This window comes from Brienomyrus brachyistius, chromosome 17 (genome assembly GCF_023856365.1).
Source record: "Brienomyrus brachyistius isolate T26 chromosome 17, BBRACH_0.4, whole genome shotgun sequence".
NCBI classification, from domain to species: domain Eukaryota; kingdom Metazoa; phylum Chordata; class Actinopteri; order Osteoglossiformes; family Mormyridae; genus Brienomyrus; species Brienomyrus brachyistius.
The window spans coordinates 20,642,701-20,714,789 of record NC_064549.1 but is presented as its reverse complement, the minus strand read 5'-3'; the positions used below and the strand labels follow the sequence as shown (position 1 = coordinate 20,714,789).

General features: G+C 43.9%; 2 protein-coding genes across 2 annotated transcripts in view; both read right to left on the bottom strand.

Annotated features, from left to right (window-relative positions):
• LOC125711330 (splicing factor U2AF 65 kDa subunit-like) overlaps positions 1–6,265 on the bottom strand; it is a 9,203-nt gene extending 2,938 nt beyond the window's left edge. Inside the window, exons 1-7 of the mRNA XM_048980132.1 lie at positions 6,134–6,265; positions 3,994–4,168; positions 3,543–3,646; positions 3,143–3,294; positions 2,676–2,792; positions 2,450–2,588; positions 1,138–1,217 (exon numbers count right to left, since the gene is read on the bottom strand). Of these exons, the coding sequence (XP_048836089.1) occupies positions 1,138–1,217; positions 2,450–2,588; positions 2,676–2,792; positions 3,143–3,294; positions 3,543–3,646; positions 3,994–4,168; positions 6,134–6,182 (816 nt within the window). The 5' untranslated portion in view covers positions 6,183–6,265. The remainder of the gene's footprint in view (positions 1–1,137; positions 1,218–2,449; positions 2,589–2,675; positions 2,793–3,142; positions 3,295–3,542; positions 3,647–3,993; positions 4,169–6,133) is intronic.
• A 15,460-nt stretch (positions 6,266–21,725) lies between these two features.
• Positions 21,726–46,982, bottom strand: LOC125712078 (H(+)/Cl(-) exchange transporter 7-like). The gene is made up of 16 exons (XM_048981715.1): positions 46,942–46,982; positions 32,277–32,340; positions 32,068–32,184; positions 30,498–30,552; positions 30,310–30,370; positions 29,787–29,928; positions 29,590–29,683; positions 28,685–28,863; positions 27,854–27,905; positions 27,622–27,749; positions 23,655–23,740; positions 23,400–23,532; positions 23,246–23,305; positions 22,793–22,969; positions 22,609–22,689; positions 21,726–22,380 (listed from the first exon to the last, which is right to left on the bottom strand). Exons 1-16 carry the CDS (start codon positions 46,980–46,982, stop codon positions 22,294–22,296), a joined length of 1,557 nt encoding a protein of 518 aa, XP_048837672.1. The 3' UTR covers positions 21,726–22,293.
• Positions 46,983–72,089: the final 25,107 nt, after the last annotated feature.

Here is a 72,089-nt window from a genome sequence, read left to right as displayed (position 1 = left end):
CGTTCACCGGGAAAAAGGTCCGAAGTATTTTCTGCCTTTCGAGCGACACAGCAATGTAGGGAACGATTCTTCCGCAGCTCCCCATCGCTGTTAACGGGATGTGAAGTCATCGTTCTCAGTGTGCGGACATGGACGTGAGACACGGCACGTCTGCGAATACTGAAGCGTTTGGGGACTTGGTCGATCTCCCCCACATTTCAAGCACAGTCTATGGTAGTGTTTCCCAGCCCAGTCCTCGGGGGTACCCCCCCGGTCAGTCCACGTTTTTGCTTCCTCTCAGCACACCTGTACCAGGTATTCGGTGTTCCTGATTGGCTGGGAGCTAGGAGGGAGCGAAAATGTGGACAGTCGGCGGTTCCCCGAGGACTGGGATTGGGCAAACACAGGTGTACGGCAATGTGGAGGTATTCGTCAGTTAGGTGACGCGCAGATGACTCGATTTTAAATTTTCATGCAGCAAAACGACGCGGCTGATTCATCCGACTAACACTCAGCAATTAACCCGATATACAAATATTCCAGGGTACCCAGCAACAGGCAGCACAGGGACTGGCTACGTGACTGGTTTGGCAAGCCGCCAGCTGTAAGGCACGTTTCCCAAAGCCTTTGTTGCTAATAAGGTTATTTGCTAACAACATTAGATAACAACTGAATGGTTCCAACTATGCAAGTCGATAACATGAGGTTTTGGGAAACGTACCTTTTACATTAGCGGGGTCTCAATATCTTCATAATTTACAGCTGGATAAACAATGAGCGTAATGTAACTGTCAACTCATTACCTACATGTCTAATAAATGTTTAATAAATCCCATGAATATCTTTAAAAAAAAAAAAAAAACCTCAAATGTGCGGCTATTTTCAGCAGCTAGCTTTAAACATGATGCTGACATTTGACCCCCCAGTATCTTGTAATGAATTTTAAGCGGTGAGGTAACTTTGACAGGCTTTCTTTTCCTACTAATCAGTTACACAGAGACGAGTGTTTATTTTATGTATGTATGTGCGTGCGCGTGCGTGCGTGCGTGCGTGTGCGTGTGTGTGCATGCCTGCTTGAGTTCCACGTGCAGCAGTGGGACAGAAACACAGGAGGGTTGTGGGTCGGCTCCCCGGCGACAGAGACTGAGGGCGGGGTACCTGATCGTCACTGAGATAGTTGGGCAGGCCTCCGACAAAGAGCTTGTGTGGCGAGTCTGGAACCACGGTGGAGACGACCCCTGCAGACAGAGCGGCACGGCGCCCAAAGCCGGCCGATCACAGCAAACCGTCAACATGCCGGATAATGACCACGAGCAAACGGCGCGAGTGAAATAAGCCAACTTCAAATCAGTATGACGTCGTTATCTCCTATATAATATCAGATAAATGTAACTCCAGCAAAAAAATACCTAAATACTGGGGCAGTTTGACGACTGTTTTTTGTCTCTCCCATCTTGCTCTCCATGGGAGATGCTGACACATGCAGCACCAGTCAAAAGTATGGACACACCTGCTCTTAATGCATTTGTCTCTATTTTAGCTGTTATTCACCTTATAGTAAAAGGCCTTTGGGCATGGAAGTTATGCATATGAAGTACTGCAAAGACAAAATTTTTGTCTCTTCAAAATAGGAGCCATTGGCTTCGATGACAGCATTGCGGACTCAACCAGCTAACATATGTACCCACCTGGACCGTTTCTCCAACAGTCCTCGAGTTTCCACAAGTTCTGCGCGCAAGCTGGCTACCTTACTCTTACTCTCATCCAACTGATCCCAAACCAGCTCTATAGAGTTTAGGTTGGGGGGCTGTGGGGACCATCTCTTTCCTAGTTCACAAGGTAATAAGCTACTTGCATAACCTTCAAGGTGGGCTTTGGGTCATTATCTTGCTGAAAAACAAGTCATTTTCAGTAGGTGTGTCCAGAATTTTTAACTAGAATAGGAGCCAGCAACCCTAGAACAATTTGGGGGTTAGGGTCCTTGCTCAAGGGCCCAGTGGTGAAATCACTCTGCCAACCCTGGTATTTGAACCAGCAACCTTCTTTTCATGGGCAAACATCACAGAGCCACACAACACCCCTATGTTAACAGTAAGAAGTGAGTGACTGAGCTGTGTGTGTGTGTGTGTGGCTCAGCTGGTTAGGATGCCAGCGTTATCATCAGAAGATCACTGGTTCACATCACTGGTGATCACACCACTGGGCCGGCGAGTTTGCTCTAGGGACAGGCTGACCCTGATTTCTCAAAAAAAAAAAAAAAAAAAAACATTCTTCACTTTGGATAAAACTGTCTGCTAAATATTTACAACATTAAGTAAATAAAAGTGAAAGTCTCCCTCTTTATATGACAAGACATCCGCAGCTTGCGAAGGACAGTCAGTCCGTAACGAGTACAAAAAACTGGCCTTGCCGATCGGCTCTTCAAAGGTAAATAAAGATTAAGGTTATGACGGCGACAAGCAAAACGGACCTGGTACGTGGAAGGCGGGCTGCTCTGAGATGCCAGGCAGGGGGCGATAGTCGTGGGGCCGCCTGATTTTTAACGACTGACCCTGGAAAATGATGCCGTCGAAGGCCATTGCCTGCGTGGTCTCATCCACGGACCGAAACTAGGGCAGAACGAAGAACGTCGTTAATCAGGGAAGGCTGCGGTCTCCGCCTGGACACAGCAGCCATTAGGCAGGAAAGACTCTTACTTCAAGGAAGGCAAAGTTCTTGTCCTGGTTTATCTGAACAGCGAGGACGGGATTGGTGGGACCTTGACATAAGCCAGCCAATCGCATCTGGGTATTGAAGAAATCCGCCATGGCCTCCTAAAAAGACAGGCAGACACACTGAATGAAGACAGGCAGACGTCTGAAGACATCAAAACAGGCAAACGAGAAAAAAAATGACTGACAAGTCTAGTACATTTATCTATTTATTTTGCGGACACTTTCATCCAAAGCAACATACATTTCATTGAAGAAGCAGGACCAGACAGTTCCTAGAGCAAATAGTGCTTAAGGGCTGCGCTCGGGGGCCCAATGGTGAAATCACTCTGCTGCCCAAGGGATTTGAACCAACAACCTTCTTGTGACCGGCTCAGTGTCCTAACTCACTGAGCTACACATGACACCAGTATGCATGACAGAAGGCAACGCGGGACTTTGCCTGGACTCACCTCCGTCAGGCCGAAGGGGATGTTGCCGACATAAAGCCGCCTGGCCTGCCGGGTCATCTGGCTGCCGACCATCGGCACCTGGGTGGGCGTCACTGCCACGCCGCTGGTGGTGGATGTTGCCAGTAAAGCTATCGTGGGGATCTGCCCTGCAGCTGTGGGGAGGAGAAAGGGCTTCAAGACCCCAACCAGGGACGGCCAGAACATCCGGATCGTCGCCTTCATTTGCTTCTAACCCCTAGGTTTAAGCTCTCTTCACACTGTCTGAAATCATCCCAAGTGTTATTCCCTCTTTGACCAGCAGGGGGGAGGAGGGCACTCCAGAATAAATGCTTTCATTGCAACCAATATACCATAACCTTGCAATACTGAACTAGCACACATGGAAGCGTCGCATCCAAACCTTGCATTGCCTTGTACTGCATGGGGGTGATGTGCTCGAATCCCGGAGGGGGAACATCCCAGTACTTGTATGTCCTTTTCTTACGGCTTCTCCGAGGAGAGTAGCTGCCCAAACACAAAACAGAAGGTTGTTTTCCCCAAACAATACAGTGTAAACACTCAGAATCTGGCAAAAACAAACAGATGGCAGAATGTTTACATTTAACTTTGGATCGCAGGCAGTTTAAGGTCATGAGGGTGTGACCATGCGCCACTTTTTAGGCTGGCTTTGAGGTCCCATCGCTATGGCGGGGGCTACTTATAAACGCCAGTTAAAATTTAATATGGGTACAGTCCCCCTTCCCACCACGAAGAAACCAATTGGTTGATTGTGAAAGAAACTTGTTAAGAGGCCTCAAACCATGCTAGATATCAGCTTCAGTGCCTGTAACCGGGACCGTGAGGGGGGGTACCTGTGCTTCTTGTGCTCGCGTGAGCTGCTCCGTCGGTCACGACCCTTGCGGTCGCGGCTGCTGCTGCGCTTCTCGTGACTCCGCCCCCTGGAGTCCTTGCTCCAGCGGCGGTGCTTCTCGCCACGGCTCAGAGACCGGCTGCGGCTACGCTTCTTGTGTCGCTCCTTCTCCCGCTCTGGGGGACGACACCGTGGTACCAGTGAGACGGTGGGCGGAGCGACATGACTGCCCCCCTACCATCCATTTCGATAAATCCAAGATGTGTAACTCAGAGGGATTATGAATGTGTGTCCGGATGGTTGTGGGTTTGAAGCCCATGAGTCACAGAGTAATCATATTACCAACTTCCCTGGGGTGCTGGATGCTGACTGACCCAGCGCTATGCCTTAAAAGTCACTTACGGAGACCAAGATGTGGTACGGGGTCTAACTCCGCAGTTTCCTCACCAGAATGAAGCACCTCCATTCAATTCACATATTCAATCACACCCTCCTGAAACAAACACACCCATCTCTCAATGGCTAATAATTTCAAGGGCACAAGGACATCCCCTTGAATGTCAGTCTGTTGTGAAACAATAAAAACATAACCAGACTAATTAATGATATAGGAGCACAGTGGTGAGTACAGTTGCCTCACGCCTCCGAGTCTGGAGGCCTGAATTTTGCCTCTGCTCTCTGTATGGGGAATTTGCCTGGAATAGGCTCCAGGGGAGCCTGACTAAGATAACTGGTTGGACGATGGATGGGTAATTAATATCGTTTCAATCTGACAGACAGCACTTTATTAAACTAGCAATAAAATATCACCTTTCTATCCCAGCAGGTCCTTCATATAGAAGCTTAAATAAATCCCTGAAGGTGCAGTTTTCAGTGAAGCATTTAAACGCAGGTGCTGCTCGAGGAATCAGCTTCATGCATCAGTTATAACAGCGTTACGGTAATGCACCGCTGCAAAAGTACAGACACGGAGCGGCCAATGCATCTTACGTAAATCGGTAATAACCAATTACCGCAATCGCAGGCATAGTCAGAGCGCAGATATGAATGACTGGAACTGCTAGTTTATCAAACACGGCGGCACTTAGTGCTCGTCTAGCCGAATCAGGTCGTTTCGAATGACATTTTAGTGATTTAGTGATAAGGAGCTGATATGACAAGATTGCCATTTGATAGGTACATAAATCAATCCTACTTTCGACTCCGTTGTAACGCATGTTGTATATTTCAGTTGCGTTAGTATGGCTTAAGTTTATTCAGTTTACTGGATTCTCTGCACTTTAATGAAGTTATATGTGTATTGTTATATAACTGTACATCATTGTTAGTTACTGCTATCCGCTGTAAAGGTAGATACAGGTGCAAGACTTTGCAATAACGACCTAAAAGCAGTTGTTATGATTCCAGGGAACGCGGCTGATTTTTAGAGTCTATACATCATGAAGAAACGGCGATCGTGTGAGAAAGACTTATTCTGTACGGATGACAGGGCCAGCATTTCGGACCCAAGGGAAAGGCTATTGTGCATCGGAAAGAGACAAAATCATATCATTATATAGAAAACTCGTCGTAGTATTTAAAAACCAAGTAACTAACACTGTTATTAAGTGCGGACTTTAAATCAAGTGGTCGCGGTCGTTTTTATTTGCATAAAACTTTAAACGTGATCTTGAAAATATAACGCTTGCAACAAACATCCATGCATAGTGTGTTACTGCGAATGAAAATACGCGGGTCGCAATTTATGATCCAAGTGTATAATGGTAAATAATTAAATAAATAAAACCGCAGGCTTTCACATCGAGTGCACCCCAATAACGTTTCATTGAAATGTCCATGTTATGTACGCCGGGCACTGATGGATGCAGGCCTAGCGATCTCTATAACAATGCCAAGCAAAGAATGTCACTGATTTACCAAAGCGGTCAGTTTTCGGGGATCCTGCGGCAGCTGGGAGAAGAAGAATCGGGCAGGTTTCAGAATCGGCGAGCGCTCGGATAAAAGGCACCGATTTCCCAGCCGCGCTTTTCTTTTCGGAACCAGCAGAAGTGCCCTCCGCACCATCCTCGGCGCTAGGACACGCCGGCCACTTTATTACCCTAAAACAGGGAGCATACACCGATCTTCAAAGCCAAACTTACCTTGCCGATTTTCGCTTAACTGCTTCTCAAACTCATCGAAATCGGACATTTTTCAGTCCGTACTAAAGACGTATTGCAAAATAAGCAGAGGTCCAACAGTAGGCCTTTGAATGGGCTACAGGCTGCATTGGGTTCTGCTGCTTTTTCTTCCGAGTCGCCTGCCCCTCCTCCCCCGAAGTCATCGGCTCTTCCTCGGTTGTATCACACACAGGTTCGGAAACATTCGATGCGCATTACCGTCCCCTCCTGCACTGGAGGGTTAAGGACAACGTGATTATATCGAACCAAAATTGAAATGTGCAAGTTGACTTTCCTAGTTATACGTCTTCATTTTTATTCTGGGTTTAACAACCATGAGTTTATGACGTATTTTACATGATTAGTTGGCGACTGGACCTTATTGTTTATATCTCTTATTAAGGATCCATCCATCCATACATCAATTATCAAAACCACACACTTACAATCCGAGTCTAGTTTCATATGCTGCGCTGCTGAGCGACCCGCAGAATATTATGCATGAGTACAAGTCACAAGCCCCGTTTCCACTAACACGGGGCCGGTTCTAGCTTGGTGCCTTTTGAGACCGAGGCAAAAAGATGCAGACTCTCCCCGTCGGGGAATCGAACCCCGGTCTCCCGCGTGACAGGCGGGGATACTCACCACTATACTAACGAGGAGATGTACGCGCACTACTTTTACATCTTCAAGATAAACAGCGGATGACTACTAACATTTGCGAGTAATCAATGACTGAGCTTCATGTCATGACCATGGTGCTCAAGAGAAGAAAAAATACATAATGTACGTCCACTGATACCAGAACAACCATATAGCTTTATACTAAGACGATGATTAAACGGAAAATTCCTTTACAAAACACTGCCACAAAATCATAGTTTCGCAATATTACATCGTGCAACGGGACACAGTGTAAGTACGTGAAGTCGGTAATTAAATCAAGAAAAAAAAGTGAGAGGAAAAGAATACTTTTCTATTATCATATTTTTCTAACTGGCCAAACTGAGTCATATTTTGATTATACACACTAACAGAAAAACAGTGCAAATCTCCGGTAGTCCGTTTCACTTGCGCTCCGCTATGGGGCAGTAACAAGCAGAGCTTAAGTGTGGAAGGAAAAAAAAAACACAGGACAGCATCAATCCCAACTTCACAAACGCCGGAGATCGAGATGCTGTAAGCATGACAATTAACATCTTTATCCAAGGGAACAGCTGCAAGACACAGATGCCGCGCCTAACAAAGGTAGGATCGATTCCGAAGTTCAGGCATTTACAGACGCGGACTCTTCTGGAGTTGATTTTTTTCGGGAGATACGCATCAACTTCAAAAGTATGAACCGCATTATATCTATATCTGTTATGACGTTGTAGCTATTGATACTGATGCATTACAAAAATAATTTAAATGTTTTTTCATTCTGACATATGTTCGTTCGGACGAGGATTTTATTATATGAGATAAGTTTTAAATGAAAACTTTTTTTAATCTATATGATTAATTCTCGAATCTAAGCCAGACTTCACATAAATCATTCATTCATAAATATAATGGAACATACAACATCCAGGTATCCATGAAATTTATGATCAGGCTATACGTTTGTGATAACAACAAAACAACACAACATGTATATTTACAATATATGGGCCTATTGTTTAATATTGCCTCCAAATTATAGCCAGACAATAACGCAATAGGCCGACATCAAACTATTTTCATGTAAAACAAAAGTGCTGGCAGTTTGCTTGTGCTTACAGACCCCGCCTTGAGCCCATCCAGAAAGATCCCAAAAATAACCGACAAGCAAAGGTTGTAACAATCTGAGCATGTTTAGTTTAATGTAATCAGGAGCCGAATTAATAACGTGAATAAATGATCAAACCGAAAGTCTGTAGTCGGGAATATCCGATAACGTCTTTGACGTGCAGTTAAGATAGTCAGAGGAAAAACCTTGTAGTTTACTTATATATATGCCTAAATATATGAGTGTGTCTCTCCGGTGATTTAATGATGAATATAACGATTACATATCAAATCACACATTAAGCAATTATTATATTACTAGGTTGAACGTTTTCACTATGTCTGTCGTCACCTTGATTTCACGATTTTGACTATTCTTCTTATCCCAGATTGAACAAGTCATTGTGGCGATGCAAGATCCCGACATGGGGATAAAGATGAAGAATCAAAGACTGTTAATCACAGTGATTCCACATGCGATGACAGGTGCACGATACATATTTTACTTTTTAAAAATAATTTTTCGTGCCGCCCGGGTTGTCTTACACCCGGCCGTGCAGTGTCCCGGGGGCCGGGTCCTAATGGTCATTTAAGCCCTTCACAGGAAAGCCCATACATCGGCGGTCTTCGGGAATCCTGTGCATTAAGACTGTCATCGATCTCCTTGCGCTCATATTTATTTATGTAATTTATTTATCGAGTTCAGCGTTTTTGATTTATGACGGCTTAATGCATTTCTCGACTCTAACTAGATGCCTTCCTCGCTATGCCTTCCCAGGAAATGATATCGTGGAGTGGCTAATTCAGAAGTACTCCATCATGGAAGAAGGTAGGGCCGAGAAGTCTGTAGGGTAGCGTTACCTGGTGCTCTTATGTGAGGTTAATTGATTGTTTTTTTCCCTTCGTGACGACGATGGCGCCCCAGCTGGCGAAAGACGTCATCAGGTTTTTTTTTTTTTGTAATAAAATAACAGAAATAAACGAGTCTTTTGAATAATAAATACAAATGAAGTAATAGAATTTGTCATCCATACAACAGATTAGCCTAGCTGCATTTATGTGTAAGCATATGCAATTCACGTGTCTGACAGAAGCATGTTCTGTTCCATTGATATTGCTGAGCCTGTGAATTAATAAATGTCAGAATTGAGCTTGTCCATAACATAGACACCCCATTCGCCTGAAGCTTTTGGGATTTTCTTCCCCTGGCGTCAATTTATCTGCTGAATTATTTATCTTTCTGCTGAGAGGCTATTAGTACAAATAATCTGTAGGCCAGTCCCGAGTCGCGCCGCTACGCATGCTGAGCTGTACGGTTTGATAGTCCCGATGCAAACTTCGCTGATAGCCAGAGGCAGTCAGTCATGCCTGGAGAAATATCGCTATCCGTCTCCCTCATTATGCACTTCTGCAAGACGCTGTTGTCCTGAATTCCCGGGCGATGCAGATGAGGTTTTAAATAGCAAGGGAGCAGATTTCCCTGATTTACAGCCCAGATTGGAAAAGAAGTCGGAATGGAAAGGAGGGGACTTTTAGGCAGTAGATGGCAGATGCATTAACAGACTTGAATGGGCAAAAAACCTGTTGCCCCGGTAAGCAGTTACCCCTCCCTGTAAACACTAGGCTTCCCCCTAGCAGCGCTGTTGCTGCGCCGGTCTGAAACCCCCGGGAGCGCCTGACTGCCAATGGCCGCGGAGGCAGCCGGAAAGTGGAAAGTCCCAATTACTCGTAATTAATTATAGTTCCGATGAGGAATGCACCATCCCCGCGGCTTATTCTGTGCACCATGTCAACGTTTTTTCCAGTTACTTGCTATACCGTAAAATAAAATATAATATGCCTACTCAGTTTCTAGTTATCGTGTGTTCTACTGTATTCCACTGACAAAAATTTAGAGAATTACTATGCCTAAATCTGGGCTACGAGTAGTGGATTTGTTTGAGCTTTGAGTAGTTTACGTGGAAATGAGTGACCACTTTGTGTGTTTTCAGAGGCACTTCATGTGGGGAATCTGATCGTGAAGCACGGCTACATTTACCCCCTAAAGGACCCCAGGACGCTCGTCCTGCGGCCCGACGAGACGCCGTATCGCTTCCAGGTAACCTAAAACCACGGTTTCTTCAGATGGAGGGCAGCGCGAGAGGGTGGTGGCCATGTGGGGGGGCACGCATATCGAAACTATTCGTTGGAGAGACTGCGGAATTACCGTGTAGGACAGTATTTCTCAATCTGGTCCGGGCTCCAGAGCTGAGAGGGTGCAAAAACGTAGACTGTCTGGTAGGGAGCTGGGAGGGAGCAAAAACGTGGATCATCTGTGTGTCGCCGAGGACCGGATTGGGAAACACTGATGTATGAGAACCAATGCCAGTTAAAGTAGCAAAATGCCTTCCACCCGCCTTGTCCCTGACATGTTAAATCACAAAGCACCTTTGTCACGCTGCTTCTGAATAGTTTCAAATGACAGCATCTCCTTTTTGCTAGACTCCGTACTTCTGGAGCTCTCAGCAGTGGCCAGCCTCCGAGCTAGATTACGGTGATTACCAATTATTAATCATGTGCTCGCCTATTACATCATTACTTCCCTTTACTAGAATAATAGAAAAACACAGTTTCTTGCCATGTCTTTCTTTTGCTCTTCTAAAGCGATTTATTTGACTAAGAAGAATATCAGAAAGCAAGGGCAGCTGATAGACTATGAAAAGGTAAGAGAAAATTTTTATTTATGTACATTTCAATGCTATTCTTATTCGCTGGTCTGAAGCATTGCTTGATGAGATCATGTGATAGCTGAATGCTCATGGGAGTTTTACTTACACAAAATATTATGAGGGTAGAAGGAAAAATGATTGGTTCAGAGAGATAACCAATTAGATTGTACATGAGGTGGATCCGAGCAACTAGAGGAGGCAGGAGCAACCAATCAGATGTCTTGGTCCTGCCTCCTCTGCAATCTGATTGGTTATCTATCCGAACCAATCATTTTCCTTCTGCCCTCAGAACATTTTTGTGTAAGAAAACCTCCCACCAATTATGCACATAGTAGGATCGCACATAGACATCCACCAACTTGCCGCCATGTTGCGTCAGTGTCAACGCATTTTAGGTTCTCATCAGTAAGAGGGTTTGTGAATCCGACACTGCCAGCTGATATCCTGGGAGGGGTTCGGCCTGTGAGTCATAACGTGAACCCATGCAGCAACGCAGCCAGCCGTGCGACCTGGCAATGTCGCATTTAAACATCGTCTCCGCAGGACAGCTACAACATGTTGCACAAACGGATCAACCACACCTGGGACTTCGTGGTGATGCAGGCGAAGGAGCAGCTCAGGTAAACCCCACCCCAGCCCGGGAATACTGTCGCATCGAGCTATGAAATCAATTTCATAAATGCACACAAGGGGACAGATGAGAATGGATGAATAAATCTCGTATTAAGAGGATGATGATGTTACCTAAATTAAAAAGTAACATGGTGTGTGGTCATAATTTCCCTCCTATCTGTTAAATCAGACCTCAGCCTAAACACTAGAGTCGGAAATCCATTTCTAAGTGAAAAAGGAAACAGAAAAATGAAAACCCTACCTTGCAGTTCAGTGATTACCGCTATATGCTAATTACCCAGTATGCTTTCTGACTCTCCATCGACTGCTCTGCTCCTACCAGGGCAGCCAAACAGAGGCGCAAGGCGGACCGCATCGTGCTGGAATGTCAGGAACAGGCCTACTGGCTCGTCAACAGACCGCCAGTAAGCACCTCCCCCGAAACCCCTGACTCCCTACATCTGCCCCGGCGAAAACCCAGTATGCTGTGATTAGAGTAAAGCACACACTGGGTAAACCTGAACTCAATGCACCTTGGCAGCTCGAATATCGCCTCAGGCTGGGGGCGATTCTAGGATTTTTTTGAGGTTGTGGGGCAGAGTGGTGGCTCTGGGCCTAGGGATCTGTGCAAGCAAGTGGAAGGTTGTTGGTTCAAATCCTGTGAATGCCCAGAGTGATTCTACTCCGTTGGGCCTTTCAGCAAGGGCCTTAACCTGCAATTGCTTTGTCCTGGGTATGACATTAATCTACATGCAGGCCTGTTAGGAGATCCTTCAACTTACAGGGGAAACTTGGCAGGATTGGCAGGAAGGCATAGGCAGGGTCCCATTCCCCCACAGAGAGCTGGGGGGTTGTGCAGTTCTCTCCCACGACAACGGGTTTGTTCAATGAAGGAAGGCAAAGGAAACATCTGTAAGGACATATGGAACATTTCCGGTATAATTTTCGATCTCCGTCATCTCCAGAGCATTGAGCTCAGCAAAATTCACGGGGGGGGGGGAGTTTTATCTTTGTTAAGTAAGACACACAGAGTGTCTCCATGCATACTTTGTGGGGGAGGAATATATCACTTCAGGCCTGATAACCCACTACTGCTTCAGTGTGATCATGAAATATTTACTTAGCTGGGAAGAAGCCTATGTTCTGTGGGACGAGAGCTTTCAGAAGACAGACAGGACAGCAGGCTGCGGGAATGAGCAACTGCACCCTCGCTGAGTGTAATTTGGAGTTCATGAATAACACAGGAGAGTGGAGAATGAAAGTGTGGGACAGGAGCAGAGTGTGGTGTGTATCTGGCTTAATCCCGGCCGTCACTAGGGCCCCTTTCTGCTGGGTGCGCAGCATCTCTCAGGGCTAATAAGCATCAGCGTTTATGTGGGCCATTATCCCCATCCCGGGCGGCATCAGGAGGTGGGAATGGCAGCCACGCAGCTGCGGATCACATCCTAAATTCAGCTTATTTTGCAGATGTACCTTTTATTGAGACTAGAGCAGTTGGGGGTTTAGGGACTTCTCTCAGGGGTCCAGTGGTGATGTCACTCTGCTGACTGTGGGATTTAAACCGGCAACCTTCCAGTCATAGGCGGCGACTGCCAACCCGCTCAGCCACACACCACCCTCATTGATGAAACCCACCGTTTTGACGCCAATTAGACGGAAACACAGTTGAGCCAAAAACCACGCAGCGTAGGGCCCTCCAGTCAGGTGCTGCTCGTGTTTAAAAGGCAGGGACGCTCTGCACTCTGGTACGGCCAGGTGGACGGGGGAAGCTGGGGGGGGGGGGGGATTAAAACCAGCAAATGACAAAATGGCCGCTTCCTGCCTCCTTTCTCTTTGCCCGAGAAACACGAGACGCATCGCTAAGACTGGTGATGCTTGGATCTGGGAGAGAGGAGTGCGAAGGGACTGGGAGACGGCCTGAAGCTAAAATGCAGACATGCTGTGTTTGCGTCTCCCCCCCCACCACCCCCCCACTTGTTGGGCCTTTTAAACGAGCTGGAAGAGGATCCCACCTCCGGAATACCGGATCCATTATCTGACCTCTATTCCTGCGGCTCAGGCTTAATGCTGCATGTTAGCGGAGAGATAATGGATGTAATTGCAAATAGCAGCGTAATAATTTGCCAAATAGTCTCTCTGCTGTTAAGTCCTGAGCTGATCTGAAGCACTTTAATTGGGATTTAAGGAAACCATGTTAAATCAGATTGCATTCAGTATCGACATTTGGTTAGTTTATTCTGTAAAGCAGGGTACCCCAGTCCTGATCATGGATACTGTGTCACCGACTGGCCCTCCAGGACCGAATGGTCCTTTTGGAAAGCTGTCACACTGTCCCCTACTGGGCAGTGTCGCCATGGGCTGTACCCAGTGGCATCATGGGAAATGTGACCAGTAGTGCTAAGGGGTATTAATGCAGCGTTAGACCGGCGTCAGTCTGCTTGAGAGAAACGAGCTCACTCTTCATCTGAAGTTCAGCTAAGGATTTCTCACCCTCTGATTTTCTGCAGCCGGGAACATTCAGCGTTCAAGAACAAGGCCCTGAGCGAAGGAACCGGCACAACTCCCGAGTCCAGCTGGTCTGAGCTTTTTATTAAGCATATACATTTTTTCCGTAATGCCAGTACCTGCTGTTTATCGCCTCTGTCAGTCACAGGACCGGATCCGGGCAAACAAGAGAGCCGCTCGGGGCCTAGATAAGATCAAAGTCATGAAGAAAAAATATGTATATTAATATCTATATATATATGGCAGCTATAGGCAGAATAGGCTGTTGCCTTGGGCCCCCAAATTACCCAAGGAAGTGAAGTGATAATCAGTGTTTTTGGTGGGAGGGCATCCGAGGGAAGCTCGTGTGTGAGTGTGACAGCACTTCGTTGTGCTCATCTTTCTGTCTCACTTCTTCCTCACTTCCTGCTCTCGTTTTCCATGCTAACGTAAGTACGTCAGCAGTCCCACAATACATACTCGTAATAGTGCTATATTATTCATGGTTTCTAGACTGGATGTCTGCTTAGTAAAGCCAGGAGCTGAGTGTGAGCAGAATTCCTACTGTCTGATTCCTTGCATGTGATTCGCTCGTGGGAGTTTTACCCTCACAAAAATGTTCTGAGGGCAGAAGGAAAAATGATTGGTTCAGAGAGATAACCAATTAGATTGTAGAGGAGGTGGGTCTAAGGAACTAGAGGAGGCAGGAACAAGACATCTGATTGGTTGACCCCCCCCCCTCCTCTAGTTGCCTGTATCCACCACTTCTACAGTCTGATTGGTTATCTCTCTGAACCAATGAACCTTGTGCCCTCAGAACATTTTTGCGCAAGTAAAACTCCCATAAACATGTGGCTTATATCATGTTTAGAGACGGTTTTGTTTCTTCCTTCTTTACAGAACAGAACGCGGACTACTACAAAAGAGAGGTAAGCCTGAAAGAATTTAGAGTGAACCTATTTCAGCTGATGGGATGGTTGCCAAGAACAACCAAAGAGGGTGATTAAGTGGGCTCTTAAGAATGCTGTCATAAGAAAATTGCTTCGGAAGGATCTACATCTGTGTTGTCGTTTTCTTTTGTTGGCTCTCAGATATTGACAAATTCTGTTTAAAGGTACAACAGCATGGCTCTTATCAGGGCTTGGATGTGTACCATGCTGTGCCTTTTTTCTGACTCTTATATTCCCCGTGTGATTTTTCATGGCTCCCGACACCAGATTGAACACATCAGGAAATCCCTGGGCCGCTCGAGGGTCAAGTCCTCCATCTGCCTGGAAAGGTTGGATAACAGCCTCCCCCACCTACCCCCCCCCAACACCTGTGATTCAGCCTCAGTCCCAGCATAGCTGGGGGACCACTGGTTCGACACCAGTCCACATTAGTCCCTAACTGGGGGATATCTCTGGGTATTCTGTATACTGTGCCTCTGATTGGTGGGGGGGGGGATCTATTTCATGTTAATTCTGACAAAAATGCTGGGGACTGCTCTTTGTGAAAATCTAACCTCGTTATTTCGTTCTTTCGTCCATCTGCCCATCCATCTTTCACCATAAATCTCAGAGTCACACATATCCTGGATTAATGATGCCTAACTAATATTGAAACCGGTTGACTATTAAACTGAATTGAACTGTATTTAACTGCAAATAATTACTTAATATTGATCAGAAGGTCGCCGGTTCAAGCCTGGCTTCAGCACACTTGTGGGTCCTTGAACAAGGCCCTTAACCCCCAGGTTCCTGGGAGCCTCTACGGGCAGCTGCCCTTTGCTACCAAGCTTTCTCTCACCTATGGAGAGCAAGATGGAGGAGATGAAAAGAGAATTTCCTTATAGGGTTCAATGACGTATAATCATTTCGTCACCATTTCGAGCTCCAGTTTGCTGGAATATGCCAGCATTGAACCTGAATATTTGATGACTTGCAAGGATTATAGAAAGTAGGACTAAAACTGGGAATGGCTGGTCTTCTGTGTTCAGCTTCCTTAAGTTCAGCGAGCAGTACCTGAACCATGACCCCATGATGCAAGGCTGCCCCCCCAGCAACCCCTGGATAACAGATGACACGGCACTCTGGACGCTGAATGCCGACATGTGAGTGTGCGTTACCGCGCCCCATCCTGCCTCTTCAGGGCCACACCCCCAGAGGTGACTGTCGTCTCTTCACTTCCACGCCTCCTGGTGCAGGGTGGAGACACCCACCAAGCTGCGGGTGGAACGATGGGGGTTCGGCTTCACGGAGCTCCTTAGGGACCCTCTGGGACGGTGCAAGTTCAGGGAGTACCTGGAGAAGGAGTTCAGTGGTGAGCAGCATGTAGACCCCCCCGCCCAAGTAGATCAGCTTCATGGAGGCATCGTCAGCAAGTAAGAATCATATTCATTATTTGATCACTGCGGGCCTATTTGGGCAGTGTGTGACTCAGCAGATTGGGATTCATTGCAGGAGGTCATCAGCTCAAATCCCAGAGTCAGCTGAGTGACCTCACTATTGGGCCATCGATCAGTTACTCCAGGGACTGACTGACCCTGCCCTCTCAAAAAAAAAAAAAAATAGGATCTAGCATCTGCTAAATTAATAATCATGATCCCTCTATGAAAGGCAATTCTCCTCCATATTGGCATCGTGATGAGCGCCTCCTGCATGCGCTGTTTCATTCACAGTGGAGAACCTCTGTTTCTGGGAGGCCTGTGAGGACATCCGGCACGGCGAGAGCGCTACGATCCCGCAGAAGGTGGAAGAGGTCTACAAGTGAGTGCGACCTTGTGGCCCAGTGGGACAGTTTGCATCCCAGTTGAATTTAGAGCAGGCCCTGATGTGGCACTTGCTTACTCCCAGTGGGACTGCAAAGCTCAGGCTCATCACTTCCTTCCCCCCAGGCAGTTCCTGGCCCCGGGAGCCAGCAAGTGGGTAAACGTGGACAGCAAGACCATGGAGAAGACCCTGCAGGGCATGAAAAGCCCACATCGTTTTGTCCTGGATGACGCCCAGATGCACATCTATTTCCTGATGAAGAAGGTAGGAGCATTAACTGTGCACAGCCATGAAAGTGGATGACAGCTTCATTAAAACGGGCTCTCGGCCTCTCCTCTCACCCTCAGGACTCCTACGCCCGCTATTTAAAGTCCGATCTCTACAAAAACATGCTGGCTAGAGCCATAGAACCACAAGAGACCAAAAAAAGGTAAAACTATTATCTTCTATAAAAGGGGTCTTTCTGTAATATATTCCATGTATTTTATATAAGGGGATAAGACTCATATTGGTGTGGGATACACACAGGTTCTGTTTCTGGGGTTGTTAACGATTAATTCCAGGGATTTTTGGGCTTAGTGTGAACTGCTGGCTTCAGCTTAGCTTCGTCACTAAGACTACACAGAGTTCTGTAATGTTAATTGCTTTTGCGTCCCCTGTGATGCTCTCCAGTTTCTGTTTGTAATTCCACGGTAGTCAAGGATTTTCCAACATGGCTGACTTAGAAAAGGCAGTGCCACAAGTGTTAGCGGAACGCTAACATGTTCTCCTTCCCATCATGCCCCAGTGTCTTTCCCTTTGTGAGACGCCAGCGGCACTCCAGCCGTAACCCTGCCCTTTTCGCCCAGGCCTTAGAGGACAACGGCAAGACCAAGTCCCTGGGGTCACCAGCAAGTCCCACAGCAGCCTGCTCTTCCTAACACTGCCTCCTGGGGGGGGGATGCACTCTGAGCTCACTGCTGCCCCACAGAGGCTGTTTGGGGGCGGTGCTCTGCTGCTCTATTTGACGCAGTCTTCCAGGATTTTTTACTTCGGATGTATTTTTATTATAGTGTCATGTTAAATAAGAACAGACTAAATTATGGTTTAGATCAGAAGTGAGAAAAGTCCTGTGTCTCTATATATAGGAAAAGTTTATTTCATTAGTAACAGACAAACCATAGTTGAGCCAAATATTGCCTTATTACTAAGTAATAAACATCTGCATACAACTTTCACTGAAACAATGGTTGTAATAGATAAATAGCCATTTAAAACTTGGCATTTAGCTCAGTGCTTATAATGTGGATTGTGTCCCATATTCCAGATCAAAACTGTGCAGTTTCGAACCTGCATCATGTCTGCTTCAGATTCCAGCAGCTTCTCTCATCCTTTGTTCATTTACTTCTTCAGCATTTCTCAATAAATTAAGCAAGTTTTTAATTCACCTTTAGTGGAATTCTGTCACTTAAATACCAAAATAGAATAACACAGGTGTCGTACTTTTCAACCATTTTTCTTTTGGCTTATAAACGGCATGTGCTACTCTGAGATCACTGACCTGCTGGAGATGTGGTTCGGAACCGCAGGTGACCTCGAGTTCTTTTTTTTTTCCTCCGTGGAGGGAATCAAACAACAAAAGAGATTAGCCAGAGATCCACCCTGCACGGACTTGCTGGTATGATGGGAACGGGACCTAGATTTACTGGAAGCACAAAGAGAGCAAACTAAATTCTGCCCAACAGACAGGCGGAACAAATCGCTACAAAAGGTTTCAGTCACCTGTCTCCCCTGCCAGGACAGCACCTCCCTCCCACAGCGCACCAACAATACATTATACTATTATACCGTGTCTTGGAAAAGTATTGGAATCCTACTTAGTGTTTTAAAAAGCAGCACATTTCTAAATTATCTATATCCCAGTCCCTGAAAGCTATAACTAAAGATTACTGAGGGTAAGATGAATCTCTGCTGCATCTCATAAGTTCATTAAAAATCGAAACTTCCTTTCTTTCAGAACTGAATTTTCTGCCATGTTGGTCTTTAAAATTGTCCATTCGGCTCCAACAAGCTTTCGAACTCCAGTTTGAATGAAATATTGGGCTGCGAATGTGAAGTAGACAGGGTCATGGTGAGGAATGCGTCAGGAATATGGGGCGTGTCTGGAAGTCTGTGTCCATCACCAAAGCCTGTGATATTCATTATTGGCGGTTTGTTTATTGGCTGCTAAGGCTCACAATGGAAGCTCAATACTAAGTGTTTTGAATTACTGAAGTTTGCATGTTGACGGAGCCGGGATGGATGGATGGATGGATAGATAAATGTTTAATAATACATGCAGTACAAGTGTCAAACTAACTTTACCAGACAAGCCCATTAAAACGAGGCTCTCAGTTTCTCTTGAAATTCTTATGTAAAAAAAAAAAAAATAATAATAATAAACTACTTTGCATGTTACTTTTTAATAGATTTCCTTTTTAAAAAATTAAATCTGACTACGCAAATCCTTCAACTCCTACACTACCCATCAAGGCAATCCTCAGGATTCCAGCAGCACAGAGTTAACTGATGTTCTGCGCGGTTCTTAAAAATGCATGAAACTCGCGAGATAAAAATAAAACAACCGCAACAGAGAATACTGAAATTCCGTCTTCATATTACTGAAACATACAGGATTAAGAGACAACATGAAGTTGGGAAAGGGATTGGTGGGGGGTGGGGGGTGGGATTAAAGGCACTGTCAGCATAACATCATAAAGACGGCACCGATGTCCATTTGCCATGGATTATGTTGTATTCTGCGACTAAAAAGGACCCATAATCTGATTAAGTTCACATCAGACTAATGAGTGAATCTTCTCTGACAGCATTACTGACGCATAGCCCGCCATCCAGAGCTGCATTAGTGCGTTATGGGTTTCTAAGGCCCACCTTAACACAGCAGGGAAACACGTGCTGCTTAGTACGCTATTTCTCGGATCTGTAACATCGTAAGGTCACAGTACAACGTCGTGTCTTTCTGCAACTTTATAGCAGGGCTGAACAGCCAGGTGGCATTTTGGGCATTTTCAAGGTGAGCCGATGGGTAGGCGAGCCGGCAAAAATCTTGGGGAACCCGCCCCCCCTTTCCCAGTCAGCAAAATTTATTGCACAGCAAAAGTTATGGAGACCCCAGCTCTGTAAAATTTACTGTGGGAGTCCAAGGAAACTTTAAAAACACAATATCTCAATCTCCGGAGTCCTTTAAACCTAAAAAATATACAAAGAAATCTATGCTGTGATTCTGCTAGAGAATTTGGGCCCCATGAATGCATATCATATTGGGCCACAAACCCACACCAATGCAGTTATGTTCCAAGTTTTTTACTGTCCTAATCTCCCCCCCTTAACTGCGCCCCAGACTTGATGTTCCACGTTACAATTTCAACCAAATGTTGTGTGTTAAAAAAAAAATTAAATTGTGCACCAAAATTTTTTAACATGAAAGCAAGCATTAATAAAACTTAATCAAATGTTGATTTTTTTTTTTTTTATATATATAGAATTTCTCATTGTTTTGCTGATATCTGGGAAAACTGGGTTCATGGATCGGGATGGAAAGGCATGTTCAACGCACATTTTTTTTTAAATATTGATTTCCAGCAACTAATAAGCAAATCGAGGGAAATCTGCAAGGTACAAATCTGCAAGGTACAACAGAACCGTTCATCTCATTTCTACCCCGTCAAATCGCGTCCCAGGCTTTCTGGACCTCCCACTGAAATGCATTCAGCGACATCCACCTAAACAATTGCATTACCCCGGCAACGGGACTGCAGTAATCTCATTTAGTCTGAGAATTTGTGTGTCAGAAGGTATAAAATTAGGATACGGACACGTTGCTCAAAGAGTGCCACGGAGTCACCAGCAGTATCATCAAACACGCCATTTAATACAATAATTTTTTTATCATTGTTTGTATAAATACAAATGATTCTTATTAAACAGCATGACTGACTCGTGCAATACAAATAGGCATATGCATCAAAACCTTTATTAGATTTCAGAAATCACAGAAGAAAATCAAGCTTGGCAAAATAAAAATTATGCAAAATTATCCAGTATATTTCAGCCGTTTCTATAAATGTACGCTAAGGTGGTACTTGCCAACGCCGAAACAATTCTCTCATCCAGTCACAGTGCTCTTTAAAATGGAGATACTTTAATTTATTTAAGGTTGAGTTAAAACACGACATTTAATATTCAGAATAAAATCAAAATCTGATAAGGGATTCACATCGTTTACCGTTTAACTGGTATGTCCATTTTCGATAGGCTTGTTGGGTGGGTAAAAACCCTATTTAACTGATCAGGGTCACTTAGGCAAGTTCACCTTAATTAAAAACAAAATAACTAAACAGCACATAACTAGTCAAAGTGTAAACTCTGCTGTTGGCAAAAACTGTACGGCTGGACCCCCAAGGGCACCAGCGACTGTAGGGCCTTGCTTGGCCAGTAGGGGGCCCCCTTGCACGTGACATTGCAAGGATTTGTAAGTTGTAGGGCGCAGATGGGAAACGAGGTGGGGTAAGAAGCATTTAAAGTGCGGAGCCACATACAGCCATGGGGGTGGGTTTGGGTTTCTAGCACAGCCTGCAAAGACCAGAATAAGTTCCTTTCCTCAACACACTAGCGCCCCCTTGGCCAAACACGACCCATGGTCACCTTGCAAATCATTAAGCTGCCCTGAACCCCACTCTGCTTTCAGTAAGTGCCATTTAAAAACAATGATATACACACATTTTCAGGAGAGCACCTGTGAAGTCACCCCCCCACACACACACACACACACACTACTGGCATTGTTTGGCACCCGACCCATGTAAACCTGACCCCGATTTGCATAATTTATTCAGGTATATATCAGAAACCAGGGTTTCTGCCACCTAGAGGCTGTACGGCGCAACAAGAGACAAATCGCCATCAAAAACACAGGACCTGGAGAATCACCCGGGGTGGGGGGGATACATACTGTCACGTACTGGCGTGGGTGGGGGAGGACGCAGGCAGTGTGGCAGTCAGCCAATGGGCGAATTCACGAGAAAAAACACTGTATGTTAAAAACCGCTAGCATCCAGCATGAGAGAAAAAGGTCAAAGCGAGTCAGGGTTTTTCCGGGGGGGGGGGGGGGGGCAGGGTTGGTCTTACCTACACTGGCATGGGAGGGGTGGGAGGCATTGGTTAATGGTACAATGTGCAAGACAATTATCTGGGAGAGGAAAATTAACTTCCCCTAAAGTAAAACTAAAGTCACAAGAAAACTGTGGTACCCTCTGTCAATAGACCACACTCAAAAAACTCTGAGTAAAAGAGGAACGTTATTGGCCTGGCTAATCTCTCTCTCTCTCTCTCTCTCTCTCTCTCTCTCACACACACAGCTTGAAATGCTTTTTACACATTTACACTAATGTATATCACAATGCTACCAAAGCTTTGCAAATGACCACAGAGCGGGACTGACACCCAAGTGTGTGTAGAACCACACACACACACACACACACACACACACACACACACACACACACACACACACACACACACACACACACACACTCTCTCTCTGAAGTGCTTTAAAAACATAACGGATAAATTATTTTATGTGCAAACTGGGAGGGGGCAACAAAAAGTCACAAAACACACATGGAATCGATCCCCTCCCCCATCACAACCAACCCTCGGTGAACGAAACCAGAAAGTCAGTCATTGGCATCCCGGGTTCCGGACTTTGCTGAAATGCACGACCGGTGCGGGTTCTGGCGGGGGCTGACTGGGGGCAGGGGGGGTTGGCCTGGTGAGCAGCGCGGCAGTCGCCTTCCACGCATCACGTCTGTGCCAGCTGCAGCTCCTCCAGGCCGTCTTTGCCCAGGTGGTAACGGGCCAGGTCCTTCCGCGTCACCAGTCCCACCACCTGGGCACCGGGAACATGATTGGTACGTAGAACAGGGCATAGATAGCTGGTTATGTTATGAGGGAGGGGTGGGAGTAGCACAGGAAACCAGGGTGATAACCTTGATCTAGATGGATGCCCAACGGCCACTGGCTGAAAACCGATGCAGTAATTTTCGAATTTTACAATGAGAATGGAGATATGTGCTGGAGATGACGAAGGCCTGAGGACCTCGCAAGGCAGACGCACCTGGTTGTCACTGTCCACCACAATGAGGTGCCGCAGACCAAGGGCCCTGAACAGCTTGAAGACACGAGGAAGCGACGTCTCCTGAAAAAGAGGCAGAAGAACACAGTCGCAGAACATGACTGTTTAGTCAAATGTGTCTCTGGTTCTCAAGGACCAAGACCAAGGCTGAGACTGAGACTAGTACCTGCGTGACAGTGTAGGGGGTGGGATTCATGAACTCCGTCAGGTCCATCATGCACTCCCTCTCGTCTTGGGACACATGGATGGACTGGATCGGAGGGAAGCGAGGGTAGGCATCCCGGAAGTCCTTCAGCTGCAGTTTGCGCAGATTGAGACGAGAACGAGCCCGTTCCACAAACACCTGGTTGAAAAGAGTACACCGGTCACAACGTGGATGAGCACACTTCTCATTGGCTTGCTGCACTGACATTCGCAACCGTGTACGCAGTAAACAGACCCCTCATTGGTCAATCGCACTGCCAGTCACATCCAGGTATTCAATAATCAAACCCCTCATTGGTCAGCTGCACTGTCATTCACAGGCATGCATATACACCAAGCACCCTGATAGGTGTTAGTGTGGACAGACATGCTCCTTATTCAGCTGACCTCTGCAGGAACCTTAGGTCACACTCACCTTGTGTTTCAGGAGCACGATAAGCTGGGAACGCAGGATTAAGCCACAGATTTTCCCTGGCTAAGAGCACAAAATTCAGATTAGCAAAGCCCCAAAGTACATCATGTGACAAATCTCCAGGAAAACAAAATCACCCCTAGTGGGAGGGACATACCTCACAGCCATCACTCAACCCGGAGACTACAGGGAACCCGTTGTGATTGGTCGAGGTGTTGCTGAGCACATCCACAATAGTGCCCACTTTCTCCACCAGGTTGAAGCAGGTTACTGGAGAGCTCATAACCTCCCTGAATGGACAGACACACCAAACCTGAATATACAGTGAGAATGAAGCACCAATGTCTTGCTAAAGGCGTGTACTGGGCTCATTGAAGCATTAGCAGGGAAAATCCTGTAGGGGGCAATATACCTGGCAGTCAGGGAGTGGGAGGTGGCTGGGGCATCCCAGTGCAGGAAGGGCACACTCTGCAGCTTGATGTGGATGTCGTATAGCCCCTGTGGGAAAATTCGAGTCACTCAGAAGAGCTTAGGATCACATCTGCACAACATTCATAAGCTGCCACCCCTTGAAGTTTTAGATAGATAGATAGATAGATAGATAGATAGATAGATAGATAGATAGATAGATAGATAGATAGATAGATAGATAGATAGATAGATAGATAGATAGATAGATAGATAGATAGATAGATAGAAAACTTTATTAATCCCTCGGGTAGATTCCTCTGGGAAATTCGGATTCCAAGAGCACAGCACCGACAGAAGTTACAAAAAATAAAAATAACAACGTGAGCAAATGTTATATATATACATATATATACATATATAGATACAAGAAAAATAAAATACAAAGGGATAAATAGAATAAATAGGAATGAGAATACAAGGGAATTGCACATTCCCAGTATTGAACCAAAAAAACCAAAAGTATTGCACATTTCCAGTATTGAACTAAAAACCAAAGGTATTGCACAAGAGTATTGCACAGTGAAGTGAAGAGGCACTACAGCTTAGTTGTCCCCCCCTCCTTTGTCCACCTGTTTCCCCTCCCTCTCCCCTCCAGAGAGGAGTTAAACAGCTTGATGGCGTATGGGACAAAGGAGTTTTTAAGTCTGTTGGTTCTTGTCTTTGGGAGAAGCAACCTGTCACTGAACAGACTCCTCTGGTTGTTTATGGCCGTGTGCAGAGGATGCCCAGCATTGTCCATAATGTCCAGCAATTTTTTTAGTGTCCTTTTCTCTGCCACTATCGCCATAGTGTCCAGCTTCATGCCGACCACAGAGCTAGCCTTCCTGATCAGTTTTTCCAGCCTGGATGAGTCCTTCTTTGCTGTGCTGCTCCCCCAACACACCACAGCATAGAAAAGTACTCCAGCAACCACTGACTGGTAAAACATCCTCAGGAGCTTCCTGCAGATGTTAAAAGACCTCAGTCTCCTGAGGAAGTACAGTCGGCTTTGGGCTTTTTTATACAGGTGCTCTGTGTTGCATGACCAGTCCAGTTTGTTGTCCACCCACAGCCCGAGATACTTGTATTTGTTGACCACCTCCACCTCCTCCCCCTCTATCTGAACCGGCAGTGGACCTTCTCTGGACCTCCCGAAGTCCACAACCAGTTCCTTGGTCTTTGAGGTGTTGAGTTGCAGGTGGTTTGTGTGACTCCATGTAACAAAATTCCTCACCAGACTTCTGTACTCCTCTTCCTGATCCTCCCAGATACACCCCATGATGGCTGTGTCGTCTGCAAACTTCTGAATGTGGCATAATTCAGAATTATAGTAGAAGTCAGAGGTGTACAGGGTGAAAAGAAGAGGGGACAGCACAGTTCCCTGTGGTGCTCCTGTGCTGCTGACCACAGTGTCAGACATGATGTCCTTCAGCCTGACGTACTGTGGTCTGTCAGTGAGATAGTTGGAGATCCAAGCTATCAAGCAGGGGTCCACCTGCATCCTGTTCAGTTTTTCCTGGAGCATACAGGGCCGGATGGTATTAAAGGCACTAGAGAAGTCAAGAAACAGGATCCTGACCGTGCCTTTCCCCCCGTCCAGGTGTGAGTGGGCTCTATGTAGGAGGTACAGGATGGCATCCTCCACGCCGACATCCGCCTTGTATGCGAACTGTAGTGGGTCCTGGGCATGTTGTACCTGTGGTCGTAGGAGGTTAAGGAAGAGCCGCTCTAGAGTCTTCATAAGATGTGACGTCAGTGCCACCGGTCGGAAGTCATTCAACTCATTGGGCCGGTTCCTTTTGGGGACTGGTACAATGCAGGATGTCTTCCATAGGGCGGGCACTCTCCCCAGTTGCAGACTGAGATTGAATACTCGTTGTAGCGGCTCCCCAAGTTCAGCAGCACACGCCTTTAGCATCCTAGGACACACCTTGTCTGGGCCTGCTGCCTTTCTGGGGCAAAGCTTCCTCAGTTGTTTCCTGACCTGATCCACTGTAATACTGGGAGATGATTGGAAGGGGGGGGGGGAAGATGTCCTGCTGTTGAGAGAGGGGTTGTAGGAGGAGGGTGTCATAGTGTCCAGAAGGGGGGGAAGTGAGGGAGGTAGGAAAGTGGTGAGAGGGCTCTGTAGTAAAGATGAGGGTGGGGGGGTTGTGGGCTGGTCAAACCTATTGAAGAAGTTGTTAAATTCGTTTGCCTTCTCCACCGTCCCCCCCACTAAGCTGTTCTTGATGTTATAGCCTGTAATGGTTTTCACACCATTCCAGACCTCCCTCATATTGTTCCTCTCCAACTTCTGCTCCACCTTCCTCCTGTAGGTGTCCTTTGCTTCCTTCAGGCAGCGTTTCACCTCCCGCTGTGCTGCTTTCATCTCCTCCTTCACTTTGCTCCTGAAAGCCTTCTTCTTCATGTTGAGGACAGCTTTGACTTCCTGTGTTACCCACGGTTTATTATTAGGATAACACCGTACCGTCTTAGCAGGGGCAACCGTGTCCACACAAAAGTTGAGGTAGTCTGTCAGACAGTGTGTCGCCCCCTCTATGTCCTCCCCATGTGGGCTCAGAAGCACATCCCAGTCTGTGGTGTCGTAGCAGTCTCTCAGAGCGTCCTCCTTTTCTGGAGTCCATCTCCTGATGGAGCGTGTTGTGACAGGCTGCCTTTGGACGAGGGGTGTGTATTGTGGCTGTAGGTAAACCAGGTTGTGGTCTGACTTCCCTAACGGGGGGAGGGGGGTGGCTCTGTATGCGTCTCTCACATTTGCATACAGTAAGTCAATTGTCCTGTTGCTCCTTGTGGGGCAATCCACAAACTGGTGAAAAGCAGCCAGAGTAGAGTCCAGTGTGGCATGATTAAAGTCTCCAGATATAATAATGAAAGCCTCTGGGTTTTGTGTCTGCAGTCTTGCTGTAACTGTGTGTATTTTCTCGCAGGCAGCTGCTGCGTCGGCCCTCGGAGGGATGTAAACACACACACAGATCACATGACTAAACTCCCGAGGTAAATAATATGGCCGCAAGCTAACGGCTAGCAGCTCCAGGTCCGGACGGCATACCGAAACTTTAACGGAGACATGTCCAGGGTTGCAGTATCTGTTGTTAATGTAGACAATGAGTCCCCCACCTCTGCTTTTTCCGCTGGCCTGCGTGTCCCTATCGGATCTCACGAATGTGAAACCGCATAGGTCTACGTTAGCCTGTGGCGTTAGCTCGGTTAGCCACGTCTCCGTGAAGATAAACAAACTGCACTCACGATATAGTCGGTGGTTGTTCAAAGCACACAGTTCATCCATTTTGTTATGTAGCGAGTTCACGTTGCCCATTATCACTGTCGGGATTGATGGTTTGAATCGCCTCCGGTGATCCGCTTTCCTCGCTCCAGCCTTGCAGCCTCTGTAGCTCCTCTTTATCTCAGCTGGAATGTTGTGTCGCATGCCGGTCTGTTCCTGTGTTCTTAGCGCCAGCAGCTCCGCTCTCAAATAGATGCAGGAGCTGGTTCCAGAAGTTTTAAAAAGTGCATTATCCATCTTGTATCGCTATATCCAAGAGATAAAAGTAAAGTAACTAGAGAAAGTGAAATAAAGTTTTTACTTCCTCTAAGCAGATTTGCTGGCACATTGAGGAACAGAGAAGCGAAACGAGCTGTCACAGCATGATGTGCCACCTTAAGTTAGACAGCTGTGCAAAAACAACGGAAGGGTTCTCAAAATCAGTCACTGGAAGGACAGATGAAAAAAAGATGGCGTCAGACTGGTGGCTAGCTGCACCACCCACACCAAAAGCAAACATGAGACCGGAGCAGTTAACGAAACACGACTGGCCCGATTCCAAGTTCTGCACGGTCTGAAAGGCGATGAGCTCATCACTCACTGACAGGCTCACACATAATGCCAAATGGACCAACCCGCTCCAACCCGAAACGTCAACACTGACCTCCACGAAATAATCGCCCACGATCTTCGCCGTCATCAGAACCAGCATTATGGGTAGGCCGTAGGTGACATTTCCGGTGGCTTCCACCATGATGACAGTCAGGCTGAGGGTCATCCTCACGATCCCACCTGGCAAAGACCTTCGTAAACAGACGCAAACCCGAAGCCTCATGTGCCTCCATGCACCTCTAGACGAGCTCTGAAAAGCAGGCTGACCGCGGACGGACACTCACCAAGCTGGGCGGCGGCTCCAATCAGAGCGTACTTCCCAGGGTCGGCCAAGGTCTGTCAAACGAAACGCCACAAATCATAAAACATGCTCATTCAAAAACTTCGAGGGGGCTTTACTTCCAACAAACATTATGTTAAACTACATCTATGCCGACATGACGCTGGGCGGCCCAGGAAATCGATACAGCACTAACCAATAGGGCACCTTCAAAGAGTCACGTGACTGCTTAAAGAGTAAATCTGATTGGACAACAAAGAGGAAATCAATCTAAAGCGGGTGTTGAAGGAGGCCCTCTGACTTCTAAAGACCCCGTTCAATTTCCTTAATATATCAAAACCTGCAGCGTTTCCATTAAAGTTCTGCACAAACAAGCAAATTTGTTGACAAAGTGAAATTGCATAAAGGGTGTTTCCATTAAGTAACATCATGGAAACAACACCTGCAATTTATGATTCCGTGCCTCAACATGGATTGAGCTTTTCATGAGATACGAGCTCTAGAACCAAGTCATCGTGTCCTACACAGCAACAAGTTAGCAAAATCGGCTTCCATTTCAGTTTTGCGAATCGCCACAAAAACCACTTCAATCAAACTGAAAGCGTTTGAGGGCTTGTCCTCCTGAAATATAATCGTACCCATTAACGGATTTTCAGTTTTGCTTCTTCAAAATGTGCAAAAAAATCAAGGTCAGTGGAAAACGTCGCCACTGTGAGGTTTCTCTCTGCTGAGGGAAGAGTTCTGCTATCGTGACGGCCCCTCCTCCGCCAGCGGACCACGCCGCCTCACCGGCTATACGGCGCTTCCCCAGGAACGGCGACCCGTCCTGATGTACCTGTATGGAATTGTGCGCCGTAATGGAGGCCAGCAAAATGCCAAAGAGCCGCCCCCAGGCGGCGCCGATGAGCACCGAGGGGATGAAGACCCCGGCGGACACAGCCAGGCCGTATGTCCAGCAGGCCAGGAAGAAGTAGGTGATGGTGAAGATTCCCAGGGTCACGGGATTGTAGGAACCTGCCGGGGGGGGGGGGGGGGGGTGGTGGTGGTGGAATTCATCACCTAAGTCAGTGTTTCCCACGTTTTTGCTAAAATGTTGATCATGTAGTTGATCCCCAAGAACGCTAATCTAGCGAAACCAGCTAGTTTTACTTGATTCACCCTTGTAATGAGGATACAGGTGTACAGAAATTATTTCATGATGAATGGCATTTTTCATATGATCATTTCCATTTTTCTACCTGGTGTAAAGTGCAATTTGGAGCCGATCAAGACCAAGCCATGTTACTTTGGTATGTCTTTCATCCACTAGAGGGCATGGATGAACACAGTTTAGTGCCGTTCGAACTTGCCTACGGTGGCATTCGTCAGGGCACTTGAGAAGCGCTCCTGTTCTCCCCAGACAGGGTGACAGTCCCCCCATCCCAAATGAGGGAAGCCTTGAATAATTGAGGAGGATTGTGTGTATGGGTTTAGCTGTCTGTCTGGGAAAACAATCAGCCAGAAGCGGCCCGTAAACAAACCTACGACACGACAGAGGTGGCAGACGAGTCTGACTGTTCAAACAGCTGCCCCGGACCTAGCCAGCCTGTCACCAATATCAAACACAGGTGTTCATTCTAAAGATGGACAACGGACTGTAATTATAATCTCTTCCAGAAGAAGGGCACAACAGGGGCGACCAATCCGGCTTCAGGTCACGACCCATCCTGCCCTGAAACACGTGCTGGAAACTCCACGGACCTGCGGGGCTGTGGAACAGGCTGCGGACACTCCTCTCCGGGGTGTTGAAGACGATCGTGGCCATGGAATTGTACTCGCCATCAGCACAGAACAGCTGTGAGAGGGATAAGTGGAGGTTCAGGCCTGAGGACAGGATACACACCCTCTCAGCTGTTCAGCCAATGAAATCACAGAGAGCCCACCTCCAGCTGCCTTACCTGCAAGGGGTATTCCTCCAGCTGATCCTCCCCCAGGGGCTGGCAGTCGTTGGAGAAGTAGATCATAGTGAAGAACACAGTGGCCGTCACGGCAGCAACCAGTATGGCCTCGATCACCTGCAGGCAGGGCCGGTGGATATACCTGGGGATGGGGGGGGGGGGGGGGGGGGCATGGTGGCTCAGCTAATGATTTTGTTGTGGGACAACTTTCATTTGCATCAAACCAGTGTGGGGCAGTTTCAAGGTCAGCCCCACAGTCTCGGGATATATTTATTTAATTATTTAATTTCAAGTGTTAAGATGCCTAAGTTTCAGACAGGCGTGACACAGTAAAAACCAAACAGGCCTCACTTACGTGCACACACACAGGCAGAGGTACGCACACACACACACACACACAGGCACACACGCACACAGAGGTACGCACACACACACACACAGGCACACATGCGCACAGAAGTACGCACACACACACACACACACAGGCACACACACGCACACAGGCACACGCACACAGGCACACCTGATCCTGAGGATGGTGAGCCAGTAGTTCAGGACGTTGAACAGTGCTCCCAGCAATCCACCTGCGGGGGGGAAAGAGACATGGGCCCGGCATGAGAAAACCAGAAACAGAACCAGTCCGTTAAGATGTAAAAGAGCAAGGTTTGGGTTTCCACAATAAGACGCTCCCTCTCTCTCTCTCTCTCTCACCGAAGGCTCCCATGACGATAAACAGAGGAATCTCATACAGGTAGTACTCCGTGCTCTGAGGGGGGGGGGTAAAAAAAAAGAAAAAAAAATCAATACCCAGAATCCTCCAGTCAAACATGCAAATGACAACATCACACCCTACAGGACTACACACATGGGGGCACCTCTTGTTTGCCTCTTTTTTTTTTATTTAATTTTATTTATATATATATATATATATATATATATATATATATATATATATATATATATATATATATATATATATATATATATATAGAGTAATTTCTTCTATTTTCTAAAAAGTTACTGATATCTAGTTGGATGGCTAGATGAACACCGCTTCAGTTCCCAAACTTCTCCTCAGGGGCACCTCAGCCGTTCCATGATTTTGTTAAATTTCACCAACAGCTGAATTAAAAAAAATTAAATATACTGGCTTAAAAAGTCAGTGAGAGACTGACTAGCTGTATGAGGTGTGCTGGTGGCCAAGTCAAAAAAAACACATGGCTGCATTGGACGGTCGCTGCAAATACTAGGATGATTTTAGCAGAGGTTCTGAAATGGCGAAGTTGACACACTTTCACAGGCATAATATCATAGTTTTACACCAACACGAGGATAATCTAAATATCATTTTCTTTGCCTGCCTAAGACTTTTGCACAGTAGTGTATAATTTTTAAAAAAATGGTGAACGTGTTGTGATCCTACAGGAAGCATACAGTGGGCATCCGGGGCAAACGTTTCCCAAAAACTTCAGGCACCGAAGGCGGGAAAAATTCTGCTGCGTTTAAAAAAAATAAAATAAACAACCGTATCTGCATACCATGTAAACTGCTACAGGTGCCTCTCTTGTAACGAGAAACATCCACAACCATGGCTAACATGCCTACCTAAACCAGGAGGCCCAACTAAAACAGCGCGGTACTCATGTCCACCGAGGTGATGACTATATTTCCAGCCCAGGGGGCCTCCCAGGAAAGTCATGCGCTGCGGGGTGGGGGCTGTGTCCAAGTCCCCCAACAAACGTTTCATGGTTTCCTTTCCAACCCATGTGACCAGAAGGCAGGTAAAAATACATCACTGCTCATGTGACAGGGTACCGAGTCGAGCCCTTTCTGGAAATAACAGCTCATCCTTTTCTCTCTCACCCTTGTTTCCCCATAAAGTTCACAGATCAGCCCCTTCTTGAACGGCACGGACAGGAAAGACCAAAACATGTTCGGGAACAGTGTGAACTTGGTCTCATTCTGGATTTTGGTCAAAATTATACTGTCTTCTTTCGCCTTTCCCAAACGAGGTAATGATTATAAAATGCTCTCCACTCTAAGTTGTCCAGACATCCATAAACATCACATTTTCCCCACTGACTAACGGGAGGCAGGAAACCAATGTCAGAGGGTAACGGCCGACATCTCCCAAGAGCTACTTGACTTGCAGACAGCATACCATTGGCCAAGACAACCAGATCAATTACCGATGCCCAATATTTTGATTTTCAAGATTCCATCTACAGACTTTTAAAAAGGACAATCTACATCACAACACCGACAGAAATGGGAAACTTACATCGTTGTCAAAGCGTCCAAAGTTGATGAGACCTGGGTTACTAAAATCTCCCGGCTTGTTGTGGTAGATACTCATGAAGAAGTTCAAGGTGAAGGTCGAGATCATGGAAGCGAAGAACTGAAAGATACGGGTCACTGAATAGTTACATTTCACCAGAGCCCCGTGGCGGGGCAAGGAGATCAGGTATGCTAATCGGAAACGTCACTCACGATTCTCCAGGTCAACATCTGGTTCCAGAAGGAGGCTCCCTCCTCCAAGCTGAAAAGGACACCACCTGCAAAACCGGAAACCATCAGAAACTGCTGCATAACTGCATTACTCACAGATCAGCTCCACTAAACTGGAAATATTCAGCAAAGGTCATACAGGGGTCTTTATTGCAAGGATAAGACTCCACTGGTGTGACTCCATGCCTTTGTGGCATTTTTTTCCTGGATTATTCATCAACACAGAGCCACCTTGTACTTTCCATCCTGAAACCGAAAAATCAATGGCGGAGGCCGAAGAAGCCCAACGCTGACAGGACACTCTAATAACCTTTTTTTTACTCATCATAGCTTCCCTTCTTCCTTGAGGGTAACATTAGATTCTGGAGGCATGGAACTGATCTGAGATCAGAGCTTCGGGTGTGTATATGGGTGTGTCGAGACTAGATGGTCAGTATGGATAACTAAGGTGCACTAAAATTGGGTGAGCAGGCAAGGCATGTCACCCAGGTTGTGTGACAATTATTTTATATATATGTATATATATATTCCATCCACCATCCCTCCTTTACGGAGAACTGCGTTATTTTTATTGTCCATTACGAAGAAAAAAAAAACTATATATATATATATATATATATATATATATATATATATATATATATATATATATATATATATATATATGGGTGTATCGAGACTAGATGGTCATTATGGATAACTAAGGTGCACTAAAATTGGGTGAGCAGGCAAGGCATGTCACCCAGGTTGTGTGACAATTATTTTATATATATGTATATATATATTCCATCCACCATCCCTCTTTTATGGAGAACTGCGTTATTTTTATTGTCTATTGCAAAAAAAAAAAAAAAAAAAACAATACATATATACATATATATTTATGGGTGTATCGAGACTAGATGGTCATTATGAATAACTAAGGTGCACTAAAATTGGGTGAGCAGGCAAGGCATGTCACCCCGGTTGTGTGACAATTATTTTATATGTATGTATATATATATTCCATCCACCATCCCTCCTTTACGGAGAACTGCGTTATTTTTATTGTCCATTGCGAAAAAAAAAAACTATATATATACATATATATTTATGGGTGTATCGAGACTAGATGGTCATTATGGATAACTAAGGTGCATTCAAATTGGGTGAGCAGGCAAGGCATGTCACCCAGGTTGTGTGACATTAATTATTTTATATATATGTATATATATATTCCATCCACCATCCCTCCTTTATGGAGAACTGCGTTATTTTTATTGTCTATTGCAAAAAAATAACACAAAAAAAACTATATATATATATATACACACATATATATTTATGGGTGTATCGAGACTAGTTGGTCATTATGGATAACTAAGTTGCACTAAAATTGGGTGAGCAGGCAAGGCATGTCACCCAGGTTGTGTGACAATTATTTTATATAAATGTATATATATATTCCCTCCACCACCCCTCCTTTACGGAGGACTGCTTTATTATTAATATCCATTGCGAAAAAAAAACACAAGAAAAAGAAAAAATATCTATATATATACATATATATATATATATATATATATATATATATGGGTGTGTCGAGACTAGATGGTCAGTATGGATAACTAAGGTGCACTAAAATTGGGTGAGCAGGCAAGGCATGTCACCCAGGTTGTGTGACAATTATTTTATATATATGTATATATATATTCCATCCACCATCCCTCTTTTATGGAGAACTGCGTTATTTTTATTGTCTATTGCAAAAAAAAAAAAAAACTATATATATATATATACATATATATTTATGGGTGTATCGAGACTAGATGGTCATTATGGATAACTAAGGTGCACTAAAATTGGGTGAGCAGGCAAGGCATGTCACCCCAGTTGTGTGACAATTATTTTATATAAATGTATATATATATTCCCTCCACCACCCCTCCTTTACGGAGGACTGCTTTATTATTAATATCCATTGCGAAAAAAAAAACACAAGAAAAAGAAAAAATATCTATATATATATACATATATATATATATATATGGGTGTGTCGAGACTAGATGGTCAGTATGGATAACTAAGGTGCACTAAAATTGGGTGAGCAGGCAAGGCATGTCACCCAGGTTGTGTGACAATTATTTTATATATATATATGTATATATATATTCCATCCACCATCCCTCCTTTACGGAGAACTGCGTTATTTTTATTGTCTATTGCAAAAAAAAAACAGAAAAACTATATATATATATATATATATACATATATATTCATGGGTGTATCGAGACTAGATGGTCATTATGAATAACTAAGGTGCACTAAAACTGGGTGAGCAGGCAAGGCATGTCACCCAGGTTGTGTGACAATTATTTTATATATATGTATATATATATTCCATCCACCATCCCTCCTTTATGGAGAACTGCGTTATTTTTATTGTCTATTGCAAAAAAATAACACAAAAAAACTATATATATACATATATACACACATATATATATATATATATATATATATGTATATATATATATATATATATATATATATATATATATATATGGGTGTATCGAGACTAGAAGGTCATTATGCATAACTAAAGTGCACTAAAATTGGGTGAGCAGGCAAGGCATGTCACCCCAGTTGTGTGACAATTATTTTATATATATGTATATATATATATATATTCCCTCCACCACCCCTCCTCTACGGAGGACTGCTTTATTTTTATTTCCATTGCAAAAATAAAACATTTTAAAACACAAAAAAAAAAAAAAACGAAAATAATAATAATAAAAATTATTTTGAATGTGTATTCAAATAAGTTTGAATGTGTGTGAACTATATATAAATATATATATACACATGCATATACAGAAATATATACACACACACACATATATATATATACACACACACACACAGACACACACTCACATAAACACATACACACACTGTGTACAGTCTTATGCAAAGGTTTGGCACCCCTTGACAAATAACATCTTTTCAATTACAAAAGCAACAATATCAGTTAATACAGTCTCTTTAGGAACTGGGGGGAAAATACACAATATTTTCAGCAAACATTGATGAATAGTTACTTTTTATGCCATAAATTGAACAAAATTACAAAATAAAAACATTATTATGGCACTCTGCAAAAGTTTGGGCACCCTACGTAATCAGTACTTAGTAACACCTCCTCTGCCAGATATCACAGCTTACAAGCGCTTCTTATAGCCAGCTGAAAGGCTTTCAGTTCTTGTACTTGGGATTTTCTCACATTCTTCCTTGCAAAAGGCTTCTAGTTCTGTAATATTCTAATATATCAAGGGCTGTATTGTCAAATAGGAGATCGGCAGCATTCTCCCACCTGAGAAAACTGTACTACAATGCCCTTGATAGTGTGTAGAAACACACTCGTCAGCTCTAGTCCTCCCTTAACAACGCAAAAGGACTGGCAACCCTCAGGTATTTATGCGTGCGATTGTATGATAAATTCACCCTGACAGTCTCACACTTCTCTTGGTACCAACAGGTCTCATGGAATATATAAAAGGCAACTGCAACAATTATACTCGGCACTAAACATCGAGGCACGGAAATGCAGCAGAGCTTGTGTATTTCTCAGGATGCATTCTAGTAAAATGCCCGGAAAATGAGCTAAAGACATATTTCAAGGGGCACTATATAAAACCGATGGAAATTTTACTGATTAAATAAAAGGAAAAGCATCGTTTGAAAAATCACAAATGTTTCTAAGATTCAATGCATCGCTTTTTGACCACATCATAGCGATGAACACATCATTGTTCCTGACAATGTCCTAATACAGAAATAAAACTTTATGTTGGTAAACTCAAAAAGCCTTCAGCTGTCACACTGGCTAACGATCTCAAACGATTATAAAGCAGCATTTTGAAAAGCGCTGTTTTAAAATAACAGGTACAACACTTACCTTGTCTTCTGGCCAAATGCTTTTCACGGCTTGGCACTCCAACGGTGCTGAAACGAAATTTGTATTTCCTCCTACCTCGTTTGCCCTTCAGTTCTTCTTTTCTCCCTTTGGATGTTTTTTTCCTTCTTCTTTGGATATTGTTTTTTATTTTTGTTTGTTTTTTTTACTTTGCATGTTTTTCCTTCTTCGGATATTATTTTTTTGGCTTATTTTTTTAGACGATGTTTTTTTCGTCTTCTTTAAAAATTGATTTTTTTCGTCTTCTTTAAATATTGTTTTTTTTTTCATCCTTTTGATGTTGTTTTACGGAACAAGAGCCGTACAGTGCTACTCTATCAGGAGGTAGCGCCAACTGAACGCCTTGAAGCAGTACCCAGCTCTTTTATAGGGAGCGTCAACCCGAAGTCAAGTTCTAGAACGTTGCACTCACTTTTCATTGGTTTCCCAGCTATGCTGTCAGAATAATGTTTGCTGATTGGTCGAAAATTTTAAAACGTACCCGAGTACTGTAAAAAAACTCAAGATCTTGCTACCCTACGGAGCACCCATAAGGTGATTTTTTTTATACGTTATATGCAGCTATTTGTAGCAGGCCGTAATTAGACTAATCCACCCTTTGTCAATAAAGCCAACAAGAGAACAGGTTGCCCAAAGTTTGCTCAGGTACACGCCACAGCACAACCTTAAAAACACATCCAGCACAAATCACACTAGTGAATGACACAGCAAATCACAGCAATAAAAAAGACCCCTATGGGCAATCCAGCACCCAGACTACAGGTGCCAAAAGGCCCAGCCTGCCTAATAATGAACCCAAAATATACATACAACAAAGAAAAAGACACAAACAAAAAAGAAAATAAAACTAGCCAGCTGCTCCCACTAAACCCCGCTCCCGAGGCCACTAAGCCGGCTGGCTTGATAATACACGATACAACCTCAGATAAAACATATTAAAGCAACACCAGGGAGGTTTACAACCTGATCCTTAAAATTATCGACCCGTAATTCCACCTTGAAAACCCCTAAAGAACAGTAGTTTACCCCATGACTCACTGCCCCATTCAAACAAAAAAAAAACAGGTTTTTGGGGTAACCTTTAGGTCAGCTCTTCAAAACCAGGTATGAGGACTCTTCAGCTAATCAGTCCTCTAATTAGAAATCTAATTAGGGAGTTGCAGCGAAAACCTGCATACACACCGGCCCTTTGCGGATAAGATTGTTCACCCCTGAAACAAGCAAACAGAAAGGCTGCTACACTGCAAATTCAATATGCCCGCCGATGCTCCACCAAATCTATCAGGACCCTGCCTGTCTTTCCCGTGCCTGCTCCTTTGCCAATATGCCCTACCATCGGAACATGCACAGCCATCTCGCCCCGGCTATGCCTCCAGTCCGAACTGCAGTTCCTATACCTGCCTATAATTGCCTGGCTACAATCCATCCCCCAAAATGAAATTGATGACCCAACGATCACAGCTAAGAATTCTATCCCCAAACCACTGGTCTTCCTCCCCAACCGAACGATCATTCACTGACCGTGGTAACTTATAAGGGTTGGTATGATGACCAGTGGTGGACCTCACCGAACGTTTAACTGGTCTCTACACCTCGGGGGGGACATAACCTCCTCCATTATACGAGGCCTACTTGTGGATGCTCTATTGCGACCCCTCCCACCAGCCCTGTCCCCGTAAAATCACAGAGTCCTCATCCGATTCCATTTCTGTTGCCCCTGTGGGCAACCCAGACTCAGGAGACATTACCAGAACATCTTCCCCTGACATAACAACCCCCTGTGGTACTGGACGCAACTCTGTTCGGTGAACTTGACGGACAACCCCGTCCCCCTCCATTGGAGTTGCAGAGTAAACTGCACCCTGATCTTGGGGACACCGAACTACCATATACAAACAGGCATCCCAATGATCCTGTATTTTACCTCGAACATGGTTCCGCAAACACACCAGCTGACCTTCATCAAACCCCTAATCATTAACCAACTCATTGTGTTTCCGATTTTGTGGTGTGGCTTGTTCCTCCAACTAAGCCTTCACATACTCTTGAAGCACCTGCAAACTTTCCTGATGGTTTTGTACCCATTCCTCCAAAGGTCCACCATACTGACTGATCCCGGCAGGAGCCTGAAGATAGTGTATCGGTAATCGAGGCTCACAGCCAGACCTTAAATAAAAAGGCATCATCCAGTCATTTGGTGGGGTGTAGTATTGTAAGCTTCTCTGCTGAAGGAAGTGTGTGAAGCAAATTGTGCAAAAAAAATATTAAAGCAACACCAGGGAGGTTTACATCTAGATCCTTAAAATGATCGACCTGCAATTCCACCTTGAAAATCCAATTACCATATAAAGGATACAAGATGTAAAGATGACAAATGACATGGCACACATTTGTCGTTTAGACTGTTGTGTCAGGTTAATTGAAAGCTGAAGGATCTTAGTGTTTACTAGTCTAAGTAACAGAATGTCTAAACACTGTGCTTGCCTTTATGGGTTTTTAAGCAGAACATATAGGTATAGAAACATATTAACATTACGTTTCACGATTCACTGACTGGAGAATAGGAGAATATACACATCAATATTACTACTTAAGTTAACTAACCCTAATCCCAACCCCTATTGGCACGGAGCCCGCCAGGGTTCAGGTGAGATATAAATCTGTAATCTGTATCAATGGTTTTGCTATCCATACCCACCCTATTAATGTTAGCTTCCCAGGGTTTCTTGTTAGACAAGCTCTGTGTCTCTCTATACCCCCATTTACTGCACGACTGATTGTCCATTTATAAAGAATCAAATAGGGTGAAGATGGTTTTAGTTTACAATTACTCTGGAAGGTGACCAGATTAAAAAAAACTAAATACCATGCCTACGTGTATGTAATCTCCATCACAGTCCCCATTTTCCCCATAATCCTCGTTTTGATAGTGCCAATTTGTGTAATGTGAGTTTTTTTTTTTTTTTAAAAACTGTTATAGAAGAACATACTGGATGCCACATGTGTACAATTACCCCTTTCTAATTAGTGGGGTCCGTTGTGTCAGCTACAGCCTTTACTAACATACACATAAGTATACAGTCTTACAGCACTTTTGTTTTCCTTTTGTATTTAATGGTTTTCCATTTAGGGGGCAGCATGGTGGTGCAGTGGTTAGCACTGTTGCCTCACACCTCTAGGGCCCGGGTTCGAGTCTCCACCTGGGTCACATGTGTGTGGAGTTTGCATGTTCTACCCATGTCATCGTGGGGTTTCCTCCGGGTACTCTGGTTTCCCCCACAGTCCAAAAACATGCTGAGGCTAATTGGAGTTGCTAAATTGCCCATAGGAGTGTATGCGTGAGTGAATAGTGTGTGAGTGTGCCCTGCGATGGGCTGGCCCGCCATCCTGGGTTGTTCCCTGTCTCGTGCCCATTGCTTCCGGGATAGGCTCCAGACCCCCCGCGATCCAGTAGGATAAGCGGTTTGGAAAGGCTGCCTAACGCCCTTAATTTGTTTGCAATTTCGCCAGGTAGGCTACCTTCTTTAAACTGTGTTTTGCTAGACTACACATTTCGAGATGTTTTATTGTAGTCTTGGTAAATATATATATATAGTTTAGCCTAACCCAGCCACTTAAGGGAGCAAGCCAGCTCAGGTAGGTGCCAGTCCCAAGCCCGGATTAATGGAGAGGGTTGGCGTCAAGAAATAAAGAGAAATAAAGACAACTAATACTCCTAGTTTGCGAGATCTGACTGCAATGGCAGCACTGCTACAAGGGTGTGGATAAATCTATACAAATATCACCTGCATGCACATTACTTCTTTTACAATAACCAACTCCTGATCCATACTGTTAGTCGTGAAAAAAAAAACTATCGTGTACATAGAGGCCCTGTGTAAAAAGATAACTGCCAAGGAAAAGATCAAAAGCATTTATTTCAAGGATACAAAGTTTTTATGGTCATGTACAGTGTACAGTGCAATTCTTATTTGATTAACTTGAATGTCTCCACAGACTAGACGATTAAACAAATAAAGCAGCGCAACATTACAATAACTAATAACAAATAAACAAAGCTCACGAGTACTATTACAGTATTTATATCATTTATTTAAACTTAATTTTACCAGGTAAATTAACTACAAAGCAGTTACCACTGCTTTACCTGCTTCTCGGGAGAAATAGCAGATATACGTCATGTATGTGACTAAATTCTTAAGCCAATAAGGGCAAAGTTGTGTCGTAATGGAGGCGGATCCAGTTTGTGCAGCCGGTTAAAGACACTACGGGCATGTAAATGGAGAACGAAATTATAGTTATACCGAATCTCCTACACACAATACCAAGGTTACCAACTTTGGTCAGCTGACCGGAGTGAGACGTTCAATTCCCGTAAGATTTCTTTGCGCCAGCCTGAGAGTCTGAAAACACGTCACACCAGATGCATGAGAGATGGAAACCTGGGATATTCAGTCGAATCAGATCAAATATGATGCTAAGTTAGTACTAAGTTAAAATATGTTCCGGACTTGTAACATGCACCCATGATTTGGAACAGTCAGCAGGCTGTCTCTGGCCACGCCCCCTACACTCGGTCCGGCCCCTGGCTTTTCCTGAATTCTGATTCCTTTAGATAAACATTGACTTCATTGATATTGTTATTGATTTATCGACAGACCATCATACGTTTTAGACGTTATAATAACAACACTCTATTGATCCCCAAAGAGAGAAATTCTCTCCTTGCCTGCCCCCTCTTACTGTCCATGATACACAAGCACATATGTAGAAAAACGTCAGCTTGGAAGCCAAGGCTGGACTTAACCTACTCCTTAGGGTTCAAATGGAAACTGCCCCATGGCCGAGCGGTCTAAAGCCTCCTGCGCAGTGAAAATGGCCTTTCAAAGTAAGGGGTATTCTGTTCTCCGAAGTAAGGCGTGGGTTCGAATCCAACTTCCGACAAAAGTTCTTCAATCGCTGCAGCAGAATTTGAGCCACTGATCGGCTTTAATTGCTTTGTTTTATTTTTGCGTTTCAGGCAAAACTACATAACACTTAAAGACACTACGGGCATGTAAATGGAGAACGAAATTATAGTTATACCGAATCTCCTACACACAATACCAAGGTTACCAACTTTGGTCAGCTGACCGGAGTGAGACGTTCAATTCCCGTAAGATTTCTTTGCGCCAGCCTGAGAGTCTGAAAACACGTCACACCAGATGCATGAGAGATGGAAACCTGGGATATTCAGTCGAATCAGATCAAATATGATGCTAAGTTAGTACTAAGTTAAAATATGTTCCGGACTTGTAACATGCACCCATGATTTGGAACAGTCAGCAGGCTGTCTCTGGCCACGCCCCCTACACTCGGTCCGGCCCCTGGCTTTTCCTGAATTCTGATTCCTTTAGATAAACATTGACTTCATTGATATTGTTATTGATTTATCGACAGACCATCATACGTTTTAGACGTTATAATAACAACACTCTATTGATCCCCAAAGAGAGAAATTCTCTCCTTGCCTGCCCCCTCTTACTGTCCATGATACACAAGCACATATGTAGAAAAACGTCAGCTTGGAAGCCAAGGCTGGACTTAACCTACTCCTTAGGGTTCAACTGGAAACTGCCCCATGGCCGAGCGGTCTAATGCCTCCTGCGCAGCGAAAATGGCCTTTCAAAGTAAGGGGTATTCTGTTCTCCGAAGTAAGGCGTGGGTTCGAATCCAACTTCCGACAAAAGCTCTTCAATCGCTACAGCAGAATTTGAGCCACTGATCGGCTTTAATTGCTTTGTTTTATTTTTGCGTTTCAGGCAAAACTACATAACACTTAAAGACACTACGGGCATGTAAATGGAGAACGAAATTATAGTTATACCGAATCTCCTACACACAATACCAAGGTTACCAACTTTGGTCAGCTGACCGGAGTGAGACGTTCAATTCCCGTAAGATTTCTTTGCGCCAGCCTGAGAGTCTGAAAACACGTCACACCAGATGCATGAGAGATGGAAACCTGGGATATTCAGTCGAATCAGATCAAATATGATGCTAAGTTAGTACTAAGTTAAAATATGTCTTATAATAGTAAACGACATTGATATAGCAAATGAGTTCAATGATAGTTTTGCACGGGTATTCACTGTTGAGGACCATAGTAATTTACCAGTTATTACCTATCCAGCATTGTCTATAGCTAATATATATATAACTGAAGCAGATGTTTTGCAAAGCCTAGCTAAGCTCAAAATAAATAAATCACAGGGCCCTGATGGCATCTTACCTATAGTGTTAAAAGAGATGAGGGATATTATTTGCCGACCCTTAACTTTACTGTTTCAAAAATCCTTATCTGAAGGTGTGGTACCTTCTGATTGGAAGCACGCCTTCATAACGCCTATTTTCAAAAAAGGGGATAGAAGTAATTTGTCTAACTATAGGCCAATCAGTCTAACTTGTATAACTGGTAAAGTTATGGAGGCTATAATCAAAGAGAAAATGATAGATTACCTGGACTCCAATAACATTTTGCGGGATAGCCAGCATGGATTTAGAAGAGGTAGATCCTGTTTAACAAATCTGTTGGAGTTTTTTGAGGAAGCTACTCAGGAAGTTGATGATAAGAAGGCCTATGATGTCATCTACTTAGATTTCCAAAAGGCTTTTGATGTTGTCCCCCACAAGAGGCTCCTACTTAAACTCAAAGCGACAGGTATTTTAGGTACCGTAGCGACCTGGATTGATAACTGGTTAACAGATAGGAAACAGCGAGTAGTTATAAGAGGCACAATGTCACAGTGGGCTTGCGTTCATAGTGGGGTACCGCAGGGTTCGATTTTAGGACCACTATTGTTCCTAATTTACATAAATGATATGGATACCAATATATACAGTAAACTGGTGAAATTTGCAGATGACACCAAGGTGGGTGGTGTAGCAGATACTGAATTAGTGGCTCAGCAGCTACAGCGGGATCTTGATTTAATTAGTGACTGGGCCGATACCTGGCAGATGAAATTTAACGTCGATAAATGTAAGGTACTCCATCTAGGGAGCAGAAATATAAAGTACAGGTATTTCATGGGTGTCACTGAAATAAAGGTAGCTGATCATGAGAAAGACCTTGGTGTGTATGTTGATGCTTCCATGTCCCATTCTCGCCAGTGTGGGGAAGCAATAAAAAAGGCCAATAGGATGTTGGGGTATATCTCCAGGTGTGTGGAGTTTAAGTCAAGGGAGGTAATGCTAAGATTATACAATTCCTTGGTGAGACCTCACCTAGAATATTGTGTGCAGGTTTGGTCACCATATCTTAAAAAGGACATTGTGGCCTTAGAAAAGGTGCAGCGTAGGGCCACAAAAATGATTCCTGGTCTTAGAGGAATGTCATACGAGGAACGGTTACTTGAGCTAAATCTGTTCAGTCTCAAGCAAAGGAGATTGAGGGGGGACATGATCCAGGTATATAAGATTCTAACAGGTTTGGATGCTGTTCAACCAAATAGTTACTTCAGCATTAGTTTAAATACACGAACTCGTGGCCATAGGTGGAAATTAGCGGGAGAACATTTCAAGCTGGATTTAAGGAAGCACTTCTTTACGCAGCGTGTAGTCAGAGTATGGAATAGCCTTCCTGATAATGTAGTGCAAGCTGAATCCTTGGGTTCCTTTAAATCAGAGCTAGATAAGATTTTAACGACTCTGAGCTATTAGTTTAGTTCTCCCCAAGCGAGCTTGATGGGCCGAATGGCCTCCTCTCGTTTGTATAGTTCTTATGTTCTTATGTTCTTATGTTCTTATGTTCCGGACTTGTAACATGCACCCATGATTTGGAACAGTCAGCAGGCTGTCTCTGGCCACGCCCCCTACACTCGGTCCGGCCCCTGGCTTTTCCTGAATTCTGATTCCTTTAGATAAACATTGACTTCATTGATATTGTTATTGATTTATCGACAGACCATCATACGTTTTAGACGTTATAATAACAACACTCTATTGATCCCCAAAGAGAGAAATTCTCTCCTTGCCTGCCCCCTCTTACTGTCCATGATACACAAGCACATATGTAGAAAAACGTCAGCTTGGAAGCCAAGGCTGGACTTAACCTACTCCTTAGGGTTCAACTGGAAACTGCCCCATGGCCGAGCGGTCTAAAGCCTCCTGCGCAGCGAAAATGGCCTTTCAAAGTAAGGGGTATTCTGTTCTCCGAAGTAAGGCGTGGGTTCGAATCCAACTTCCGACAAAAGTTCTTCAATCGCTACAGCAGAATTTGAGCCACTGATCGGCTTTAATTGCTTTGTTTTATTTTTGCGTTTCAGGCAAAACTACATAACACTTAACACTAGATTTACCGAGTTTTTATTCTCTGCTGAGAGTCCCAAGGTGTTTGTCACCCCTGCTGTGATTTTCACAGGTCTTCAGCCCCATCCTCCTCCTGCTTTTGTTGTGCAAACACACCCATTACCTGTGAGGCCTGGCGCATTTGCATTTTTTACTCAGAGTAGCTCAAATCCAAGGCAGGCTAAACCTCTGTGTGTGACATGGAAACCTTCACAAAAGTCTGCCATATCTATACCAAATATCCCACACGCTGACTGACCTGCAAATATGAAAGACGCACATTCACAAAATATATGGAAACACAAGTCTGTGTTATTTATAAAACAAATTGAGTGAAAATAGAATGAAAAGTTGCTAATAGAATGAAATGAATAAAATGAAAACATGCTAACACTTCAGTCTCCAATGCATGTTTGTATATAAATGTCATAAGCTGAGTGAAGTCATGGTCCATGGCTCATACACATACAGAATAAAATGTCATTTCATTTTCATTGGCCATCACTGAATTATAACACCAAAAGTGAATTTTGTTTTTGTGTGATCTCTCCAGCTTTGCATGTTTGGCTGTTCATGTAAAAATTGATGTATCCGTGCCTCAGTTCCAGGTTCATCTCTTCGTCATCTTTCTGCCTTTTGTCTCAGTGGTTACTGTCCCACACAGTCTGTCTATCTTTCAAAGTCTGTGTTTGCAGCGTTTGAAAACCCAGTGACCATCATCCCTGTATTTGGCAATGGAGTTCCTTGGCTAGAAGAATCGGAAACAATCTTCTTTTTCCTTTCCACCCTGTAGATGCTTTGTACAGAACGTAGGCATTCACGGCCACCAAGTCCAGCATGTTGTAAAACACAGCTACTGGCCACTTGCTTGTTGCTGCTCGTACTGAATACATGCGCGCCATTCTAAACACTGACGTGGAGAATTCCTCTCCCTGTGCAGTGTCCTTTGCCAATGGAGGAAGTTCACGGCAAACGTTATTCACCATGCCCAGTAAAGTGAAGCAGTCTGTGTGACAGTGACAGTGAGGTGAAGAAATTGTCCATTGTGACATTTCTCCCGTCATCCAGAAATGACTCCATCAGACTCATGACCACGTTCTCTGCCAGCCTTCACCAAGAACTGTGCTGAAAGTTTCACTCCAGGAGAACACATGAACATAGATGTACAGCTGTTCTCGACCAAGGTTCATTGTCCATGCAGTATATTTACATTTACATTTACAGGATTTGGCAGACGCCCTTAGCCAGAGCGACTTACATAAGTGCTTTGAGACTCTGCAATGAATTTCCGATGCTAGCTCAATAAGGACCCCAGCTACGAATACTATCTCTGAGAACGCCATTGAGTAGTGCAGAATTTTTATTTTATTTTATTTTTTTAAAACACACACCAGAAAAAGAGTCGAGTAAGAATATAGAAGTTCTACGTCAGGTATTTCTGAAAAAGAAAAGTTTTGAGTCGTCGCTTGAAGACATTCAAGGATTCAGCTGTTCGGACATCTAGGGGGAGTTCATTCCACCAATTAGGTGCCAGGACAGAGAAGAGCCGAGACGCGTGTCTTCCTTGTGCCTTGAGGGGAGGTGGGACCAGTCGAGCAGTGCTGGAGGATTGGAGAGATCGTGGTGCAGAGCGGGGTGTGATGAGGTCCTTTAGGTAGGATGGTGCCAGAGAATTTTTGGCTTTGTATGCGAGCATCAGTGTTTTGAATCTGATGCGTGCAGCTACAGGAAGCCAGTGGAGGGAGCGCAGCAAAGGAGTGGTGTGGGAGAACTTGGGAAGGTTGAAAACAAGACGAGCAGCTGCATTCTGAATCAGTTGGAGGGGACGGATGGCGCTCAGTGGTAAACCCGCTAGAAGCGAGTTGCAGTAGTCAAGGCGTGAGATGACGAGGGACTGGACGAGTATCTGGGTAGCCTGGGTGGAAAGAAATGGACGTATCCTCCTGATGTTAAAGAGGAGAAACCGACAAGAGCGAGAAAGACTGGCGATATGTGAGGAAAATGACAACCGATCATCTATGGTAACTCCAAGGTTTCTAGCAGAAACCGAAGGACGGATCAGGGAATTGTCAAAGGAGATCGCAAGGTCCTGGAGGGGGGATGAGTCAGCCGGGATGTAAAGCAACTCAGTTTTACTAGTGTTGAGTTTTAGCTGGTGAGTGGTCATCCAAGATGAGATGTCTGCCAAGCATGTAGAGATCTTAGTGGAGACATGAGTGTCTGAGGGAGGGAAGGAGAGGATGAGTTGAGTGTCATCGGCATAGCAGTGGTAGGAGAAGCCATGTGAGGATATAACTTCGCCAAGAGATTTAGTGTAGAGGGAGAATAGGAGAGGGCCAAGAACCGAGCCCTGAGGGACACCGGTGGAAAGACAACGTAGAGTAGATATGGATCCATTCCATGTCACTTGGTATATCGCATCCAAGCCGGACAAATTTGGGATCAAGTTCTGGATGGCCACGGATTTGGAGACCAAATACGTCTGCAACGTGTCCCCTAACTTGGGAAAGGACCCCAGTCACCAGAAAAGGGAGAGGCTGGCAGAGAACATGGTCATGAGTCTGATGGAGCCATTTCTGGATGACGGGAGAAATGTCACAACGGACAATTTCTTCACCTCACTGGCACTGTCACACAGACTGCTTCAGCGCAAAACAACACTACTGAGCACAGGGAATAAAGTTTGGTATGAACTTCCTCCAATTTCAAAGGACACTGCACAGCAAGAGGAATTTTCCGCGTCAGTGCTTAGAAGTGGCAGTGTCTCCTTGACAATTTATGCACCTAAAAAAACAAGATTGTGTGTGTTCTGAGTTCTTTGGACCAAGATGTGGCGATCTGTGAAGGCAGAAAGAGGAAACCCAACACGATAACAGACTATAATCACATGAAGGTATGTGAATGTGTGTATAATTTTACATCAGTGCTACAATGTTTTCTGATATGTACTATACAGGCCTATATAGAAAGAAGGTAGAAAAAAAGCAAATACACTCATGACTCTCTCTCTCTCTGCTGTTATCGTGTGGTGTAAATGTGTTGGACCAAATGGCGCGCATGTATTCCGTAAGAGCAGCAACATGCAGGTGGCCAGTAGCTGTATTTTACAACATGCTGGACCTGGTGGTGGCAAATTCCTACGTTCTGTACAAGGCATGTACAGGGTGGGAAGGCAAAAGAAGATTATTTTTGAGTCATCTAGCCAAGGAACTCCATCGCCAATTTATGCCACAAAAGGCTATGGGGACAGAGGAAGGCTGCTGCTGTGCCAGGACTTGTATGGACAACTCAGTGTCAGGTACAGGAGAACTGCAACAGAAACCGCAGCAGGTTTACCAGTGCAAAGTGTTACAAATTCACTTGCGCCAAATGCAGGGATGATGGTCACTGGGTCTGCAAACACTGCAAAGTTTGAAACACTCAATTTTTTTTATAAATAAAACAGACTTGTGCTTCCATATATTTTGTGAATGTGTGTCTTTCATATTTGTAGGTCAGTCAGCGTGTGGGATATTTGGTATAGATATGGCAGACTTTTGTGAAGGTTTCCATGTCACACACAGAGGTTTAGCCTGCCTTGGATTTTAGCTGCTCTGAGTAAAAAAATGCAAATGTGCCAGGCCTCACAGGTAATGGGTGTGTTTGCACAACAAAAGCAGGAGGACAATGGCCCAAGAAACTCTCAGCAGGGATGCTAGTAGGTGTTAGGCCCAGGGAATTTACGCAAATTTGCGTAGATTTGGCAGTTCTAGTGTTAAAGACACTACGGGCATGTAAATGGAGAACGAAATTATAGTTATACCGAATCTCCTACACACAATACCAAGGTTACCAACTTTGGTCAGCTGACCGGAGTGAGACGTTCAATTCCCGTAAGATTTCTTTGCGCCAGCCTGAGAGTCTGAAAACACGTCACACCAGATGCATGAGAGATGGAAACCTGGGATATTCAGTCGAATCAGATCAAATATGATGCTAAGTTAGTACTAAGTTAAAATATGTTCCGGACTTGTAACATGCACCCATGATTTGGAACAGTCAGCAGGCTGTCTCTGGCCACGCCCCCTACACTCGGTCCGGCCCCTGGCTTTTCCTGAATTCTGATTCCTTTAGATAAACATTGACTTCATTGATATTGTTATTGATTTATCGACAGACCATCATACGTTTTAGACGTTATAATAACAACACTCTATTGATCCCCAAAGAGAGAAATTCTCTCCTTGCCTGCCCCCTCTTACTGTCCATGATACACAAGCACATATGTAGAAAAACGTCAGCTTGGAAGCCAAGGCTGGACTTAACCTACTCCTTAGGGTTCAACTGGAAACTGCCCCATGGCCGAGCGGTCTAAAGCCTCCTGCGCAGCGAAAATGGCCTTTCAAAGTAAGGGGTATTCTGTTCTCCGAAGTAAGGCGTGGGTTCGAATCCAACTTCCGACAAAAGTTCTTCAATCGCTACAGCAGAATTTGAGCCACTGATCGGCTTTAATTGCTTTGTTTTATTTTTGCGTTTCAGGCAAAACTACATAACACTTAAAGACACTACGGGCATGTAAATGGAGAACGAAATTATAGTTATACCGAATCTCCTACACACAATACCAAGGTTACCAACTTTGGTCAGCTGACCGGAGTGAGACGTTCAATTCCCGTAAGATTTCTTTGCGCCAGCCTGAGAGTCTGAAAACACGTCACACCAGATGCATGAGAGATGGAAACCTGGGATATTCAGTCGAATCAGATCAAATATGATGCTAAGTTAGTACTAAGTTAAAATATGTTCCGGACTTGTAACATGCACCCATGATTTGGAACAGTCAGCAGGCTGTCTCTGGCCACGCCCCCTACACTCGGTCCGGCCCCTGGCTTTTCCTGAATTCTGATTCCTTTAGATAAACATTGACTTCATTGATATTGTTATTGATTTATCGACAGACCATCATACGTTTTAGACGTTATAATAACAACACTCTATTGATCCCCAAAGAGAGAAATTCTCTCCTTGCCTGCCCCCTCTTACTGTCCATGATACACAAGCACATATGTAGAAAAACGTCAGCTTGGAAGCCAAGGCTGGACTTAACCTACTCCTTAGGGTTCAACTGGAAACTGCCCCATGGCCGAGCGGTCTAAAGCCTCCTGCGCAGCGAAAATGGCCTTTCAAAGTAAGGGATATTCTCTTCTCCGAAGTAAGGCGTGGGTTCGAATCCAACTTCCGACAAAAGTTCTTCAATCGCTACAGCAGAATTTGAGCCACTGATCGGCTTTAATTGCTTTGTTTTATTTTTGCGTTTCAGGCAAAACTACATAACACTTAAGAGGTGCAGGATGATCTGTCTTGCTCTCGCGAGGTTTTTGTACGACGTGACATGGTGACATAATGCAGCGGACGATAAAAATCTAACCACAATGCATTGCGTCAGGACCAGAATGTATTGCTTTAAGCCAGCGCTGTATGTGGGTACATGAAGTGGAAAGCACCCAATAACAAACATAACATTTAAAAAAAATCTACAAACTAGTGGGAATATAAAATAAAATAAATGTGTCTGGGCAAATTGGTAAGTTAAATTAAATCGTTTTAAGCAGTGTTAAGCAGTGTGTGGTTTTAAACACGAGTAGCATGTACCGTGTTGACGGCGCATGAACGTATCTTGGCAGCACATGTAAAACTTAGATTTGCAAGCGGGATGTGAAACAGCATTTAGGTGTTTAAAACAGCAATAGAGTGCGTGTTTGTTCACGCAGTTACAATGTTTAGTTGTTATTTCTGTGGAACATCAGTGCAAACCCTTAGGGAACATGTTTTACATGTCAAACTTCACCGTCATGAACCACGATGCGTGTTCAAGTGTGGCGCTACAGATTGCCACAATACGTTTCGTTCATATGGGGAATTTAAGGCTCATTTTTACCGTAAACATAACACAGATTCATATATTGATACTACAAATGCCCTTACGGTGTTTACGTGTAATATGTCTATGTGCCAGCGCCAATGTCGCGATGTCAGATCACTAACAGCTCACTTAAAGGAACATATAGCCGAAGGACGTGTTGTGACATGTCCGGTGACAGGATGCGACCATACGTTCACTGTGAGATCGTCGTTTACAGCCTACATGTCCAGGAAACACAGACAATGTTCTGTGGACAGTATAAGAGATCTTTATAAGGAGACAGTTTCTCAGTTTCTTGAAACTGAACCGTTAGTTACAGGCCCTACAGAGAGATTTAGTGAGACTGATGAAGGTGAAGTCCATCTTACAGAAAATTTCAGTGACCTTTTTCTTAGAAATATTTCTCTTTTCTACTTGAAATTACATGGGCAGTTTCTTCTGCCAGCATCAACTATACAAAATATTATTGAAGAGATGCTAAGCATACATGAACTAGGACAGACATATACTTTGAATAAATTAAGTGCATTCCTGAAAAGTGACTTAACTGAATTAACAGATGAGGTTATTGGTAGTATATGTGATGTTGTGAAGGAATCTGACCTTTTCACCATTAGTCATGAAGGACCAATGAGAACCAATTTTTCAAGAACTAGGGCTTTTAAACAGATGTTTAGATACACAGAACCTGTAAAGTTGTACTTAGGAAGGGATGAAACAAGGTCACAGAGGTTTGCCTACTATGTTCCATTGAAAGACACTTTGAGACATTTACTGGAGTCAGACTTATGGCAGAATTGTGCTGCACAGGGTACATACGTACCATACACTGATGTGCTTTGTGATGTCAGTGATGGTCAGGTATATAAAAACAATGAGTTCTTTTCTCAAAACCCATCATGTCTAAAACTAATTCTATATCAAGATTCTTTTGAGGCGGTGAACCCATTAGGTTCAGCAAAAAGCAGCACAAAGTAGTAGCTGTATATTTGTCTCTGGCTAATTTACCACCTCATCAAGTACAGACCACATGTCACTTGTAATGCTGTGTCAGGAAAAAGACTTCAAACACTTTGGCCATGACAAAGTTTTCTCAAGGCTCATTGCAGACTTAAAAGACCTGGAAGACAATGGAATAACGGTGGCAGAGGAAAAAGTTAAAGGGACTGTTTTGTGCATTGCAGGGGACAATTTGGGGTCTCATAATATCGGTGGATTTACAGAAAATTTTAGTTTTTCTGAATATTTCTGCAGGTATTGCCGGACAACCCGAACAGATTTTCAAACAGATCCAAATGCATTTTACAGTCTGAGGAACAACAAAACGTTGAAGGTATAATATCTGAGTTTTAATTCATTGAATTACTTCGATGTTTGTATGCCTGGCCTGCCACCTTGTTTAGGCCATGACATTTTTGAGGGTATCCTTTCCTATGATTTAGCCCTTTACCTGAAGTACTTCATCAAGCAGAAAAAGTGGTTCACTTATTCAATTCTGAATAGACGCATTAAGAAATTTAAGTACAGTGGCTCTGATGTGTTGAGTAAGCCATGTGCAGTAAACTCCAATGGAGTAAAGCTTTATGGTCAGGCTGTTCAGAACTGGAATTTTCTAAGACTTCTTCCTGTGATCATGTGTGACAAGGTGAAAGAGCACACAGATGATGATTGGCAGTTGACCCTTCAGCTAAAAGACATTGTGGAGCTGATTTGTGCACAGAAAATTTTATTGCCAGAGGTTGCATACCTTGACGTTCTTATCCAAGAATATCTTGCTTGTAGATTTTCTTTCTTTCCAGGACATAGGTTAAAGCCTAAGCATCACTACTTGCGACACTACCCTGCACTGATTTTAAAGTTTGGTCCTTTGATCAGGTTGTGGACAATGCGATTTGAAAGTAAATAAGGCACCATGGCAACAACAGTCAGAACAGCATCCAGTTCACAGCTAGTTTTAAAAATTGCTTTAACGCAGAGTGATTACAGGAAATAGGTGTACTGCTTAATATTAATTAAATTATTAAAATGTGCTAATAATAGACATATTTGTCAGTCAGACATTGTGCTTTTTAAAGAGCAGAAGGGATACATTAAATTACGATTATATTGTCCTTACTGTATATATTTTTACATTTTTCCCCTCAATGATATAAATATTTTCCCCCCTGACATATAATCAGTGTAAGCACACAAACACATTGGCCGGTTATCCTATTCATTCAGTTCCACGGACAGTGACCTGTGTTACTGTGCTGTGACATCTGGTTCCTTCATTGGCTCTGTATATTTCTATAAATGACTAAATGGCTCTGTTGTAGAAATTTCCAGCCAGAGACTTGGTTCCTATATAACGAGAAGATTTTATTTTTACTCGGACTGAGAAGCTACAGAAAATCATCTCTGCATGTGATCTCCCCTTTACTGCTCAAGCAGAGCACACGCACATCAGCAAGTGTCAAGGCAGCAAGTGCATACAAACAACTTCTCAGGGCCTTCAGGAAGAGTCAGACTGCGGTGTCATTCAGAGATACCATTGTCTAAGACTTGCACTAAAACATTCTATGCACTTATTTAAACAAAGTAGTATGGTACCTATGTCAGAATCCATCCCTGCCTTGTCCTGTTCACATGTCACTGGCCATCCTATTCTCTCCTCTGTCTTGTACCCCTTAGCCCATAGTGTGTTTGCCTGCTCATCGGGCCACCATGTGGCTTAACGGGCCAAGTGGTTGGCCACCGTGCCTGACTCCCCTTTTGATTGTGGGTTTTGAGGATATCAGTGGGTCTGTGTTTTCATGATTGTCCCCCAGGCCACCATGCAGCTCAGCCCTTGATTCCAACTACAGTAGCAATCAGGTGGTTCTCGGTCTACTAGGACTGTATAACAGGATTCTTCACCCATTCTATCTTTACTCCTTCAGCCGCATACATGAGTCAGACCTATAGGTTATTCAAATTCCGTCCTGCCAAATTTACTGGACAGGAAGTGGACACTGCAAATGAATGTGTGAATACGCCAATACCTACATCTTTACAAGTTACATTAAGGGGTTTGGTACAGTAAATGGCTGTGAGGTGGGATTTCTTCTTGATGTCTGTTTGTAGCCCGTCCACCAGCAGCTGCTGCTGTATTTATCACACCAAGCAGGGAAAGTATATTGCTAAATTTTCCTTAGTTCAATTACGCTTGATTAAGCTAATTAAGCCGGCTATGTTATTTACATTCAGAAGGATGCCGCCATATTGGGTTATACACAGATGCCACGATAGCTCACACTCACATTCCCTCTTCATTATTTTTCTAAACACACTCTATCCTGCCTTGTCACCTGCAACAAGATCTCACTCCCTGTAGCAATAAAAGTCTTTCTTATGATTGAGCAGATTTCTGCTTCTCTCCTAACCATGGGCATCCAAAGTAAGATGAAGCAAAATGTTAGGAAATTTGATAACACATGGTTACTCTTTTGGTAACAGTGACTTTGGTTTTATTTTGATAGATGTAAACTACATAATATGGTCTTAACCTTGTTTTCTGTCCTAAAAGCAAACTTTTATGTTACAGGAGAAAAGTGCACAGCTGCTTGGATCAACCCCAGCTAATCAGCGCATATGGGAATCTTTTCAAAATACCATGTGAGTCTTATGCAATTTACCCAATTAATATAAGCTCTTTAGATGACGCTTAAATAATCAATTCCCATCAACTTAGTGTCAAAACACAAACTCAGTGGCAAAAAAGTGAAGGGCAACAGACTAAGTTGTGAAAATGAAATCTGCATGTGATGAAAGGGCATGTGACTGTATCGCGATGATTATAATCATCAGATCAAACGGACCACGGAGTTGGCGGTATGGTCACACTGCTGGTCCCATGTCAGTAGGGTATAGCACACCCCTGGGCCCGGATACTACTAGGATGTCACTGGTGTACCACTGTGCCGTCAGAGTGTGGTGTGTCACTCCACAGCATTGGCAGGATTGCTCCTCTCCCTGCAGCGCCACCATACGCACATGACGGTCATCTGTGGTACTGCAGAACTGAGATGTATCGCTGAACATGGTAGGACGCCAGTCGTCATCAGTCCATCAGTCCATGCCTCCCAGTGACTACACCACTCCAAACGCAACCGTTTCTGTGCTATTGTGAACGGCAGCCTATGCATGGGACGGTGAACCCGTAGTCCAGCTGATGCCAGTCATCGCGACACGATGATATAGGGTGTTGTAGAGAGTCCAGTAGCTGTGTCCATATATCAGGCGCAGGTGTCATGGGGATCTGTGATGCTTGGAGCACAATCCGACGATCCTTCCTTGGCGTGGTCTGTCTTGGATGACCAGAAACTTCACGACGTGTGTGGATGCCTCACGTGCCCATTGGTTTCAATATCAGGCCACTGTGATATCCGCATTGCCCACATGCAATTGCAGCACATGACCACCTGGCTTCATGTAAACCCGCAATGCAACCCTATCAAACTCCGTCAAGTGCCGTTAACACTGTCTAATGTGACTACGAGGCATCCTGTGTCTGGTGATTAAACATGCCAACTCCTTGCAATTTGAATCATTTACATATCCATCACTGGTCTGCACATGTACCAGATTACATCTTTAATCGGATAGTTACTTCTGGGTTCTCAACTTTTTTTTTCATAATACCCCTTAAGTGTATATGCCCTTCACTGATGAGAAATTCATCAACATCTAAGTCCTACATTCATGTACAATGCATATTAAATGAATATTTTGTCACTATTAGTTTTGATGTATCATTCTTTGAATGCACTCAATTGAATCATGGACAGTGGTTCCACATGGAAAAAAATGAATATTCCGAAAAGGAAAAATCCTTCTTCGGTTGATACATTCACTTTGTGTTCTGAGAATTTTTCCCTTGAGTGCCTTGTACAGTATGTCTAGTGTGTTTTTGGTGTGAATGTGGCCATAATCATACAAGGAAAAAACCACTGACTTGTAGTGAACATGTAAAACCGCAACATGCAGTGTCATACGTAACTGAAATAAGAAATGCTGGATTGCCTGAGTTGCATGCGTGCATGTTTTTTAATATGGGCAACATGGTTCCCTGAGATGCCTCAGTGTTGCTCACCGCCATCTCTAACACACAACCTCACAAACCATCTTAAAACTACTGAAAGAAATAATTGGCTACACTGCAGCTCCACTGTTTTGTTTGGCACCCCTGCATGTCCTGCATTGTGTGGGGAAAAAAGCTGAAGGCTGAGGAATGTTACATAACACAGCTAGAATGTAAAAACTCTCTCTGGTGTAATTCACTGCGTAAAACCAATGGTCCTAAGTGTGGTGTCTTCTTCATAACACTCCCTGATGTTTGTGTCCGTGACCATGAGATAGGGTGGCTGCTTTTCTTCCTTGCTTTCCTTGTATTCCTACGTTTCCTCCCCAGCCTTGGTTGGTAGGTCAGGCAGCATCACCTTGTTTTAATAGACCCAGGTGCAATTTATCTTGAAATTAGACTCAAGTGCAGAAAATGTTCTATCAGAAGTCTTTGACAATCTCTGAATTACACAGAAATCTGACTTCTTCTGAAGCTGTGAAATTGTTCATCTGTATTTGCTGCATTGGTACTTGTTGATGTGCGTGTGCCCTGCTTAAGGAGTAAAGGGGAGATGACATGCAGAGCTAGTTTTCTGTAGTTTATTTTCTTTGTCTGAATAATAATATTCTCTTCATATAGGAACCCAGTCTCTGGCTGGAAATTTCTACAATAGAGCCATTTAGTTATTTCTAGAAAAATATTTAGAGCCAATGACCTGATGTCATAGTAACACAGGTCACTGTCCGTGGTGCTGAATTCTCTACTTGATGGGCTGGTGCTGAATGAATAGGCCAGGTGTCTGTGTGCTTCCACTGACTGGCACCCAGACATATAATGACTTTTAACAATGAAGGGGGAAAAGTCCAGACAGGAAATTAGTCAACAGTAATTAGTAATCAAATATAGTTCTCATTTATCATTATGTAAATTTCAAAAACCTTTTCTGACTATTAATCTGCACGTTGCAATAATTTAATATTAACTAACTTGCTGTAACGTAAAGTGAAAAACAAGTTTTAAAACTAGCTGTGAAATTTTTGATGCTGTTGACCTGAATGTTGTTGCCAGAGCCTTAGGATACGTCTCTACACATAAGTGAGGGGATGGATGCACTATTCTATGGAGGCTTCTGAAGAGAATTATTATCCCAAATTTAAATTGAGAGAGATGATTAATTCCTTTTTAATGCAGTCTGCCTTAAGAGCCCCTGTTCTGCCGTTGATCTTTTGCATGGATGCTATCATGTATTAGTTTACTCTATGAAATTTAGTTTGAATTTTGATCACATGTCAAACTAAAGCATTTTGGACTGGATTCCTGAGTTCTTTTTAACGCTGTTAAGTTACATTTTTATTTCAGCATAATTACAAGTTCCCGCAGGGAAGAAATAAGTCAGTTACTTAATAAATGACTATAAAGTAGTTGCTGCAGTATATATTCCATAAATTTACTGAACTGGAGTTTTATGCATCCTTACAAAGTAATAACTGTATGTGTTCTTTAAGTATGAAAGAGTTTAGGACATTGTCACCTGCAGTGGACGGCCACGTGTCCCCATAATTATAACTTTAGATTATATTTCTGCATGACTGAGTATTCACTGAGTACCTGGTAGTGTTGGATGATATTTACGTCTCATATTTACCATTTATGTCAGTCTTCAAAGTGTGTGGATTATTAAGGTTGGTCTTGGTTGTTTTCTTCCCTGGAGAAACAGAAGTTTAATGCCATGATGCCACAGCAGCTCGCCGTTCCTGTCAGTACGGTGGAGGTAAGAGTTTGAAACATTCATCAGCCTGTCAGCTACGCATCTCGCCTGGACATGGGACTCAGCTTTTATTCTTCCATAATACCGCTTAAGTACCTCACTCTACTCAATCTCAGTACTGTTTAAGGGTAAATAACTTTTGTCACTGACTGCCAGAGATTATGGCAATTAAATGGAAAATATGAAGCAGACATATGAAATACAGTGGGCTGTTTGCAGTAAGTTGGGCTTAGGGTTAGTAATGGGGCTTTTTCCACTGACTTCTGCTTCTGTGCCCTTTCTTCACACTGCTGTTCAACTGTCCTCTTTATAGGAGGGAGGAGCAGCGCAAATGCAGCCGACAGATATAAAGCCATGTGCTGGCAGCAGACGCTTCGCACCCCTTAATAGCATATCTGTTGCTGGTAAGACTGTCTGTGCTGCCGGTCATCTCAGTAACCAGGTGAAACTCCCCAGGCAAGATCAGGACAATGTTGTGTTGAGTTTCAGTGAGTTTCCTGTGTGTAAAGCCAGTTTTGGGGTCAATGTGGAGCCTGGTCCAGTCATGAGCTGGGGAGACGTGACCAAGGCTGCACTGTTACTCTTGTGTGTCTTTTCATTCAAAACTCTTTTTTTTTTTATTTCCCCATAGTGTCCATCATCTTGAGCAGCACCGGCTGTCATTTAGCACAAAAGATGCCTGTTCAGTTTTCCATCTGAACAAGGGCCCTCTGGACCCAGGTGTGCACTACATGAGCACTTTGTTCCTGACTCCTTATCAGCGTTTACATTTACACTCTCAGCCAGTCTTTAATCTGCAAAGTTACGCTTGGTGAGATTTATACAGACACGAGTAAAGAGGATTTTTTCACTTTTCCCAAATTCCCTCTAAGTCTGTATTTTCACCTCTTGAATGCTGGGATTTGTAGGCCCAGCTCTTCACCATGTATAACAACATCACCCTCAACGCTAGAGAAACCAAGGAGCTGATCCTGGACTTTCGCAAACGGATGACTCCCCAAAGTCCTATCTACATCGCAGAGGATGCTGTAGAGGCTTCAACAGCTTCCAGTTCCTCGGGCACACAGCTTCTGGCGGTCAAAGGCATCGTCTTCAGGTGCTGCCTCAGAAAAGCAAGCAGCACCTTGAGAGACTCTAGCCACCCAGCACTGTCACTTTTCACCTTCCATCCATCCATCTGCACAAGCATTTCCAGATTTAGAGACAAGTTTCCTCCCCATTGCTGTTAACCAGCCAGTGACGCTGACATTTCCTCACACTGCCACTGTTACCTCATTCTGTACTGTTACTGTGTCTGTCTATGCTGGTGCCATTACTTTAATTTTATTTATATAGTATTATCACTGGTTATACTGTTGAGGTGCAACTACAGACAATTTTTCTTTGAATTAATCTAGCGACTATTTTCCCAAGCTGTTGATTCATCAAAACTATTATTTTTCCTCCAGAAAATCAGATTGACCGTTTAAGTTAATATTATTTTAAGAACAACACAAACTACGTCATTGCGGGGTTTTAGATAATGGACACTATACAGATATTTTTTTCGCCCACCATTCAATAAGCAGATAAGTAACTTGTCTAAAATATTTAGATTTGTATTGTGATCCCCAAAAGTTAGTAATCTGTATAAAATCAGTGTATCTTTGTTTTTTAAATTTGATTCTGTAAATCAATGTACACTGAACAAAAATATAAACGCAACACTTTTGTTTTTGCTCCCATTTTTCATGAGATGGACTTAAAGATCTACAATTCATTCCAGATACACAATATTACCATTTCTCTCAAACATTTCTCACAAATCAGTCTAAATGTGTGATAGTGAGCACTTCTGCTTTGCTGAGATAATCCATCCCACCTCACAGGTGTGCCACATCAAGATGCTGATCTGACATCATGGGTAGTGCACAGGTGTACCTTATACTGCCCACAATAAAAGGCCACCCTGGAATGTGCAGTTTTGTCTCACAGCAAAATGCCACAGATGCCACAAGCATTGAGGGAGCGTGCAATTGGCATGCTGACAGCAGGAATGTCAACCAGATCTGTTGCTCGTGCATTGAATGTTCATTTCTCAACCATAAGCCGTCTCCAAAGGCGTTTCAGAGAATATGGCAGTACATCCAACCGGCCTCACAACCGCAGACCACGTGTAACCACACCAGCCCAGGACCTCCACATCCAGCAGGTTCACCTCCAAGATCGTCTGAGACCAGCCACTCAGACAGATAATGCACGGCCCCATGTTGCAAGGATCTGTACACAGTTCTTGGAAGCTGAAAATGTCCCAGTTCTTGCATGGCCAGCATACTCACCGGACATGTCACCCGTTGAGCATGTTTGGGATGTGCTTGACCGGCGTATACGACAGCGTGTACCAGTTCCCACTAATATCCAACAACTTCGCACAGCCATTGAAGAGGAGTGGACCAACATTCCACAGGCCACAATTGACAATCTGATAAACTCTATGCGAAGAAGATGTGTTGCATTGCATGAGGCAAATGGTGGTCACACCAGATACTGACCGGTTCTGAGTCCCCAGACCCCCAATAAAGCAAAAAACTGCACATTCCAGGGTGGCCTTTTATTGTGGGCAGTATAAGGTACACCTGTGCACTACCCATGATGTCAGATCAGCATCTTGATGTGGCACACCTGTGAGGTGGGATGGATTATCTCAGCAAAGCAGAAGTGCTCACTATCACACATTTAGACTGATTTGTGAGAAATGTTTGAGAGAAATGGTAATATTGTGTATCTGGAATGAATTGTAGGTCTTTAAGTCCATCTCATGAAAAATGGGAGCAGAAACAAGAGTGTTGCGTTTATATTTTTGTTCAGTATAGAATAAGCCCAGATTTTAACCTAAAAATTTTCCTCAAATGTTTATTCAGTGGAGATAAGTACAACCTCTAAAGATAGGCCTACACCCGTTTTGGCAGTGTCTCCGGATCCCATGACAAATAATGCCTTCAGTACATCCTCCTCAACCCACACTGAAAGCAGAAGTGCTATGGGCTTTGCAAACGGTTTGCCGACATCACTCCTATACGTCCAATGATGACATTCACACCGTCTCCAGGGTGATGTTCCCTGACTCGCAGGGTCACTTGTGGTAAAGATAAAACCGCTTTTCTTGCGCAATTTGGACTCGCTCCATATATTAAAAGGGAGCTTCGTTGTCATGTTTGACGTAAGTATGAACAGGACCATCAAAAGAAAACAACTGGATGTGCATGTCAGGTATTGGGTGAATTATGAGAATGGCTCTCGAGTGCAGTCCTGGTTCTGGGATCACAGTACATGAGCCACTCCACCGCTGAAGACTTACTGGAGAAGTTTAAGGTAAGCCATTCAATAACATTTAAACTCATTAACGAACCCATGATTTTTAAATATCCATGGTTTATCTTTACATGTGTTTAAATGGGAGAACCATATTTATTGGTAAGCATATTTTAAAGATTTTATTGCTGCTTCATGGCTTTTGCTGCAAAAAAAATAGTTCATTGAGGAAATAGAATGTTTAAGTGTTGTGTAGCAACATGTACAGCTGTTGTACAGGCAAAAACTCTGGCTCAGTCCAAAGGAGGTGGATATAGGAATGGCTGTCATCAAGGTGGGACTTCTGTGAATTCACTGGTATCTTTACATACAAATGTATCAAACAATTGTGAAGTAAAAAATATGTGAATAACATGGAGTTTGAGCTGGTTTGATATGTACAGCTGAGGTAGTGTTAACCTTGGGCTGAGTGTGCAGAAAGATTCTGGAAATTTGACAAACCATCTTTTTGTCAGAGACAGTCAGGAGCCAAAGGCAGTGGAAGTGACCTTGGTGTCCTTCAGATTAAAAAAAATTGCCAGATTGTGCTCTCAAAAATGTGCAAAAAGGCCTTGGATAAATGCCCTCTGAAGTACTCGATTGTACATGAGATGACGTGCTTGGACCCAAACAAAATGCACACCAGCCAGATAACTGCCAGCAGAAAAGGAGAAATCTCATGCAGAAGTTTGCGCAGGAGAATCGGTTGGCAGGCAGGATATCTGCTGGTAAATCATAGGATAAGAATAGGATAGTTCAGAATATTATTTTTAAATTATGCTTTTCTTTTTTCACATCTAACTGAATCAGGGACGGATTACAAACCGGGTTAGCGGGGCCGCTGCCCAGGGGCCCTTGGGGTGCAGGGGGCCCGTGGGCCCCAAGCCCAAAACAATTTGCAACGCTTATCAGCAATGTATTTTCGTTTGTCTATTTTAGAGGGCCTACATTCTTTGATCCTCTGCCTACAAGGTCCCCTGACCCTATAGGGAGGGTGTTTGGCTGCCTAGGGCCCTTGACTTGTGGTGGTTGTGGTGGTGGTGCAGGTGGTGGTGGTGGGGGGGGGCCTCGCGAACGTTTTACCCAGGGGCCCACACAACCCATAATCCGTCCCTGAACTGAATAGTGTTAACACGTAGATTTTAGCAGTATTTAGAAGACCGACTCTTGGTGTTTGAAAAGAAGCATCAGCCCAGTTATATTTTCTTTGATGAGCCTAGAGATATCTCAAGATTAAATTAAAATGATTGCACATTTATGGTATCATAGGAAAATTGGGTTATAAATCACTTTCCTATTCTACATGTGATTCTGTGTATTGACATTGTTGATCTGCATCTAATCTACTGTAATTAATGTAATTACAGGTGATGCAATATCCCAGCAGTCTGATAATCACCTGCACAATGAGGCAAAAGGCTTGAATTTTATATCCTTCATTCCTTCAGCACCATCCAAAGTTGATGTCTTTTTACATCAAAAAGTTAGTGGGCCTTATCCTGACCTCTGGATGTTCTGCAAGAACTTGCTGCTGCTGTCCTATGGGCAAGCCGAAGTGGAACGAATAGAGGTGGAGACCTGCAACTTATCAGAGGAAACAGTTGTTGCACAGAGGCTTATATGCGACCATGTCAGAGTGTGTGGGGGAGCAACCAAAGCGCCTCTGACCAAAGGTGAAAGATGAGCGAAAAGCAAAAAAGAAAACTTGAGGAACTCAAGAGGAAGAGAGTCTCACTGGAAAGTGTATGTGAGAGTTTACAAAAGGATGCTGAGCACATGGCAGAGGAAGCAGAGAGTGCTGCTGGAACCAAAAGGGCAACATTACTTACCAAGTCCAATACTCTGAGCCGACGAGCGAAGGAGGATAAAGAGCAGTTGGTGGTCTTAAATGCAGATACTGAAGAATAGGCTACTGAACTGTGACTCCTAACACATCAAGAGTGAATCGGTGGAAACAAAAATATTTAGGTTCTTTGCATTTTTGGAGTATTTTACTTTCTGTGCCTGTTTGTACATTGTTCACAGCCATAATACTTTATAATTACAAGGTAGTTTTATGTTAGAGCTCTTGCTCCAATAAATATGTGCCTTGTAATTAACTAAATTCTAGGCTATTCAGTTTTTTTTGCCCTCGTGATGGTCGTGGGTTGTGAAAAAAGCCTTCTTCTTAGGGGTACCGCTGGGGCCAGCCGGGCGTATGTCGTGGCTTCAGTGAGTACTTATGTTTGTCATGCTGCCTGTGTACTTTATAGCGGCACAACATATTTCTGCAAATTGCATGCGTCAAATTGTCTGTCTCTCTTAAAAAATATGAAGTGTCACCAAAATTTTAAACGGGGAATCAATCTCAATGAAAAATATTCGTCAAGTAACGTTTCTAAAATAATATAGACATACTAATAATTATATATTAATAAATCGGATGAACGATGCATCCCAAATTGTATCCGCTGCGCACTTCTTAATCAGGGCAATCGCATCGTGGAGGTTTCTGCAGACGCCCAAAAAGACTTACTTAAGAAAACTGTTGCATGATAATTTGTACCATTTTCAAGGGTGGGGGGCGTGCAGTAGATGCCCCCTTTATTTTTGTGCTTCTGCCGTTCAAACCGAGCAGCACTGAGTTTGTCATGGCACCTGACGCCAAATCTACTGCTTAGCTGCTACAGACAGAACTATCTTCAAATCACCACTAGGGGGTGTCAATGCTGCAGCTTCGTTCTATGGTTGATCTTTTTCAAAGACAGTTTTTTTTCTCTCTCTCCACATAATCAACTTAACTGATTAGCGTGCTTTCATAGTAATGGTTTTTAATCCGTGTTAATCTTCTGAACAATGACTAGTAAAGGTTCTATGAGGTTGTCCTACTTACTATGGATTTTAAGTTTTTTATCAAGGTGTTAAAACGTACCACAGTTGCCAGTCCTGTGTTTTATGTCTAGCAATTTGTACAGTTTCTTCAGTATAAACACATGCCATGATCTGTGAGAATCTCCTCCAGAACTCTGCATTTCCTCAAGATCTTTTTGTAATATTGCATCATGGCACTGCTCAGAACAACACAGATGGTGCATAACAACACAAGGGAGTACAAGACAACATGGTGCAGAAACAGTGCGATACAAAGCAGGACAAAACTGGATGATACGTGGTCAGTGGTGGATAAAGTGCAGTAACAGCTGTACAGTGCAGCTGCCGTGGAAATGACTGTTACAGGGGATGCAAAAGCTGCAGGTTTGAATTGTTTGGCGAATGAAGCTGTTCATGAATCTGCTAGTCAGTGTTTGTGGATGGTGGTCAGAGTCCTGGATTATAGACTGAACCTTGTTACTGTGGCAGTTAAAGTACAGCTGGTCAATGGAGGGCAGTTCAGTGCGAATGATGTTCTTAACAGACTTCGCAATGTACTGCCTTCCTGTCATGTGGCTCCACCATACCATAGTACTACTGTAAGAACTAGGGATGTAACGATACATTCAACTCACCATTTGATACGATTCACGATTCTGAGTTCACGATACAATTTTCTCATTTTTTGCAGAATGAGCTGCAGACAAATATATTCAAAAATATTCTTATATTTATCTTTCTGAACTGTTGACACTGTTGTGAACAGTGCAACTGAATTTGAATAAAATACTGTTGAAAAAAATCCCAAATCAAAATAAGTAAATAAAAAAAAATAAATCAAATAAATAAGCTAAGGTTTGCATGTGCAGCTTTTTAGCGTGCTTTGCCCTTTTAATAATCTTCACTCAGCTCACGGTGGTGCCAGTGGACCTGTTTGTGTATGTTATCAGTCTATTACAATGTTTGCATGCAGTTTATGTCTTGTCTGTGCTTTTCTCGCTGTTTCCTCCTCGTTTGTGATTACCGGAAAGCTAATATGCTGCCACACCGCCAATTGAAGATCGGGCGGTGCGTCCATCCATCCATTTTCTGAAACCACTTAATCCCAACTGGGATCGCGGGGGAGACCGGAGCCTATCCCGGGAACAAGGGGCGCAGACAGGAACCAAGCCCAGGCAGTCACCTACACACCGCAGGTCGCACACACTCACACAACTACAGGGCCAATTTAGACTCACCAGTCAACCTATCCTGCATGCTTTTGGACCGTGGGAGGAACCTGGAGTCCCCGGCGAAAACGGGGAGAGCATGCGAACTCCACACAGAAAGGGCCCTGGACCGAAGCCAGCACTAACCACTGTGCCGTCCTCAGTTTCAAATTCATTCATCATCTCGCGTTCGCTCAAAACCAAAAACTGACGTACGATGTCGACATGATACGCAGTGACATCTGACGTCAAACTCACATTGTGAAATCAAATGTAATATTACACCAGTTTTTCTGTTAAAGTACTGTGAAGTACTCCTACAATAGTGATTCATTTTCCACATCAGCCGGTTTAAATCTTCATGCATTTGCACCGATTTTTAACTGATTTGTGATTCATCATTACATGCCAGGGCCAGCAGCTCTGCATGGCTCGACCCTCATAAACATTCTCCACACATGCTGTTCAGGCAGTGGCCACAGAAATTCCCCCAGTGAACTTTATGCTTTCTGTCGGAGAGTATGCTGTGTTCTGGCCTTAAACCCTTGTTAGGTTGAAGAAACTGTTATTAATCATTTTGTTATCACTCCTGTATGATCAGCAATGAATGTAAATATGTATATATATTATTTTGTTTTCCCCTAGCCTCATACTTTAGATTACATTAATAATAGCATTCCCACCTTAGCAAAACCAGAACTTTCTCTCACCTCCCTATTCTGCATGACTCTTGCGCCTCCCACTGACTATAAATAAAGGAGTCAAGGGGAACCACCCTTTGTAACACATTCTGCTGTAGTTTGCATTGCAGAGAGTGTGGGTACCCTTGCAAGTAAAACTGTAACCTGTGTGTGTCTCATAAATGTGGAGTTGGGGTGGAAACGCCGGGCGCTTTCCCCAACATAGAATTTGGTCCTTCGAGCCGGATCCGAGGATCCCCGAAGACGTCTCCAGTACGCCGAGAGAAGCGACACCGAAAACTGCCGGCAGTCACTCGAAGACGGGTGCAAGAAAGACCTGTGATGTGAATTCGTCATCAGGCCGTTGGTTAGAACTGCGCTCGACGTCTGGTGATGTCTGAAGGACCTCGGTGACGGAACAGAGAGCACACTATACAGGTGAGAGATATGGCACCTAAGTGAGTAGGTGGCCAAGTGAGAGATACGGCACCTAAATAAGTAGGTGGCCAAGACATGCATGTGGTTGAGGTTAGCCGAAATTAACCGGGAGAGAAAGTAGGCGTTGTTGGAAATATATATATTGATGTATGTGGATGTGTTTTTATAGGTTTTAGATTAACCTACACGATCCACCCTAAAAGCAACAACATACTGGTGACTGAAGGATAAAGGACGGGTTTCATCCCTGAAAACTAACACCGCTGCTCTAATAGTGAGCAGTAGAAGGCCGTGTTGGTGTCCTCCTGAGGTCTCATGCCAGGGACTTGCTTTTAGGATTTTTTATGTTTTGTAGTGTATTCAATAAAAGGTAACAATGGGAAAAAATCTGAGTAAACAAATCAAATTAGAGGGAGATGAGAAGTTTATGGAAGGATATAAACCAGGATCAGGACAAATAAGTAGAGTCAGAGATGGAGGAAAAAACATGGGTTTGAAGGAAAACTCCATACTCCAGACATATTAAAGTTACAGGGAAACTTAAAACTGGAGATGTTACAGACTACCAATAATAAAAAAGGCCAAGATAGAAAAAAGGAATACGTTTTCTCTGATGCATGGTTAGAACAGAGTAAACTAAGAGATAATAAGAGACAACAGAAAAAGAGAAATAAGGAGAAAAAACTGCAGGTGGCTTTAATCACACTAGACGAATAAACGGCAGCAAGACCTTCTGCCCCTCCAGCTCCTCCACCGCCCCCACAAATTCCGGTGCCTGCACCGGCGCTGGTTCCAGCCACAGATAGACAAGAAGCAAGGGGGGGGGGGTGGAACCATCTCGCATGTTAACTCGAGGGTCTGATCCCTCTCTATATCCTGTAAAAGATTTGGCCACAGCTAAAGTACAATGGCATCCAAAAAATAACACAGAACAAGAGGAGGTAGAATGGCAGTGTCCCCTCGTAGAAGTGGCAAACCCAAATCGAGGGCCAAATAATGCAGGACCCGAAACTATGTTAGTATATAGACCCTGGACCGCTGAGGATAGAACAGCGGCTTTAAAAGAAATACCCCCGGTTGAAGAAGGGGTACCCGAGTTTTGGACTGCCATCCTAGAATTACAAAGTAGTTTTCATTTGAACGGCAGGGAAATGTACCGATGCCTAAGACAGTTGTTTACCCATAAATGGGGACGTGTAGCGGGAGACTTCACAGGACATGGTAATAATGATGAAGTCTTAGCACATGACTCGCAGGAACTCATACAAGCATTACGAGACTTGCGAAACAGGGTAGAGACAGCCTTCGTAAGACGTGCAGATTATGGGCGAATAGCGCAGTGCAAACAAAAAGATGGAGAGGAACCTGAGGATTTTATGGATAGGATGCGAGTGGTGTTCAGGGGAAATTCAGGAATTCCTCACGACGAGGAAGACGGAGGAGTGTATCAGCAACAATTAAAACGAGCTTTTGTCGCAGGCCTAAAGCCTGAATTGCGAAAATATCTCGACAAACATTGGGTACATCAGAATACTGGCTCAGTCCAACAAGCCTTAGAATATGCCCAACACGCACAGAAAGCGCAGAAACGGCAAAAGACAGATACAATATTCAGCGCCTCTGACGTGGTAGCGCTAGTGCAAACGAACCCTCGGGGACGCGGGGGATTCAGAGGTAGAGGAAGAGGAAGATTTAGAGGCCGAGGAAGATTTAGAAATAAACAAACAGGAGGGTTTTCACAGGAAACAGAGTGTTGGACATGCGGGAAACCTGGACATTTAAGCAGGGACTGCAGGTCAGGGAAGCGACCATTTAATCCAAACTCCACCGAAAATGACCAATGACCCTCCTCGGAGACCCCTGTTGCCGACACTATCCGAGGTGAAACAGAGGTCATTTTAAGGGAAGAAACGGAGGTTACCTTACAAGACCTCCTGGATGAGGAAATAGATTTGCAAGCAGTATGTCAGCTATTAGCAGAAAGGCAGTGGGGAACTTTGCCAAGTCGGAAATTAATCATAAATGGCAAAGTATACGAATGCCTGTGTGATACTGGAGCCTGTAGGACTGTCCTAACCTCCAGTCCTCCTGAAGTCACATACTCCTCATCTGTCATAAATATAAAAACAGCAGGAGGCCAAACAGACAGTCATCAGCTAACAAACCCAGTTGCAGTAAAAGATAAGGAAACTGGGATTGAATGTCAAGCACAAGTGTTAATAAGCCCTTCTTGCCCTGTCAATCTGTTAGGCCGTGACCTTATGGTACAGATGGGCATTAGTGTAGTTGCCACAAACTCTGGCATGAAAGCAATCATAAATGAGGAAGCCTATGTTGTGCAAGGAACCGGAGCACCACAATATTACTGGTCACTGGACCTAGGGGGAACTGCACAGACACGAGAATTGTTGCGAAAAACTAGAGAAAAGCAGTCCCCTAAACAAACCCAGTTCATGCCTGACGATGCCTTACACGTCACTATGTGGTACAAAGGCACCCCAGGACCAGATTATGCCTATGACAAAACGTTTCATGCCCTTCAAGACACTTGTATTACCTTACAACATTTGTATGTTAACTCCACTACTGGCTTTTCTGCTGCCTCAGTCATCTTATCTAATAAACAACAGGCTGTGTTCAGAGGGGAAACACCTCACGTATCTCTATCAAAATCACCTCAGATGCAGTGGAGGGATGTAGAGATGTTCTTACGAGATTCCATGCACAGTTACAATGACTACCAACCCGTACCTGGCTCCTGTTGGAGCTATGACAAAAAACACAATGTGTGGCGGTTCCCTTTGGGATGGAGAGTTCAAACCACTCTCACCACACACTTGCAGGACCCAACCTGACAAATTTTTTCTGTTCTGGAGGGGGGATCATGTCCAGATCTAGATCACCTCCCGGAAGGGTTGTGGTTGTCCTCCCCCACTGATGTAGGACTGGTAAAGGGGTTCCCACCATACAAAGTAATTGTGAAATCAGAACACCGCCCGGTAGTTAGACAATACCCATTAAAACCTGAGGCAGAGAAAGGTATAGCCCCTGTAGTGCAGGATATGTTGGCATCAGGAATATTGCGAGAGGCTCCTGAGGCCACTTGCAATACTCCTATCTTCCCTGTCCAGAAGGGACATACAGGGAAATGGCGCATGGTGCAGGATTTAAGACCAGTTAATAACATAGTGCAACACGCAGCACCAGACGTGCCCAACCCGCACTTATTGCTCAACTCATTAACCCCTGATAAAAGTTACTTCTCAGTAGTTGATCTCAGTAATGCATTTTTCTCAGTACCATTACACTCTGATTCTCAACATTTATTTGGTTTCACCTATAAGGGAAAAAAATACACATATACTAGACTCCCTCAAGGGTTTTCAGAAAGTCCACATGTATATACCATGGCCCTTAGATATTCTATGAGTACCTGTAAAATACCATCCCATAGTCAAGTGCTACTGTATGTAGATGATATATTAATTGCTTCAGATACAAAACAGCATTGTAAGGAAGCCACACTGTTGGTGTTACAGCATTTATATGATACAGGACATAAAGCATCAAAACAAAAATTACAATATTGCAGGGAGGAAGTTATATATCTTGGACATAAACTCTCCCAACAAGGTCGATCATTATTAGAAACTAGAAAACAGGCAATACAAGAGGCACCAAAGCCAAAGACTAAACAGCAAATGATGTCCTTCTTAGGACTTTGTAATTATTGCAGAGAATGGCTACCTGATTATGCCGCACTCGTTCAACCTCTGCAAACCTTAATTTATGGGAAAGACATGGCCTTAAAAGATAAAATTCAGTGGACAAAAGAAGGAGAATTGGCATTCACAAACTTAAAAATGATGCTACAAACAAATGTGATACTTGCCTTACCAGATTATCAACAACCATTTACCTTATGTGTTGATGCTAATCAAGGTTATATGAAAGCGGTATTAACACAGCCGTTCGGGACAAAGGAAAGACCACTAGCATTCTATTCTAAACGATTAGATGCAGTAGCAGCTGGTTTTCCACAATGTTTGCAAGCATGTGCAGCTGCTGCAGAAGCAGTAAAATTATCAGCAGAATTAGTGTTGTGTCACCCACTCACCCTGAAGGTGCCACATTCAGTTTCATTAGTTTTACTGCAGACGCCGCTTCCGTTCCTCACACATGCTAGACATCTGACCTTTCCTCCAACAATCCAAAAACGCACAGTCAGGCTAATTGGTGTCTTTAATATTGAATGTGTGTCTTCTAGTTTATGATCAGTCTGTAATATGACAAAAATCACAGCATTTTCCACAGACATACAGCCAGTCACTTATTTTGTATACAAATCCAGACAAATCCATGTAGCTTGCAACATAATTCAGGCATTTTTTCATCTTTGTGAGGATGAATTGTTACTAATGGTGTGCAGACTGACTAACATGTCTGTAGGTGGTTTTTCATTGCAGCGTAGACCAGTGTTACAGTTGTACTCTGTAATATCTGTTCCAGTGCTGCATCCATCCATTGTCTGAAACTGCTTGTCTAACTCAGGGTCCCTATGGGCGCAAGGCAGGGAACGTCCCATGACAGGGTGCCAACCCATTGCAGAACACGCTCACACTCCATTCCCTCGCACAAGCACACCTACCGGCAATTTGACAACTCCAATTAGCCTCAGCATGTTTTTGGACTGTGGGGGGAAATCAGAGTCCCTGGAGGAAACCCCACAATGACACAGGGGGAGCATGCAAACTCCATACACACGGAATTCCAGCGAAGACTTGAGTACACGTGCCAGAGGAGTGAGGCGACAGTGCAAACCACTGCACCACCATGCCACCCTGATACAATAGATACATTAAAATATGTTAATAAAATCATTTATCTCACCTGTTCACTATCAGTGCCCTGGGATGTGAACACTAATTCATTGTTCTCCATCTAATCATTTTCTCTGTAGAATATCTTTCATAATTTATATTTCAGTTTCAAGGGTGACCTTTTCTTAGTCTTACTTACTTCAGTCAGAATAGATTCACTGTTTTGTTCTTCAGGTTTAAATGTGATATGTGTGACTGACAGACACACTGGTGTATTATATGTCTCACAGGTGGGAGCAGGTTCTGGATGCTGTACTGAAAGCTGGGACTGGTGTGTTTTACCTGATTTGCACCATCATCACCATTCAGCTGCACTGGACCTCCTGTAGAAAGCGGGAACCAATCAGAGAGAAGCAGAGGGTCTCCCTGGATCAGAGGAAGCTGGCAGAGGAGATGACCTTCGTGGAGCAGAATGAGTCAGACGAGCTGTAAAATAAACGGTTATGCTAACTGCAGTGAGGCCTCTCTCACTCAGCCCTGCTCAGTCTGTACAGTCATAGCATGAGAGTCAGTTAAACAGAGGGGATGATTATCTGCTGGCAACCTGTACAACCACGTATTGGCCACTTATTCACAAGTGCTTTGCTGCCACCTGCTGGTTAATGTTTAATAATCGTTATCTTGTGAAGGTAAGACTGGTTTTTATTAAATTGTCTCTTGATTCTGAAAAAATATGGTACTATGCAAAAGTCTTGGGCCATCAAAGAAAACGTTTAATGCTATTTAATTGGGTTGTGTATATTTGCTCAGAACAAAAACACAATTATCATAAAAATATATGCAAATTAAAAGTGACACAATAAAAACTAACAAGAATTTCTTCTTTTCTCCATAAAGTTACTGATGCCTTGTTGGATCGCTAGGTGAACCACGCTTTGGATCCTAAACCTCTCCTCAGGGGCACCCCAGCCATTCCATGTATTTGTTAAATTCTGCCACCAGCTCACTTAATTAATTAATTAAATTAAACAAATGTGTCATGCCCGGCTCGTCCGCTCCTTCTGTGTGCCACGCCCCCTGATTACCCACGTGTTTTCTCCCGATTGTACCCAGCTGTATCTAGTTAATTTGCTCAGTCGTGTGTATTTCAGTCCGTGTCTTACCCGAGTCCTTTGTCCGTCATTGATGTCAGTTGATGTTCGTGCCCTCGTCCCTGAGATTAAACCCCTCGTTTGCCCTGATTCTCGGCTGTCTGCCTGCTTCTTACCCGCCTGCCCGCATGATCACCGCTCTGCCCGCGATCGCTGCCGTCTCCCGTGACAAAATGTTAATGATGCATTGATTAGCCATAGGAGTTGTGTTATAAAAAGATATAGGTCTATTGGATGGTTGGTGCAAATGTTTTACTAACTTTAGAAGAGATTTTGAAA

Excerpts from the sequence above, each read along its gene's own strand:
- LOC125712078 (XM_048981715.1), bottom strand. The coding sequence starts at position 46,982 with ATGGAATGGATCCATATCTACTCTACGTTGTCTTTCCACCG. Across the intron at positions 29,929-30,309 it reads CTCACCATCCTCAGGATCAG|GTATATCCACCGGCCCTGCC; the intron begins GTGTGCCTGTGT and ends CCCCATCCCCAG. Across the intron at positions 23,533-23,654 it reads TCCCACTCCCTGACTGCCAG|GGAGGTTATGAGCTCTCCAG; the intron begins GTATATTGCCCC and ends CTGTCCATTCAG.